The sequence below is a fragment of the Rhinopithecus roxellana genome, chromosome 11, assembly GCF_007565055.1.
Source record: "Rhinopithecus roxellana isolate Shanxi Qingling chromosome 11, ASM756505v1, whole genome shotgun sequence".
NCBI classification, from domain to species: Eukaryota; Metazoa; Chordata; class Mammalia; order Primates; family Cercopithecidae; genus Rhinopithecus; species Rhinopithecus roxellana.
In genome coordinates this window covers 42,228,815-42,300,903 of record NC_044559.1, presented here as the reverse complement: position 1 = coordinate 42,300,903, position 72,089 = coordinate 42,228,815, and the positions used below count along the sequence as shown (strand labels likewise).

At 42.2% G+C, this 72,089-nt stretch overlaps 1 pseudogene; it reads left to right on the top strand.

Annotated features, from left to right (window-relative positions):
* The first annotated feature begins 50,698 nt into the window (after positions 1-50,698).
* On the top strand, positions 50,699-51,340 carry LOC104664203 (annotated as a pseudogene).
* The last annotated feature ends 20,749 nt before the right edge of the window (positions 51,341-72,089 follow it).

Below are 72,089 nucleotides of genomic sequence, written 5' to 3'. Positions count from 1 at the left end.
TCAGCCTCCCAAGTAGCTGAGATTAGAGGCTTGAGCCACTGCACCTGGCTTATAGATGAATTGATATAATATCTGCGATTTACTTCAAAATAGGAGTAGGAGAGAGAGATGTGGAGTATAGGTAAACAGGACTGGCTGTAAATTGATAATTTCTGAAGCTTGACACAGTACCTCCAGGTTCATTATACTACTCTTTCTATTTTTGTAGACATTTGTATCTTCCATAATAAAAAGTTTAATCAAAAGTAGAGGGTAGGTTTTATCCAAGTATAATTCATCATCATCAAAAATACATTTGGACTTTCAAACTTCCTTGAAGGATAGCTGAACTTTAACTTTAAAAATATATATTCAAGGCCAGGTACGGTGGCTCACACGTGCAATCCCAGCACTTTGGGAGGCCGAGGAGGGTGGATGACTTTAGGTCAGGAGTTCAAGACCAGCCTGGCCAACATGGCAAAACCCCTTCTCTACTAAAAATACAAAAATTAGCTGGACATGGTGGTAGGCGCAGTGGCAGGCACCTGTAATCCCAGCTACTTGGGAGGCTGAGGCAGGAGAATTGCTTGAACCTGGGAAGTGGAGGTTGCAGGGAACCAAGATCGCACCACTACACTCCAGCCTGGGTGACAGAGCAAGATTCCTTCTCGGAAAAAAAAAAAAAAAGTGTGTGTGTGTGTGTGTATGTGTATTCAGGTATCTGTAGTACAGCTCACCTTATTATCATCATCATAATTGTTTAAAAAAGCCAAATATAACTGATCTGGGAGTTGATTCTGAAACGGTGATTCTAGCAGATTTTGAAATTTACTTTTCACAAAAACTTAGATTTGTCACTGATAAAAAGAGACATCTAATCAACCACCTAAAAGATCTAGCTGTGACCATTAGAACCCCTCCCTTTTTCCCTCCCCTTACCCCATTGGTTTTATTTTTTGAGGGGAAGTATTATTCTTTTTATTTACAAATGGCCATTGATAAGATTGTAATAATTGTCAGTATCACAGTTCTGGGGGATGCACAGAGTAATACTTTTAGCTATAGAATGCATCTTAGTCATTCCTTGGTTGAACTCATTTTAAAATTGAGGTTTAGGCTGGGCGCAGTGGCTCGCACCTATAATCCCAGCTCTTTAGGAGGCCAAGGTGGGTGGATCACTTGAGGTCAAGAGTTCAAGACCAGTCTGGCCAACATGACAAAACCCTGTCTCAGGAGTTCGAGACCATCCTGGCCAACGTGGTAAAACCCCGTCTCTCCTAAAAATACAAAAAGTAGTCGGGTATGGTGGTGCATGCTTGTAATTCCAGCTATTCTAGTGGATGAGGTTTGAGAATCGCTTGAACCTGAGAGGTGGAGGTTGCAGTAAGCCGAGATCATGCCACTGCACTCCAGTCTGGGTGACAGAGTGAGACTTTGTCTCGAAAAAAAAGATAAAATAAAATTAAGATTTACACATAAATTTCATCACCCTATAAATAGAAGTGTGCGTTATTTGTGGTAAATGGCCTAGAATTGTGACTTTTTAAAGCTGGTTGTTGTGGGGTTTGAAGAGCCAAGTCTTGCCTGGCTTTCTTGGCACCTCCAAAGGCCAAGGCTGCCGTGGGAGGTGGGAAGTGACAGTTTTCCCATGGAGGGGCTCCAATTATGGCCCCACCTGCAGTGTCTGATGCTGTCCTCATTGGCCTGGACCCTCAGATGGACTGTTGGGTGGGAGAGCTAACTCATATCATGAACTGTCAGGAAGGTGTTATGATGACAAGCTCAAGAGGGGAACATAAACGTTCAAATTTGCCTGCACAGTCTGAGCCTTTTACATAACACAGTTATGTAATTTTCATCAATGATTTCCTGACCTACTTTACACTTTAAAGATAATAGTTTCAGAAACTACAGTGGTGAACGCCTGTAATCCCAGCTACTCTGGAGGTTGAGGCAGGAGAATTGCTTGAACCCAGGAGACAGAGGTTGCAGTGAGCTGACACGGTGTCACTGTACACTGTACTCCAGCCTCGGCGACAGTGAGACTCCATCTCAAATAAATAAAAAAAGAAATAAAGAAACTACGTAAACCACCTGGGCTGTTACCAGAGATGGAAGGTTATTTGATGCTAAGGTCTTTTTCTGTTCATTTGCCAAACAAAGATTGATCAGTTGTTTACAAAACAATGAACTAGGTGCTGTGGAAAACGTATAAAAATAAAGTCTGTGATCTTAACATGGTTGACATTTGGTAGGAGGAGTAAAGCAGGACAGCGCCTTTAAATTTGTTTTCTAACTAAGTATGGTTCAGAGAAAGGGATATGAGTTGCCAGATGAATTGATTTTCACAATTTCTGGTCTCAATTGGGACAGATCGAGGGAGGATTCTAAGAAATGTGTGAGTAGGCAATTTGTGTGACCATCATAGAATGTGCTTACATAAACTTAGATGGCATAGCCTACTACACACCTAGGTTATGTGGTAGAGCCTATTACTGCTAGGCTAGAAACCTGTACAGCATGTTACTGTACTAAAAACTGTAGACAATTGTAACACAATGGTGAGTATTTCTGTATCTAAACAGATCTAAACTTAGAAAAAGCACAGTAAAAATAACCATATTGTCATCTTAGGGGACCACCATTGTATATTTGGTCCATTGTTGACCAAAATACAGTTGTGTGATCTGTGACTGTGTTTGAGATGGGCTTTGAAGGTCGACAGGATTTGGGTGATTGAGTCAGAGTGTGTGTGTCTGTGTTGGAGTGTGTGTGTCTGTGTATGTGCACACTCATGCGTGGGCACCCGCTTACATGCAGATGTCTGGGTGAGAGAGGGATGTGTCTAGGAGGAGTGTTTCTGGTGAGAGAATCAGCGTAAACAGAGGCCGGAAGTGGGAAACTGGGGCCAGTATCTAGAGAACAGCGAAAAGTTTTGCACCTGGCTGTATCCATCCTTTGGATTTTTGAAACATTGTACCTGTCTACCAGGCCTGCACCATTCATTCACTAATTACTCATACCATAATGGAAAGTTTCCTTCAGGGTATTCATGAGAATAACTCCTTCCAGTTCCACAGTGATAGATAATGAAATAATTAGATTGCAAGTGGGCATGAAATATAATTTGTTTTTTTTGAGTCTCTTGGCTGTTGGCTTCATTTTGGTGGTTGTTATTATTATTATTATTTGAGACAAGAGTCTTGCTGTGTCGCCCAGGCTGGAGTGCAGTGGCATAATCTCAGCTGACTGAAACCTCTGCCTCCTGGGTTCAAGCAATTCTCCTGCCTCAGCCTCCCAAGTAGCTGGCATTACAAGTGCCCGCCACCACACTCGGCTAATTCTTGTGTGTATGTGTGTGTGTGTGTGTGTGTAGTTAGTCGAGATGGGGTTTCGCCATGTTGGCTGGCCTGGTCTCGAACTCCTGACCTAAGGTGATCCACCTGCCTCGGCCTCCCAAAGTGCTGGGATTACAGGTATCAGTCACCATGCCCGGCCTAGTGGTGATTATTTAAAAAAAAAATTATTGTAGGAGCTTAGAAAATGAATGAATTTGTGTTGAACTGATTTAATTACAAAATATTTATTTACTTGACAAAAGAGATGCCTAAAGAAGATTCCTATAAATAGCCGGTTTCCCTCATTGTGTTTACAATATAGTTTCTTTGCTAAAATTTGATTTCCACTAAATGTTCAGGTCCAAGTGCATGGAGTAAGGCACACTGTATCAGCAGCATGGAAATTAACAATACATTTTTTGTCTCCATTACTTTTTATATTATACATTAACATGAGAGGGTCATTGTTCGTGGTTGGGGTGCTCGTGCCAATCCCTTGGGAAAGGAAATGGTAGAACTTTATTTGCATTTGTTTGTATGAGAAAAAATAATCGTCCTGATATTTTAACATATGGGTTGATGGTAGTACATGTATATAATTTTAAAGTAAATATACATGTATCAGGGTTGTGTGTACATAAGGTTGTTTTTGGCTGGCTTGTGGTTTGGCTGATAAGCACCTGGGGAGTTATATTAATATATTTTGAACATCAGCCTTGGGTATGAGCCAGCGTCAGCTCCTCGTCTTTAGATGAAGAGTCATGGGAGCCATTTAAGGATTTTCAGCAGCAAAGTGCTTGATCAGAGGTGACTTTTATTTTTATTTTTGCTGTTTAAAATTTCAGATGCAGGGAGTACCTATGCAGGTTTGTTACATGGGTATTACATGATGCTGAGGTTTGGGCTTCCAATGACCCCTTCACCCAAGGAGTGAACATGGCACCTGATAGGTAGTTTTTCAACCCTTGCCCCCTCCCTCCTTCTGCCTTTTGGAATTCGCAGTGTTTATTGTTCCTGTCAGAGGTCCATTTTAAAAAGATTACTTAGGTTACTGTGTGAGAGAATGGAAGGCTAGTTAGGAGATGAGACCAGTGCTCCAGGACTCTACAATCATGAGAGAAAGTTGGGGCCACAGGTGGCAGAAGCTATGTAGACCTACTGGTGCTATCAGCTTGAGATCATGTTTGGTACAATTTTTTTTTCTTAACTGTTTTCTGTGTTACATTTGCCCTGGGGCTTTATGGCATGTATCTGATTATCCAGCACTGTAAGGGGATGAGTGTTGAGATTAACGAAGACTTGCCTTAAATCTGTTTCATTTCTGAGAATTTGAATAGAGAGAAATCCATTTAACAGTGAAATTTTACTTGTTTGCTGAAAGCAGAGGCTTGTGGAGCCCTTGCACGATGCCTCCAGCTGAGACTCTGGCAAGTGTTGATTGAGCAGAGAACTTCCCTGACCACCCCATGAGAAAAAGCTCCCACCCTCCACACAGACATACAGGCTTTTGCTCTTACATCATCGCACTTGTCGCTGTCTGAAATGACTACGGATTTATTTTCTTGCTTACCGTGGGTCTTTCTTGCTTGGATGTAAGGGCAGAGACCGTCAATCCCCAGCCCTGGAATAGAATCTGACATGTAGGAGGTGCTCCATTTTTTTAAATACTCAAATCTGGACTTGCCCACGAACAAACATCAATTATCCTCATGTGGAGCGTTGTGAGGGGACCCGCTGGTTAGATGGCAGAGTTCAGCATTCATGCCCCAGGCCCTGGAAAGTTTTGTGGAGCTTCTCATTTGCCAAACAACTGTCATTTTTACAAATATTTTTCTGATCATGGAAGAAGAACAAAAAAGGAAATGAGAAATAGATGTGTGGTGACCAGATGGCCACTGCTCTGAGCACAAGCAAGAGGCTGTCGTGGCCCCTAGACAGGTTCAGCAAGGGCTGGAGGGGAAGCCTGTTAGTCAGGAAAGCTACAAGGAGGAAAGAGGTGGTTCTGGGTTTTTGGTCATGCACCAATTATGCTTTTTGCTTCTAGCTGGGTTTTATTTAATTTTTTTTCTTTCGGGATAGAGGACCAAGCACATAGCCTTCTTCTGTCCCTTCCCTTTCTCCCTTCCCTTCCTTTCCCCTCCCTTCTTTTCCTCTCCCTTCCCCTTTCCTTCCCCTTCTTCTTCCTCTTCCTCTTCCCCCTTCCTCTTCCTCTTCCCCCTTCCTCTTCCTCTTCTCCCTTCCTCTTCCCCTTCTCCCTTCCCTTCACCTTCTCCCTTCCCTTCCCTTCCCCCTAGTTCTATTCCCTCCTTCCTTTCCTCCCTCTTTCTTTCTCTTTTTTCCTTCTTTAGATAGAATGTTTTATTAATTTAGGTGGATTTTGGGTTAATAATTAAAATAATAAAATGGCTAAGATTTGTTGAGCTCTTAACACGAGCCAGGTATTATTGTGCTACACACTTTAAAGAGGCTCAGCTAATTGAAAGCTAACAATAACTCCCTGTGTATTGCTACTATTAGCTCCATCTTACAGATGAGGAAACAGAGATTTTTAGAAGGTTCAAGTAAATATGCTCAGTTGCACACAGCTCAGAAATCATGGGTCTGAGAATTAAATTCCAGTGAGCTCTCTCTAGCTTTCACAGACAAAACTGATACACTACACTACTTCCTCCTGTAATGTTATTTAACTTGCACTTTCCTAGAGAAAGACATTGCTGCAGCACATTAAAACAAAATTTTAACATAGTTATCACACTATTCAGTGTACTAGGGTACTGGCGGTTTCACCAGGACTCTGAGTTCTTTGAGAAAAGGGACTGTGCTGTGTCCATAAGTACTCAGTAAATAACGGCTCAATGAAAAGTGAATGACCTTGTTTTTCTTTTCTCCCAATCTTCATATCATAGGCAGTAGTAGCAGAAGGGATTTGAAATTTATTTTGGCTTTTAAGCAATGTCAAAGCTCCGAAGTACATGGCAATATGTCTGCACTATCTCCAAAAGCTGCTTCAGGATCCTGCTGCATCTTTGGGTGCATCTTAATAAAATGTTTTCAGAAGAGTAGTTCAAAAGGGACTTGCCAACAGGACCAAATTCTACTCTATGGTTAAAAGCATGAAAAGCAAGTCCCAATGAAACAACAAAGATTTTACGCGTTTTCATGGAAAATGGCTTTTCCTGCTTGTTCTTCTTTCACCATCCCACCATTTGACCTGAAACTGGGGCATAAAAGCTGGTGGACGTGAGTGATGGGGCATACATCCATAGTTGAGACTTGGCTCAGCTGACAGGTTCTAGTCAGCCATTGCTGCTGGCTTCACCCTATAGGACAGAACTGTAGGGGTATCTATAGACCTCCTGCATCAAGGTTGGTGGTGATACCTGCTTTTTAGTCTGAGCTCTTTATCTGGGATCCTACAAGCAGTGATTGGGCCCTGACATGTCTGCTCATTAATTCTTCAATTTCTTAATTCACTCAATAGCTATTTTTACAGAGGGGTTGGATGGGTGAAAAACTATATTAAGGAACTAATTGTGACGTAAGGCTTGTCCTAGTCCTCACTGCAACATGCAGCCAGTGTATTCCACCAGGATCCGACCTTTGGGACATCCATGTGGCAGAGAGCATTGGGCAAGAGAGATCCTGTTACAGCCCAAGAAATCTCAAGGGTTAGAGTTCCTAACATGGTGACAAAGCATGACAAGCAATTGGACCCAAGGCACAATTTACATTGCATTATCAAGGGGAAGGGTTACATATTGGTTAAAAAAGAAAACCACTCCTCAGTTACTTTTGGAACTGTTGCAGCATAGAGTGAAGAATAGTTTCTGGAGCATGAATTCGAAACTAGTCTTGACTCTGCCACTGACTTAGGTTTTATGCCTTGTGCCTAGTAGACACTCAATAGACATTTGTTGAGTATTAAGGAGAAGCTTGGGAAAGGTACTTAACTTCTCTGGGTCTCATTTTCTGTAAAGAGTAAATGCTTTTAAATCACATGATTTCAAAAGTCCATTGCAACATTAACAGTCTGTGACTGATTCTCTTTGTAGGAAGACACATGGAGGAGAGAAGTATCACAGATGATCTCTGGCAACAAAGGCATTCTTTTAACCCACAACTTTATAAGTGGTTGGATTACAGGTGCCTGAGGACTTTCAGAAACACCCAAATTCCCAGCAAGGAGTCAAGGGTCGCCATGGTCAGAATTTAGCCCAATGTGAGAAGCAGAAGTTCATAGCTCAGAGTGAGGATTAGACTCTGGGTTTAAATCCTGGCCCTGCCACTTATTACTATGCCCTTGGGCAAGTGTCTTCCCGTAAGCCTCAGTTTGTGGGACGTGGTAATAGCAACACACCTCTCCTCACACCATCGCTGGAAGGGTTGAATGAAAATGGTGAAAACCACTTGGCACAGTGCCAAGCTTGGAGTGTTGGCCAAGCACATGTTTGGGGGAACAGACAAAAACATGTTTACTCTGTACCCAAAGTTTTACAGAAGACTTAGCCAAACAATTCAACCAATAGTGTTCTAGGGTTCTCCAGCTACTCAAGAATGGGGAAGAATGCCTCAAAGTATCTTTTGTGAGGAATATGCATTAAGAATACCTGCATTCATTTGTTCTGACTCTGTAGTTATCAAATTATAGTGTGGATTTTCTTGTTTCCGTGAGGTCACATCACCTGCTGGTGCGACCATTCCAGTCTGCTAAGAGTTTGCCATTTCTCATTACAAACCCATGCATTGGCATCCCGGTTATTTATCAGTCTTTTGGGAGTTTAGCGAGAAAGAGCTTATTGCACAGGATTTGCCTTACTCTGGGAAGGAACCAGACCTGCTGAAATGAAGTTCCTGGAGCAGCAAAGTAGGTGGCGGCACATTGTGGACTGAGGTCCTAACCCTGTTGGGATTGCCTGAAGGATACTGGTCTCTACTGGAAGGCACTGGGACTGGGTGTGAGCCCTTTCACCCTCTACCTGCCTTTCCTAACGTGAAGGGTGCCCCACTGAGGCCGCTTGAGTTATGAAGGCCCTAATAAACACAGCCTAGATGCTGGGTCTTGTCACCACTGGCTCCAGCCATCCAAAGGCAAACTTAAGAATGTCCTGTAAATGAAGCAGGAACTCTTATCTTGGACCATAGTTATAATCTCCTTGTATCAACTCTGTCAACTGGTTCTAAGCCAAAATAATTGCATTTTACTATAATTATGTAATGAATACACAAAACACGTGAAATATTAAGCAAGATTGTCAACTTAGGAAGGATTGCAAATTCTGGGGCAATGATTTGGAAGGCAGTACTTGAAGTTCTCTCTCACATCCCTCATTTTATTTAATCCTCACAAGTCTCTTGCCAGGAGAATTTTAAAGGAAAATATCCTCCTTTTATAAATGAGGGATCTGAAGCTCAAAAAGGTTGGAAAATGCTCCCAAACTCTTTTTTTTTTTTTTTTTTAATTAAAGGGCAGAACTGAAGATCAGTCTCAGGTCTTCAATGTCAAGCTTGGCTGTCTTTGTCTTCGCACTATACTGTTGAGGCTCTCCTGTACAAGTGTGTATTGAAATATGCTGGAGGCATGTTCGTGAGTTTTCTGAAAATGTCAGAGAAAGAAGAAGATCGTTTTTGCTTCTGTAAAAAGAGAGTGGAAATAGAGAAGGCTGTAGTGGGGTAGTCAGAAAAAGGCACAGTATATCTTTTAGCATGTCCTCAGCAAGTTGAGTTTATTGTGAGATGATTGAGGTTCATAAATGTCCTTGCTTTGCTTAGTTCTTCAGGTAAAATTCATTCAGAAGGCGAATTAAAGAAGGCTTAACACAGTCTTACACATTGATTTTTATTACTTTTGTGGGTTAGTATGAAACAGCAAATTGCTACTGTAGCTCCTCTTACACACCCTTTTCAATTAGCAGGTGACAACCCTATTCCAAGACAAGTTTCCAATTTCACCCACAAGAATCCTGCAAGCACACATTCTACAGTAGTGTGGTTTCATGTTTCATAAAACCAGTGATACACTCATGGTAGAACTAGTATGGGTTTATACAAAAATTTTCCCTCCCACCTCTACTAATTGTGAAAATATGAATACATTTCAAATCGGGTGCTGCCTCCCCCAATGCAGACATGCACACCTGTGACCAGCACCGGTTCAAGACTGGGTTATTCAAGCCCCATGTTTATCATTCCAGTCCCACCAATCAAGTGGATGGGGGGTGAGAGGGAGATGCCTCACACACTGGGAGAAGCCCGATAAAGACAATGCAACTGCCAGTGCCTGTGTGTGTTCAGCACTCCATTGTAATTATGGGAGCGGATTCCAAATGCAAGCTTGGATCCAACAGACTGTGTAGATGCAATTAAGGAAGTATTGGCTCTTCAAATCTTGGTGTTGGCCTTTGGAGCCCTTGCTTGCCAGGATGGAACTAAAAAAAAAAAAAAAAAAAAAAAAAAAAAAAAAAAGCACCCTGCATGTAGTATAGCAAGGTGCAGCCTTTGCTCTGGGTTAGAAAAACCCCAGCAGGGAGTTGAATATTCCAGATTTGCTGGTGAACAACGCATGTGATCAGTGCTCTGGAAAACAGGCAGTTTTCTATAAGGGATCATTTTTTCCTCAGAAAAATTCCTGGAGGAATGTTCTGCAGCCGCAGGTCCTTCTGTGCCACTGCAAGGGTGTCTCACTGCTGCTGTGCATAGAAGCCATGTATAGCTAGTCTGCTGGCTGGATCCTCAGGTGTCTCTACGTACTCCCCCTAACTCAAGTCATGACTGTTCTTCTGTGGCAGACAGATCAACATTTAATGCATATTGAAGACTTGAAGGGAAGGTTTCTTGTCCTGTGGGCATGGAGCTGAACAATCTTCGAGCTAACCATGATTTTTTTCTTTTTTTTTTTTTTTTTTGAGACAGAGTGTCACCCTGTCACCCAGGCTAGAGTGCAGTGCGATCTCGGCTCCCTGTAACCTCCATCTCCTGGGTTCGAGCGATTCTCCTGCCTCAGCCTCCTGAGTAGCTGGGATTACAGGTGCTTGCCACCACACCTGGCTAATTTTTGCATTTTTAGTAGAGACAGGATTTTGCCATGTTGGCCAGGCTGGTCCCTAACTCCTGACCTCAAGTGATCCGCCTGCCTCGGCCTCCCAGAATGCTGGGATTACAGGTGGGAGCCACCGCGCCCGGCCCCATACTTTCTTTTTGGCACTTCATCTGCATTTGTTTATTGATCCAATCAGTAGTTTCTGAGCACTTGCTGTATGCAACAACAAAAATAATAGCAACCATAATAATCGCAATAGTACAAAAGTGTTTTGATCTTTAAATGCTTCTAATATTTCAGGCAGAGTGCTAAGTGCTGGACACACATTATATCATTTAATCCATGTAGCAACATGCTAATCTCCCTTTCACAGACAAGGAAAGTGATGGTAAATCACAACCATGGATGATATAGGAGCTACGCAACCAACTTAGACACAGATGTTACCTTCAGGGAGACTTTTATTCCTCAAGTCTTTTTTGAGCACCTATTTTGTTCCAAGTGCTTGTCCAGTTACTGGAGGTACAGGGACTCCTATGAGACAACAAAGTCCCTGACCTCAAGGAATTTCCCTTTTAAGAGAATATGAAATGTGCAGAAGCAATCTGTTTCAGTCAGCTCAGGCTGCTATAACAAAATACTGTTGGCTTGGGGCTTACACAAGGAAGATTTATTTCTCATAGTTCTGGAAGCTGGGAAATCCCACCATTAGTTGTCATCCCAACAATCAGTTGTCAGCTGATTCAGTGCCTGGTGAGGGCTCTCTCCCTGGCTTGCAGGTGGCTGCCTCCTTGCTGCGTTCTCACATGGTGGAAGGAAAGAGATCTGGTCCCTTATCTTCCTATAAGGACACTAATCCCATCATGGGGTTGCTACCCTCATGACCTCATCTAAACCGACTGTAGGGGAGGCCAAATTTGACCTCTTTCCTCTTAACATTTTTGGCTGGCTAGTCCTGAGAATTAAATTGAGAAACAATTAACAGGAGAAAAGCATATACATTTATTTAAGTTTTACGTGACTCAGCCTTCATAAGGAACTGACAACCCAAAGAAGGAGTTAGAATTGAACACTTACATATTGAACTGGACAAAGAGTATAAAATTATGGAAACGTTACAGGACAAAGAGGTTTGGGCTAGGGCAGTTAATGGTGGAAGAGTAACTCAGAGGGGTTATTTGAATAAGATCTGTACAGATTTCTCCTGGCCTTGACACAGTCTCTTGTGACCAGAACATTATTTTCCTTCTAGTATAGGGAGGACATTTTTTCCCATGGGAGTTTTTAATCTTCCACTTTTAGGTAGAAAAAGGGGGAGGCCAGAGTGCCACCCTTCTTATGTCTGCTGTTTTCTTAAGTTCATTTAGCTCAAAATAATCCTTTTACCAAGTGGCATAATTTGTGGTGGCAACTACTTATCTCCCAAAGTTCCCACCTCCTAATGCCATCACACTGGGATTGGGATTTCAACATTTGAATTCTGAGCAGGACACAAATATTCAATCCGTAAAACAATTCTGTTAAATGACTCAAAATCTAGTCATCTTGCGTGCAAACCACATCTCAAACCGCATTTGTTAAAAATGGTATAATTCAGATGCCTGACTGTCTCCTGAGGGTAGTTTGGTAACTCTCCAGACACTTCCCTCCTGCCCCTGTCTGTTGACTTTCTGTCCAGCCTCTTTGAGATCCTAAATTTAGATCATTGTTACTTTCCTTCATCAATGCATTTTAATTTTTAGAGTATAACGCTTACACATTTTTGGTAAAGATATTCCTAAGTATTTTATTCTTTCAGATGCTATTAGGAATGGAATTGTTTTCTTAAGTTTATTTTCAGATTGTTCATTGCCAGTGTATAGGAATACTTTTGTTTTTGTAGATTGGTCTTGTACAGAAAATCCTGGCCAGCCATGGTGGCTCACACCTGTAATCCCACACTTTGGGAAGCTGAGGCAGGAGGATTGCTTGAGTCCAGGAATTCAAGACCAACCTGGGCAACATAGCAAGACTTCATCTCTACAAAAAATTTTAAAATTAACTGGGCATGGTGGCACATGCCTGTAGTCCCAGCTCCTTGGGAGGCTGAGATGGGAGGATTGCTTGAACCTGGGAGGTCGAGGCTTCAGTGAGCCATGATTGTGCCACACTGTACTGACCCTGGGCAACAGAGCAAGACCCTGTCTTTAAAAGAAAAGAAAAGAAAAGAATTCTATAAATTCAGTGAGAACATTTATAGTTTTCATAGATTTTGGTGGATTCCTTAGGATTTTCTATATACAGAGTCATGTAATCTGTGAATAAATATAGTTTTATTTCTTTCCAATGTTGGTGCCTTTACCATTTTATTGCCTAATATCTCTGGCTTGAATCTCCAATATAATGTTGAATTTAAGTGGTAGGAATAGACATTCTGGTCTAGTTCCTGACTTTAAAGGAAAAACATCCAGTCTTGCACTATTCAGTATGATGTTAGCTGTGGACTTTTCATAGATGCCCTTTATCTGTGTAAGGAAATCCCTTCCTATTCCAAGTTGCTCAAGTAAAAAGTATTGAATTTTATTCTCCCATAAAAAGTATTGAATCTTGTCAAATTCTTTTTCTGTGTATGTTGAGCTGGTCATGTGGTTTTGTTTTTTATTCTACTGATATTACATTCATTCATTTTTGGATATTAAACCAACCTTGTATTCCCAGAATACATTCCACTAGGTTATGGTGTATAACTCTTTTTTACGTGTTGCCAGATGCAGTTTACAATTATTTTGTTCAGGATTTTTGTATCCATATTCATAAGAGATATTCATCTCCAGGAAACCTTAAATCCTTATTTGTGAACATCTGTGCGTGGTGTCTGATGCAAACATCACTCTTTGCAGGAGACCCATGTGTCACTGCCCCAAAAGACAACCTGGAGTTGCTCTGTAGCCACTCTTATAGCACTTTGTAGATTGATCTCAACAGAGGATGAGCCTTTGTTGATTTTCTCCTTCAAAGGGATATCTAGTCTTAAAACTAATTTGTGCGTGAGAATTTCCTGGGAAGCTTTTAAAAAATAAATCATTTTTTCCGGGCCTTCAGAATCTTTGGAAGTGGTGCTCAGGAATCTGTATTTTTTTTTTTTTTTTTTTTTTTTTGAGGCGGAGTCTCACTCTGTCGCCCAGGCTGGAGTGCAGTGGCGCGATCTCGGCTCACTGCAAGCTCCGCCTCCCGGGTTTACGCCATTCTCCTGCCTCAGCCTCCCAAGTAGCTGGGACTACAGGCGCCTGCCACCTCGCCTGGCTACTTTTTTGTATTTTTGGTAGAGACGGGGTTTCACCATGTTAGCCAGGATGGTTTCGATCTCCTGACCTCGTGATCCACCCGCCTCGGCCTCCCAAAGTGCTGGGATTACAGGCGTGAGCCACCGTGCCTGGCCTAGGAATCTGTATTTTAAAAAAATCTCCCCAGGTGATTCTGATGATTGTCCAGGTTTGCACTCACTGTTATTGAACATGGAATCAGAATCAGGGAGGGTCTTCTCTGCTGGGCTCTGAACACAATGCATAATTAGTCAATGCTCTCATATGCCTTGATCTGTGGTTTACAAACTTTTAAAAACTTGATTCATAGTTTGAGGTGTATTTTACATCCTGACTCAGGACACAGTGTGTGTGTGTGTGTGTGTGTGTGTGTGTGTGTGTGTGTGTGTGTAAACTGAAACAAAAATTGTATTCAGTAACACCCTTATAGAAAATGCATTCAGATTTTTTTCTTTGCTATTCTGTTCTATTCTTATTTGTTTATTTAAAAAATTGACCAACCCACAAACTAATTTCACAAGCCACTAATACACATTGACCCACAGTTTGGAAAGCAGTATCCTAGAATGCATCTCAGTTGCCTTGGCATTGCCTTTAGTGACCTTTGTTCTGAAAGCCTCAGTTTCCTCTTCTGTAAAATGAGGTGGTTATTAGGTCAGATGATCTCTAAGCTCTTGGATTCTGTAAATTTTTTGAGTAGTGTCTCTTAAGTTGTTTCTTGCTGTTGTCTGTTCTCTTATGCTGGATTAATATATTGTACTTTACAGTATATCATTGGTTTAATCTCTGTACTCACTCCAAGTACCCTGTGTCCCTTTTAAACTAGAAAGGCAAGAACTGGCTCCAATAGATGTAGCATGTACCAACTATAATTCAATAAAATCCATCATCATTTTTATCTGCTGTTTGTTCTGTTTGAAGCATTAATAACAAAAAAAGGAAAAGAACTTATTGGCATGCACAAGTCATGTTCTCTTTATTCAATCATTCAAAAAGTATGTATTGGGTCCCTGCTATATGTGTAATGATTTATGTGTGTTGAGCAAATAGAGAAGTCTTGAATAATTACTTTTATGGGTTGATGCTTTTTAAAACATTCACACATAGAGATGGAAGAAAGAATGAGGGCAGGTAGAGGTTATCACATTGTGATTTCATCGTGTAATGAACTTTCAGTCTTTGTGCCAAAATGGATAGTGGGGTGGAGATGAGGCTGTAAATTGTATAGTCTATCAATGAGAAGGGGCTATCTCAAATTTTAGCTTGTCTCCCAGTAAAGACAGTCTCACAAATGTTCCTAGGCTCTAGTGTCAGGATTCTTTTAACTGCAAGTGGCTGAAATCTCAACTCAAACTGGCTTAAGCCATATATGGAATTTTTTGATTCATATCCCAGAAAAGTTCAGGGTACCAGCTAAACTCAGGGTATGGTTGATGCTACAAGGACTTGGTGTCCTCCCGTTTCCTTATTCTGTCTTCCGTGGAATTGACTTCATTCAATCTGGTTGTCCCCAGCAGCCACATGGTCTCAAGATGACAACTCTAGACCTAACAAGCTCTTGGCACTGAGGTGAAGAGCACCTACTGCTCCCCTTGCATTTTCATTTAGAAGTAACACTGAATCTCATTGATTGGTTCCTTTGCCTGTTCCTGAACCAATTATGGTGGCCTGGAAAATGCAATGTGCTGATGGGCGTGGGCCTGGATCATGTATCACATCCAAAAGTAGATGTGGGATTCCCTCCAGACCACATGGCCTGATTGAATGGACAATGGATGTCCAGTGAAAACTGGGGACTATTGCTGAAGAAGATATGACTGCCAGGAAGGACGGATCCATCAAATCAGAGCCATAGTGCTTTGGGACAAGAAGAGGCCTAGGGTAGTGCCCTCAATTTACAACATGGAAAACAGGACTCTAAAAGGAGAAGTGACTTATATAAGGCCCTTGCCCTAATGATCTGCATGACTTCGGCTTTGGGCCATTCATTCATTCATTTATTCATTTAACAAATATTTGTTAAGAATATATTAAGTGCCAGATATTGTCCTAGGTGCTTGGGATCAATCAGTAATAAACACAAAGATCCTTGCTCTTGTGGTGCTCCCATTCTAGCTTAGGTGTCTGAAGCTAGGTAGGGAAGCTAGGGAGTGCTCAAGGAGATACAATTTTTTATAGGGTGGTCTAGACGAGACTTGAGAAAATGATAGTTCAGTGAACACTTGAAAAAGAGGAGGGAAGTTGGCCAGGTAGATACCTTGGGGAAGAGCATGGCAGAGACAGAAAATCACCAAAGACCCAAAGGTGGGAGTATGCCTGACTTAGTTGAGGAAAAGCAAATAGGCTAATGTGACTAGAGTAGAATGAGGAAGGGAGAAAGAGGCAGAATATGGAGGATAGAGAGGGAATATCATATAGGATTTTGAGGACTTTAGCTTTTACTCTGATAGGAATAGGGAACCATAGTAGGGTTTGAGTGGATGAGTGCCATCATCTGACATTTAACAACTCTGGTTGTTTTGATGAGAACTTGGGAGCAAATGTAGAAGTAGAGGGATGACATAGGGGTTATCACAATAATCAAGGCAAGAGTCAAGGTTAGCTCAGACCAGTTTTAGTGCAGGCAGTGAGAAGTGGTCAGGTTCTGGATGTGTTTTTGAAGGGTGAGCCAAAAAGTAGGTTTCAGGACAGATTGGATGTAGAGTAGGATAGGAAGGGAAGAGTCAAGGATGACATCAAAGCTTTTGGCCTGAGCAAGTAGAAGGATGGAGTTGCCATCACCAGAAATGGGGAAGTCTGTGTGTGGAGCTGGTTTGGCAGAGATATCATAAACGTAACGGTTTTGCACATGTTATGTTTGAGAAGTTTACCAGACATCCAAGTGGAAGCATAAGAGGTAGTTGGAAGATGAAGTCTGGAGTTTGGAATATGAATCTTGAGGAATGTTATGGAATTTGTCCATAATATGTTCACTAAACTAGACTTTAGACAGTTTAAAACACCTATCTAAAGTCCTGTCTAGACCACCCTATATAAAATTGTATCTCCTTAAGCATCTTCCAAACTCCAGACATCATTTTCATGACTCAAAACATCACATATGAAAGATATGAAAACATCATTCATATGTGATATTTAGAACCACGAGGCTAGATAAGATTGCTGATATAGTAGTCATAGGTGGAGCAGAAAAGCAGGTTAAAGACTGAGTCCATGGGCACACTAACATGAAAACGAAGGAGAAAAGGAGGAATCAGAAAAAGAGGCTGAGATGGGGAACAATGGGTCAGAAGAAAAACCAAGGCATGATGGGGCCTGGATGCCAAATGAAAAAGTGTGTCATGGAAGAAGGTTCGTGGTTATTACCTTTATCTAGGGTTCAAATGATTTTTATAGGTCAAATAAAATGGGGACCGAGAATGGAACCATTGATTTAGCAATATATAGATGACCTCGGCAAGAGCATTTTGGTGGAGAGGTAGAGCAGCTTGATTGGAGAATTTAAGAAAGAATAGAAGGTTTGGAGATAACAAATTGGCTAAAACATTAATCATTTATTTGCTTATGGGTTTGCAATTTGGCCAAAGCTCAGCAGGAACTACTGTTCTTTGCTTCATATGGCAGAGATGGCTTGGTCCTTTGCAGAAAAAGTTAATGAACTCTTGCACTTGGAGTGCCTCATCATAGAAATTTGACTAAATATCACTCACCTACTCCCAATTAATTAGCAATTTTTTAAAATAAAATGGAGGTGGTTTCAGTGAATCCATTGTTGGTTGATGCCACTGAGCACTGCCAGGGAATTCTATGTCTCCATCCTGGGTGAGGCTACCACCTTGGACCTTGATGCCCTGGGATACTGATGAGCTTTGAGCAGACCAAAGTGTTCGACTAAAGTGACAGATTAAGATGTGTGAATGACCACCTTCTTCTAAAATGCACTGAATTTAAAAAGATTAGTTGTAAGTGTTTCTCCCTAAAATTTCTGTTAAGCCCCTGACACTTGGTATCTGCTACTTGCCAAGGCATGTTCAGAAGACCAGGTAGCAGCAAACGAAGGCAGAGCTCTGGGGAGTGGCCCCTTCTGAGATGCCTGGGGCTTTGTGGTTGTGTGCTCATGGTGGTTTTCCTGATACCCACACAGTGGTTTCACCGTTTCTGCTAGTCATTTTGCCCATGTCTTGTAAGTTGAGCTCTGCTCTGATCGATGTTTCTAAAACCCCTGTCATGTGTTAGGTTTGAGCTTCACTGATAGCAAGACACAGAGAAAAAGAGGACAAACTTGAGGGTCAAAGAGATAGTTGTTCAAACCACCAGCTCACTCACTCACTAGACAATTGTCTTTCACAAGTTCATAATCTTTCTGAGCCTTGGTGTCTGCATCTATAAAACAGGATTAATAATGCTACTTACCTCCAGATTGTCTTGTCAACCTCTTAAACTATCAAGCACTTGCCTGTGTTAACTGTTACTGTAGTATCCGATATAGGTATGTCTGCTATTTCTATGGACTGCTTGCACACACACACACACACTCTGTCAATACTGGGAATGAACCAAAGTAATTTTAGCTTTGAACTATTTCCTTCTTGGTTGAATGAGTCATTGCCCATTATCTTGATGATACAATAATGCAAAATGCCAGTGAAAGGAGCCGGTGTTTGTTTCAATGGACGATTAACCCTTCAGGTATGATTTTCCTTGTGTTGCTATTGAATTTTACATTAATTTTAAATTAAGGAAATACTTAAAAGGTAATAACCAAGAGAACAAAAATGCTCTGTTAGTCCCATGGCAGTTATGGGAACTCTTGGCAGACCTGAATGGGATGACTGTGTAGTTACAAGCTGTGGGTTGCTGTTTGTGCAAGCACTTACCAGGTGCCTGTTTACATCTGACTGTAATGAAGACCTGGCCCCTTCCCCAGAGGGTCATGGCCTGCAGGAGGAAGTCACACCGACATGGTTGCAGAGCTGAGTCCAGGTACAGAGTTCTGGATGCTGATTTTAAATTACACCCGCTTTGTGTTTTCTTTCTTTTCTTCTCGAATTTCCTCTGCAGGGTTTTGATCACACCTTCTAGATATCATTAAAGGTGGTTCTTTTTCTCTACCTGAGATGCTTCCCCAGGCATATCATTAATGAGTGAGTTTAGTTTTAACTCTCATCTCTGAATCCACACAGCTTCAAGAGAGAATTTTCTAAAAAGACAAATCTGATCATAGCTCTTCCCTGGTTAATATTTCTCCCAGCCTACGGCAGTTTTATTTATTTATTTATTTATTTATTTATTTATTTATTTATTTATTTATTTATTTTGAGATGGAGTCTCACTCTGTCGCCCTGTCTGGAGTGCAGTGGCCGGATCTCGGCTCACTGCAAGCTCCGCCTCCCGGGTTCACGCCATTCTCCTGCCTCAGCCTCCCGAGTAGCTGGGACTACAGGCGCCCGTCTCGGCCTCCCAAAGTGCTGGGATTACAGAATTGAGCTGCCGCCCTCGGCCCGGCAGTCTTATTTTGTAATTTAATTGTTATTTTAATTAAAGTTATACATTAACATAGGTTTTTTAAAAAAGGCAAAGAGTAGTACTAGTTTATAAGGAAAACAGATGGCTCTACCCTGTTCTTCCCTAACCCCAGGAGAAGCTATTTTTCACTCTTTCACAGCTTCTTCTCACAATTCCCAATAACACTTACACTCTGGGTTGGCAGAATAGTTGTCCTTCCTAACCCAAAGGTGTCCATGTCCTAATTCCCACAACCTGTGAATATGTTAGTTTATATGGCAAAGGGGAATTAAGGCCACCAGTGGAATCATGGCTGCTAATCAGTTGACTTTAAAATAGGAAAATTATCCAGGATTCTCTGGATGAAGCCAATGTAATCATAAGGGACCTCAAAAGTGGAAGAAGAAAGCAGAATTTAGAACTCAGACTTGATACATCATCACTGGCTCTTTGCCATGAGCCGAGAGATGTGAGCAGCCTCCAGCAGTTCAAAGAGCAAAGAAACTCCTCAGAGTCTCCAGAAAGAAACAGAGCTCGGCTGACCCCTAGATTTTGCCTGGATGGTCACTCCAGTGAGACTGGTGTTAGACTTCTTCTTTTTTTTTTTTTTTTTTTTGAGATGGAGTTTTGCTCTTGTCACCCAGGCTAGAGTGCAATGGCACGATCTCAGCTCACCGCAACCTCCACCTCCTGGGTTCAAGTGATTCTCCAGCCTCAGCCTCCTGAGTAACTGGTATTACAGGCACCCACCAACACTCCTGGGTAATTTTTGTATTTTTAGTAGAGATAGGATTTCACCGTGTTGGCCAAGCTGGTCTCGAACTCCTGGCCTCAGATGATCCGCCTGCCTCAGGCTCCCAAAGTGTGTGAGCCACTGCACCTGACCTAGACTTCTAAACTGAAGAACACTAAGATAAATTTGTGTTGTTGAATGCTACTAAATTATTGGTACTTTGTTATGGCAGTGATAGAAAGTTAATGTACACTTCAATTCCGTGATTTTTTCTTTTTAATTCTAGAGATTGTCTGTTGACCTGTTGTTGAAGGCAAAGATGTAACTTACACATGCCCTCTTTCCACCCTTCCTCCATTTCTTTTCTTCTACCCTCCCTGATAGTTACATTATATTTTAGTTAGAGTATTTAATATGTAATACTTTCTTTGTCATAGTATATATTTTGAGCTGAGTCATGTAGTGTGCTATGATTATGTTTCTTTTCTTCTGCAGCTTTTTCTTTTCCCTGGAGCTAATAATTATCTTCTTTGTTTTCTTAGTTTTTTAGTGCTTACCACTAGTATATCCTCAAACATTTCACTAGAAGTGTAAATGTCCTCTCATGAGCTAATCTCTCAGTTGTATCCTTTTTTGTGAAGACATTTTTTGTTGCTCTCCATTCTTAAATTCCAACCCTGAATGTCTGCTCCCTAGGTTTGCTACATGGTGGCTAACCTGTGTCTCCTTAATCAGCCACGCCAGGGATTCTCCTTCTTCTCTGTTAGGGCCCCTGCTTCTTGTATCCCATTTTTTCTTCCTACTTTGTAACTGTCCTAATTTTTTCTTTCCTTTTTTTTTTTTTTTTTGAGACGGAGTCTCACTCTGTCGCCCGGGCTGGAGTGCAGTGGCCAGTTCTCAGCTCACTGCAAGCACCGCCTCCCGGGTTTATGCCATTCTCCTGCCTCAGCCTCTGGAGTAGCTGGAACTACAGGCGCCCGCCACCTCGCCTGGCTAGTTTTTTGTATTTTTTAGTAGAGACGGGGTTTCACCGTGTTAGCCAGGATGGTCTCGATCTCCTGACCTCGTGATCCGCCCGTCTCGGCCTCCCAAAGTGCTGGGATTACAGGCTTGAGCCACCGCGCCTGGCCTCCTTTTTTTTTCTTAATAGAGCACATGCTCTAAAACTTCCTAAATAGAAGGATGCATAAGAGGTCTGTTTTAGGAATGAATATTCTCAAAATATCTTTATTTTACCCTCAAACTTAATTGATGGTCAAGCTGGAAATGGAATTCTAGGTTTGAAATCATCTTTCCTCAGAATTTTGAAAGTTTTGCCCCCATCCAGTAGTTTGAGACATCTGAGGCTTGAGTTTTTTAAAATAATTTTCTCTCTTCAGTCCTCTCTTCTGGAACACACCTATTTTCTAGGATGTTGGATCACCTAGAGTTATGCTGTCATTTTATTTCCTACCTTGCTAGTTCTTTCTTTCTTCTTTCTTCTTCTTCTTTTCCTTCTTCTTCTCTTTCTTTCTCCTCCTCCTCCTCCTCCTCCTTCTTCTTATTCTTCATTAACTTTGTCTTCCAAAAATTTTATTGAATCTTTTATGTCTACTCTGCTTTTTAAGATATTTTAATTATTCTTATTTTATGTCAACTCCTTTTACATAACCTCTGATTCTTATTTCATGGGTAAAATAATTTCTCTTGCCTTTCTGAGAATAGCAATTGCAGTGTTCTTTTATTTAAAACCATTACTTTGATTTTTCACGTTTAGTTTTAAATTTTGTTTGCTTTGATTTCCTTAAGATGTTCCTTAAATGTATTGTGCTCATTGATTGTTTGTATTTAAGACTGGTGTGTGTGTGTGTGTGTGTGTGTGTGTGTGTGTGTGTGTGTGTGGTGTCTATTCATACATTCACTATAGGTCGATTCAGCTTCATCCTTTGGGAACCCTAAACCTTCAGCACTTCTGGATTTTTCTGTCAGAACGGCTACTTTTCCAGAGAGGTGGCCTCCCATCTTCTACCTGGGAGGCAGGCCCATTGCTGTCAGATGTTCTCATTGCTGAGTGATGGAATGCAGCTGCAGTTCTCGCTGCTCACTATGTAACTGCCAGTTATTATCTTTTTATAGCCAATATGTGACTACTCCATAAAGATCCCCCTTGGATCTTTTTTTTAAACCATTTCTATGCATCGCTTTCCAGGTATCAGATGCTTTTGCCTTCAGTGTGGGAACCTGTGTCCTTTTAACATTTTTATTTATTTATTTATTTTTATTTAGAACTTCCCTTAGGATACCAGAGCACTTTGCTGGTATGTGTGGAGTTGCAATCCCTGGGAGTTTACAATGGCCCTCCCCCAACGCTGGGCAGCCCTTGACCAACGATTCTCAGGGTGGGAATATGAAAGCCCAACAGCCTTGACTAGGGATAGGACAGCTCCGAAGCTTTTCTTAGCTCTAGGGTTTGGTGAGGCTTTGCCTGAAGTTGCCCCCTTGTTTGTCTTCCTCCCCTTTCCCTTCTCCTGCTTCCTGTACTTCATTACTTGTCTTCCCAGAAACCTTGATATATTGCTTGTCTTTATCTCAGGCACTTTTCTGGAAAGCCAATCTAAGACATTCCATTTTTAGTATAGTGCCCATCCTTGAAGTCACTCTTCAGGAAGAAGTCTGATTCTTAATATCTGACAGCCTGTCAAGGGGAAGAAAAAAGTTACACTTAGAATGTGTAGCTCCTGTAGATACATCTTGGGTCTTGGATAGAACTTACCAGGAGGCAGATTTCAGTCCATTACAGGACTCCCATAGTAAGTAGTAAGTTCACAATCCCTGGAGGAACACCAGTAGAAGCTATATGCTTGCTTGATAAGGTGTTTGAAGATAGGGATTCAAACAATTCATGGGAGGCTGACCTCAGATTTCATGGCATTTGTATCTTAACATAGGCCCTCCTTAATGAAATCATGGTTATGTAGCAACAGAAAACCCTAATTGAGGGAGCAAAGTTTTAATTCTGAAGTTTTGTTTCAGTACCACGTGGTGCTTTTGAGACTGTGAGCACAATTAGGGCCTGTAAGATTTTTAGAGAGGTGCCCATGTGTTAATTTCCCAGCACCAATTATGGCTTGATTAAAAGAGTGCCTAAACAATTGCAGTGCAAATGCATTGACAGCAAATGCTTTGTGTGTTCTTGGCATTTCTGTGCCTCACTTTCATTACGAAGAGTGCTAGTCAGAATTACACATTCACACGCCTCCAGAATCACGTGCCTGTTGCTCATTATTCCCGGGATCTGTTTGTCATCTCTCCACTGTCAGTGTACACACACCGAACACAGTTTGCTGATTCAGCCCCACTATTCCATTTGTAGCTCTCTAATCCAACAATGGGCCGTTGTTTTCAACTATGAAGATGACCAGTCTGGGCTGAAAGGCAGAGTGCTGGTGATCTTATTTTGTACAATTGTGAAGACTAAAAGTTTGCCTCTCTGTCAATAAAGATTGAGACTTGAAATTCAAGGTCAGGGGCAGGGATACTATTGTCTCCCTCTCCCCAAGTTGTCCCCATGGGTGTTGAGACATTTAAGTAGGAGAAGTAATTCTGTCAGTACTTGGAGGTATTTGGACACTTGTTACTAAGGTTTTTGAAAACCTGGGCCAAGGAAACACAAATAACACAGCTCTTTTAACCTTTACATGAGAAGAGATTTCTCTTTCAGAAAATAAATATTACTAACTCCACCTCCCTTCTTTTATTCTTTTTTCACTGCAAAATAGCATGGCAAAACCTCTAAATAAGCAAGCCAACAAACAGAGAGTGGAGAAGCTAAGGCTTCATCTGTGTCAGCTGACTCAAGAGGCACCAGTGCCAGGAGAATTTGCCCCAGTCTGTGCACTAGATTCTGACTCTGGACACCCACACTAAGCAAGTGTCTGTGATGGACAGATTCTAAGGTGATCTTAGTGATGCTATCTCCTGGTGTTCATTCCTTTGTATAATGCTTTCCTCTTGAGTGTGAGCAGCACCTTTGACTTGCTTGGATGTGGCAAAGGTGACTGTGTGTCACTTCTGTGGGTGAGTTACATTTTGCAAAATTTGGGCATATGAGAGCTAGAGACTCCTGCTAGAGACAGAGGAATACCAAAGAGGCCATTGGTAGCTGGGATAAGGTAAGCAAGCAGGTTGGGGAATGGTGAGGGATGAAGGCAGGTGGGACCTGATGCTAACAACTTTGGATTCAAGGAAGCCTATATCTCAAACGGTGGTGGCCCTGATGAAGTAAGTGACCTTGCTGAGGAGGCCCATTGGTAAGGGACTGCAGGCAGCCTGTAGGACCTGAGGGTGGCTTCTAGCTAACATCCAGCAAAAAGTCAGGACACTCAGCCATAAGGAAATGAATTCTTCCAGCAACCTGAATAAACTGGGAAACAGATTCTTCCCCAGGTGAGCTTCCAGATGAGAATATAACTCAGTCAACACCTCAATTGCAGCCTAATGAGACCATGAGCAGAGAAGCTATGCCCAGACTCCTAGCCCACAGAAACTGAGGTAACAAATGAATATAAGATTATGGTAGTTTGTTATGCAGCAATAGAAAATGAATATGCCACCTTTGATTCCTCTGTCATTTGTGAAGTGGTTTGTTTCCACATTTACCACTCTCTCTTCCTGCCCCCTCTTCATACTATTTCTTAGCAGAGGGATGTTGAGATCAGAGGCCTGTGAGATCTGCTGGGAACTCCATTCACTTGCTTCCCGATAACCTCCAAGTGTATTCGTGTCTCCTCCCATTCTTCCCACGTTTTCTCCAACCCTAGGCCAACTCCTCCATGCCTTACTGGGCTCAACCCTCCAAGGCCACCACAGGACCTTGATATACCCGGGGGTCCTTGTATAGTCGGTTGCTACCTCTCTGCTTCTTTCCTCAGCCTGTCTAGAAAGCTCATTCCCCCTTCTCTTAAAATAATCAAATAACAAACGTATATGACAATCAATGAACAAAACTTCTCTTGACCTTGCCACGCTGTCAAAAGGTAGTTTTTTTCTCATTCTCTTCACTACAACATTCTCTAAAAAGTAGATGCCATGTGTCAATTCTCCAACTTCATTTGTTTCATCTCTCCCATGCTGGGACCTCCTTTGGTCTGTATTGCTTTGCAGAATGCTCTCAGTAAGGGCAAGCATAAACCTCTAGTTGCTCAATTCTCATTTCAGTCCTCACCTTGGGTGAGGGGTCTGAGTCATTGGAAGCTGCCTTCTTGAACACTCACTCCCCTGGCTCATGGGAAAGCCCTGTCAGGGATGGCCCCTGTGTAAAATAAAAGTTTCTTTGTAATTAATTAAGGAACTCACACCCCTAAATTGTATCTACTGCATTTCTCTGGTATAGTTAATCCCTATGGAAAGTTTTATAGGCGATTCATTAATTCTTAATTATCTACTCTAACCTTTGTGGTGTTAATATGAGATTTTCCCCTAATATATTGTCTATTTCTTATCTCTTGCTATAAGGAAACTCTGTTAATTAAACATTTTAAAAATTACAAATGATTCTTCATAGTTTTCTGGTTTCACAAGGGGAGAAGGAGTAATTTGCTGGGGAAGAGGAGGAGAAGGACCATGTATGAAAATAGATCAGAAAAGAAAGAGATTACACTGACATTCAATTGTTGACAGATTCCTTATGTTTAATAGCATCATTTTCCCCAACTCTCCTCTTGGTATAAAATTTTATTCTTTAGTTTCAGGGTTATTTTGCTTAATATTTTTCTTTGTTTTTTCCATTTTTCTTTTTTTGTCATTTTGCTTCATATTTTAATATTTTGATATTTAAGACAATTCAAGAGTTTAGGCCTATATAATTTTTAATCTAAATTTATTAATAAGCAAATACTTATCACTTACTGTATATGTGACATTCTGTACATCTTGTGGGTAGGCATCATTAGTTCCAAGTTGTGAATGAAGGAAAAGATCCAAAGAGCGCCTAGCTAGCAGACAGAGGCAGAATTCCAATCCAGATGTAACTCTTGTGGCAGAGTCAAAGTTGCTGTATGTTTGCTACAGGCTTTACTTTCCCTAGGTACAGTGGAAGCCTACATTTCCCAGTGTTCCTGGCAGTGAGCTTCTGTCTCCGTGACTGTGTTCAAAGAAATGTAGGTGAAGTGATGTAAGGCACTTTCAGGGATGATCTTTAGAAACATCCCATGCAATCTCCCAGACTCTTCCCCTGCCTCCTTATGAAGTAATATTAAATGATGCAAATCCAAGATGGGACAGCTTGGATCCCTGAGTCACCACCTCGGGGAGATATGAACAGAAGAGCTTTTCAAGCCTCACTGAATTTTGCATAAATGAGAAATAAACTTTTATCACGTTTTACTACTAAACAAATATTGCTTATAACATCACCCCAATTCTAGTACCAATTTCTTAACTAAACAATTCTAGATGTTATTTATTACATTAGTTGACTACAATTTCTGTCGCAGCATCTAGAATTAAGGAAACTGATACTATTCTCTTTGATGAGGTGACATTTGAGCAGAGAATTGAATGAAGTGAGAATGTGAGCCATGCACGTATCATGGGGAGAAGTGTTCCCCACAGAGGGGACAGGAAGTGGGAGTGTGCTCCTAGTGACAGGAATAACAAGGAGACAGTTTTGGCTGGAACAGAGTAAGCAAGGGGAGAATGGGGAGGGATGAAAGCAGGTAGGACCTGATCCTTTGAGACCTTTCAGGCCCTGCTAACAACTTGGGATTTAAGGAAGGCTACATCTGTAATGGCTTGAGAAGAATCAAAGTGACTGAATAGAAAAGATCAATAAAACTAGGAATTGGGATTTTATTTATTTGTTTATTTATTTTATTATACTTTAAGTTCTAGGGTACATGTGCATAACGTGCAGGTTTGTTACATATGTATACTTGTGCCATGTTGGTGTGCTGCACCCACCAACTCGTCAGCACCCATCAAGTCATCATTTATATCATGTATAACTCCCCAATGCAATCCCTCCCCCCTCCCCCCTCCCCATGATAGGCCCCAGTGTGTGATGTTCCCCTTCCCGAGTCCAAGTGATCTCATTGTTTAGTTCCCACCTATGAGTGAGAACATGCGGTGTTTGGTTTTCTCTTCTTGTGATAGTTTGCTAAGAATGATGGTTTCCAGCTGCATCCATGTCCCTACAAAGGACGCAAACTCTTCCTTTTTTATGGCTGCATAGTATTCCATGGTGTATATGTGCCACATTTTCTTAATCCAGTCTGTCACAGATGGACATTTGGGTTGATTCCAGGTCTTTGCTATTGTGAATAGTGCCGCAATAAACATACGTGTGCATGTGTCTTTGTAGTAGAATAATTTATAATCCTTTGGGTATATACCCAGTAGTGGGATGGCTGGGTCATATGGTACATCTAGTTCTAGATCCTTGAGGAATTGCCATACTGTTTTCCATAATGGTTGAACTAGTTTACAATCCCACCAACAGTGTAAAAGTGTTCCTATTTCTCCACATCCTCTCCAACAACTGTTGTTTCCTGATTTTTTAATGATTGCCATTCTAACTGGTGTGAGATGGTATCTCATTGTGGTTTTGTTTTGCATTTCTCTGATGGTGAGTGATGATGAGCATTTTTTCATGTGTCTGTTGGCTGTATGAATGTCTTCTTTTGAGAAATGTCTGTTCATATCCTTTGCCCACTTTTTGATGGGGTTGTTTGTTTTTTTCTTGTAAATTTGTTTGAGTTCTTTGTAGATTCTGGATATTAGCCCTTTGTCAGATGAGTAGGTTGCAAAAATTTTCTCCCATTCTGTAGGTGGCCTGTTCACTCTGATGGTAGTTTCTTTTGCTGTGCAGAAGCTCTTTAGTTTAATCATATCCCATTTGTCAATTTTGGCTTTTGCTGCCATTGCTTTTGGTGTTTTAGACATGAAGTCCTTGCCCGTGCCTATGTCCTGAATGGTACTACCTAGATTTTCTTCTAGGGTTTTTATGGTATTAGGTCTAACATTTAAGTCTCTAATCCATCTTGAATTAATCTTCGTATAAGGAGTAAGGAAAGGATCCAGTTTCAGCTTTCTACTTATGGTTAGCCAATTTTCCCAGCACCATTTATTAAATAGGGAATCCTTTCCCCGTTTCTTGTTTCTCTCAGGTTTGTCAAAGATCAGATGGCTGTAGATGTGTGGTATTATTTCCGAGGACTCTGTTCTGTTCCATTGGTCTATAGCTCTGTTTTGGTACCAGTACCATGCTGTTTTGGTTACTGTAGCCTTGTAGTATAGTTTGAAGTCAGGTAGCGTGATGCCTCCAGCTTTGTCCTTTTGACTTAGGATTGTCTTGGCAATGCAGGCTCTTTTTTGGTTCCATATGAACTTTAAAGCAGTTTTTTCCAATTCTGTGAAGAAACTCATTGGTAGCTTGATGGGGATGGCATTGAATCTATAAATAAGCTTGGGCAGTATGGCCATTTTCACGATATTGATTCTTCCTATCCATGAGCATGGTATATTCTTCCATTTGTTTGTGTCCTCTTTTATTTCACTGAGCAGTGGCTTGTAGTTCTCCTTGAAGAGGTCCTTTACATCCCTTGTGAGTTGGATTCCTAGGTATTTTATTCTCTTTGAAGCAATTGTGAATGGAAGTTCATTCCTGATTTGGCTCTCTGTTTGTCTGTTACTGGTGTATAAGAATGCTTGTGATTTTTGCACATTAATTTTGTATCCTGAGACTTTGCTGAAGTTGCTTATCAGCTTAAGGAGATTTTGAGCTGAGACAATGGGGTTTTCTAAATATACAATCATGTCATCTGCAAACAGGGACAATTTGACTTCTTCTTTTCCCAACTGGATACCCTTTATTTCTTTCTCTTGCCTGATTGCCCTAGCCAGAACTTCCAACACTATGTTGAATAGGAGTGGTGAGAGAGGGCATCCCTGTCTTGTGCCAGTTTTCAAAGGGAATTTTTCCAGTTTTTGCCCATTCAGTATGATATTAGCTGTGGGTTTGTCATAAATAGCTCTTATTATTTTGAGGTACTTTCCATCAATACCGAATTTATTGAGCGTTTTTAGCATGAAGGGCTGTTGAATGTTGTCAAAAGCCTTTTCTGCATCTATTGAGATAATCATGTGGTTCTTGTCTTTGGTTCTGTTTATATGCTGGATTACGTTTATTGATTTGCGAATGTTGAACCAGCCTTGCATCCCAGGGATGAAGCCCACTTGATCATGGTGGATAAGCTTTTTGATGTGCTGCTGGATCTGGTTTGCCAGTATTTTATTGAGAATTTTTGCATCGATGTTCATCAGGGATATTGGTCTAAAATTCTCTTTTTTTGTTGTGTCTCTGCCAGGCTTTGGTATCAGGATGATGTTGGCCTCATAAAATGATTTAGGGAGGATTCCCTCTTTTTCTATTGATTGGAATAGTTTCAGAAGGAATGGTACCAGCTCCTCCTTGTACCTCTGGTAGAATTCAGCTGTGAATCCATCTGGTCCTGGACTTTTTTTGGTGGGTAGGCTATTAATTGTTGCCTCCATTTCAGAGCCTGCTATTGGTCTATTCAGGGATTCAACTTCTTCCTGGTTTAGTCTTGGGAGAGTGTAAGTGTCCAGGAAATTATCCATTTCTTCTAGATTTTCTAGTTGATTTGCATAGAGGTGTTTATAGTATTCTCTGATGGTAGTTTGTATTTCTGTGGGGTCGGTGGTAATATCCCCTTTATCATTTTTTATTGCATCTATTTGATTCCTCTCTCTTTTCTTCTTTATTAGTCTTGCTAGCGGTCTGTCAATTTTGTTGATCTTTTCAAAAAACCAACTCCTGGATTCATTGATTTTTTGGAGGGTTTTTTGTGTCTCTATCTCCTTCAGTTCTGCTCTGATCTTAGTTATTTCTTGCCTTCTGCTAGCTTTTGAATGTGTTTGCTCTTGCCTCTCTAGTTCTTTTAATTGTGATGTTAGAGTGTCAATTTTAGATCTTTCCTGCTTTCTCTTGTGGGCATTTAGTGCTATAAATTTCCCTCTACACACTGCTTTAAATGTGTCCCAGAGATTCTGGTATGTTGTATCTTTGTTCTCATTGGTTTCAAAGAACATCTTTATTTCTGCTTTCATTTTGTTATGTACCCAGTAGTCATTCAGGAGCAGGTTGTTCAGTTTCCATGTAGTTGAGCGGTTTTGATTGAGTTTCTTAGTCCTGAGTTCTAGTTTGATTGCACTGTGGTCTGAGAGACAGTTTGTTATAATTTCTGTTCTTTTACATTTGCTGAGGAGTGCTTTACTTCCAATTATGTGGTCAATTTTGGAATAAGTGCGATGTGGTGCTGAGAAGAATGTATATTCTGTTGATTTGGGGTGGAGAGTTCTATAGATGTCTATTAGGTCCGCTTGCTGCAGAGATGAGTTCAATTCCTGGATATCCTTGTTAACTTTCTGTCTCCTTGATCTGTCTAATGTTGACAGTGGAGTGCTGAAGTCTCCCATTATTATTGTATGGGAGTCTAAGTCTCTTTGTAAGTCTCTAAGGACTTGCTTTATGAATCTGGGTGCTCCTGTATTGGGTGCATATATATTTAGGATAGTTAGCTCTTCCTGTTGAATTGATCCCTTTACCATTATGTAATGGCCTTCTTTGTCTCTTTTGATCTTTGATGGTTTAAAGTCTGTTTTATCAGAGACTAGGATTGCAACCCCTGCTTTTTTTGTTCTCCATTTGCTTGGTAGATCTTCCTCCATCCCTTTATTTTGAGCCTATGTATGTCTCTACATGTGAGATGGGTTTCCTGAATACAGCAGACTGATGGGTCTTGACTCTTTATCCAGTTTGCCAGTCTGTGTCTTTTAATTGGAGCATTTAGTCCATTTACATTTAAGGTTAATATTGTTATGTGTGAACTTGATCCTGCCATTATGATATTAACTGGTTATTTTACTCGTTAGTTGATGCAGTTTCTTCCTAGCCTCAATGGTCTTTACATTTTGGCATGTTTTTGCAATGGCTGGTACCGGTTGTTCCTTTCCATGTTTAGGGCTTCCTTCAGGGTCTCTTGTAAGGCAGGCCTGGTGGTGACAAAATCTCTAAGCGTTTGCTTATCTGTAAAGGATTTTATTTCTCCTTCACTGATGAAACTTAGTTTGGCTGGATATGAAATTCTGGGTTTAAAATTCTTTTCTTTAAGAACGTTGAATATTGGCCCCCACTCTCTTCTGGCTTGTAGAGTTTCTGCCGAGAGATCTGCTGTTAGTCTGATGGGCTTCCCTTTGTGTGTAACCCGACCTTTCTCTCTGGCTGCCCTTAAAATTTTTTCCTTCATTTCAACTTTGGTGAATCTGGCAATTGTGTGTCTTGGAGTTGCTCTTCTGGAGGAGTATCTTTGTGGCATTCTCTGTATTTCCTGAATTTGAATGTTGGCCTGCCCTACTAGGTTGGGGAAGTTCTCCTGGATGATATCCTGAAGAGTGTTTTCCAAGTTGGTTCCATTTTCCCCCTCACTTTCAGGCACCCCAATCAGACGTAGATTTGGTCTTTTTACATAATCCCATACTTCTTGCAGTCTTTGTTCATTTCTTTTTCTTCTTTTTTCTTTTGGTTTCTCTTCTTGCTTCATTTCATTCATTTGATCCTCAATCGCTGATACTCTTTCTTCCAGTTGATCGAGTCGGTTACTGAAGCTTGTGCATTTGTCACGTATTTCTCGTGTCATGGTTTTCATCTCTGTCATTTCGTTTATGACCTTCTCTGCATTAATTAGTCTAGCTGTCAATTCTTCCACTCTTTTTTCAAGATTTTTATTTTCTTTGCGCTGGGTACGTAATTCCTCCTTTAGCTCTGAGAAGTTTGGTGGACTGAAGCCTTCTTCTCTCATCTCGTCAAAGTCATTCTCTGACCAGCTTTGATCCGTTGCTGGCGATGGGCTGCGCTCCTTTGCAGGGGGAGATGCGCTCTTATTTTTTGAATTTCCAGCTTTTCTGCCCTGCTTTTTCCCCATCTTTGTGGTTTTATCTGTCTCTGGTCTTTGATGATGGTGATGTACTGATGGTGTTTTGGTATAAGTGTCCTTCCTGTTTGATAGTTTTCCTTCTAACAGTCAGGACCCTCAGCTATAGGTCTGTTGGAGATTGCTTGAGGTCCACTCCAGACCCTGTTTGCCTGGGTATCAGCAGCAGAGGTTGCAGAAGATAGAATATTGCTGAACAGCGAGTGTACCTGTCTGATTCTTACTTTGGAAGCTTCCTCTCAGGGGTGTACTCCACCCTGTGAGGTGTGGGGTGTCAGACTGCCCCTAGTGGGGGATGTCTCCCAGTTAGGCTACTCAGGGGTCAGGGACCCACCTGAGCAGGCAGTCTGTCCATTCTCAGATCTCAATCTCCATGTTGGGAGATCCACTGCTCTCTTCAAAGCTGTCAGACAGAGTCGTTCGCGTCTGCACAGGCCTCTGCTGCTTCCCCTGTTGTTTCTTTAGCTGTGCCCTGTCCCCAGAGGTGGAGTCTACAGAGATAGGCAGGTTTCCTTGAGCTGCTGCGAGCTCCACCCACTTCGAGCTTCCCAGCAGCTTTGTTTACCTACTTAAGCCTCAGCAATGGCGGGCGCCCCTCTCCCAGCCTCACTGCTGCCTTGGGGATAGATCGCTGCACACTGCTGTGTTATCAATGAGGGAGGCTCCGTGGGCGTGGGACCCTCCCGGCCAGGTGTGGGATATATTCTCCTGGTGTGCCCATTTGCTTAAAGCGCAGTATTGGGGTGGGAGTTACCCGATTTTCCAGGTGTTGTGTGTCTCAGTTCCCCTGGCTAGGAAAAGGGATTCCCTTCCCCCTTGCGCTTCCCAGGTGAGGAGATGCCTCGCCCTGCTTCAACTCTCGCTGGTCAGGCTGCAGCAGCTGACCAGCACCGATTGTCTGGCACTCCCTAGTGAGACGACCCCAGTACCTCAGTTGAAAATGCAGAAATCACCGGTCTTCTGTGTCGCTCGCGCTGGGAGTTGGAGACTAGAGCTGTTCCTATTCGGCCATCTTGCTCCGCCCCGCCGGAATTGGGATTTTTAAGATAGACAGCATTGACAAAACTTTACGTAGACTAATGAAGAAAAAAGAAGACTCATAAATTGTAAGTGAAAGAGAGAACATAACAACTGATATTACAAAAATACAAAGGATCATGAACAATTTTATGCCAACAGATTGGATAACCTAGAAAAAGTGGGTAAATTCTTAGAAACACACAACCTACCAAGACTAAATCATGAAGAAATAGAAAATTGAAACAGATCAATAGTGGATAAGGATTGACTCAGTAATAAAATATCTCCTAACAGAAAGCTCAGGCCGTGGTGGCTTCTCTGGTGAATTCTACTAAACATTTGAGGGAGAATTAATGATAGTCCTTCTCAAACTCTTCAACAACAACAACAACAAAGCAAAAAATAAAAGAAGGGAAAGAACACTTTCAAACTTATTTTCCAAAGTCAGCATTATCCAGATATTACAGCCAGACAAGGACACTACCAAAGAAAAATTCACAGGCCAATATCCTTGATGAACATAGATGCAAGCATCCTCAACAAAATACTAGCAATTCAGGGGCATGTTAAAAGGATCATACACAATAATGAAGAAGGATTTATCCTTGGGATACAAGGATGGTTCAACATATATGTCTTATTCTATTTTCTATTGTTTGTAACAGAAATCCTGAAACTGGGTAATTTATAAAGAAAATGAATTTATTTCTTACAGTTATGGAGGCTGAAAAGTCTAAGGTCAAGGAGCCACATCTGCTGATGGTCTTCTTGCTGTTGGGGACTCACTGCAGAGTCTCAAGAAAGCATATGGTATCACATGGTGAGGAAGCTGAGCATGCTCATTCAGCTATCTTCCTCTTGTTATAAAGCCACCAGTCCCACTCCCATGATTCCCAGTAATCTATTAACTCTTTAATCCATTAATTCATGAATGAATTAATCCATTTATAAGGGCAGAACCATCTTTCCCCCATCACCTATTAAAGGCTCCGCCTCTCAATACTGTCACATTGGGGATTCAGTTCCAATATGAGTTTTGGAGGGGTCAAATATTCAAACCATAGAAATATGGAAATCAACACATTTGATATACTGTGCTAACAATAAAGATGATAAAAATCATGTGATCACCTCATTAGATGCGGAAAACGCATTTGACAAAATCCAGCAGATTTTTTATGATATAAACTGTCAACTAGTTGTAGGATATATGTACCTCAACATAATAAAGGACATATAAAACAAGCCCACAGCTTATACTATATCAGCAGTAAAAAGCTGAAGGCTTTCGCTCTAAGATCAGGAAGAAGACAAGGATGTCCACTGTCACCACTGCTATTCAGCATAGTACTGGAAGTCCTAATCATAGCAATTGGGCAAGAGAAACAAAAGCTATCCAAGTTGGAAAAAAGGAAGTGAAATAGTTTCTGTTTGAAGATGACATGATCTTATACATAGAAAACCCTGAAAACTCCACCAAAAATCTTTGAGAAGCAATAAGCAAATTCAGTAAAGTTGCAGGATATAAAATCAACGTGCAGAAACCAGTAGCATTTCTATACACTAACAACAAACTATCTGAAAAAGAAAGCAAGAAAATCTCAACATGACGTGTGGGGAGGAAAACATCTAAACTGTAGTAAGCATCAGAAAATAAAATTCTTAGGAATAAATTTAACCAAGAAGGTGAAAGGTTTGTACGCTGAAAACTGTAACACATTCTTGAAAGAAACTGAAGAGGGTATAACTAGATGGAAAGACATCCTGTGTTACTGCTTGTTTTTTTTTTCTTTTTTTTTTTTTTAAGGTGGTCATTTGCAACCAGTGGCCGTCACTGTTACAGTTTGTCCATAATAACCACAGTAGTTATTGTTCATTGAGCACCTACTCTGTGCAGGATTTGGAGCCTCCTTCTAGAGCCTGTGTTCTTAACCATTGTGCTTGCTACCCTTGCCCCTGTCTGGCAGAGGCACTCAACAAATGATGGCTGGTATTTTTGAGGTTGTATGGAATGGAAAATTATTTGAGGCCACAAAACAAGTGTGTGGAGTGAAATTTAAAGTCGATCATTTATTCTCAAAAGTTAAGCCTCCTGGAAGCAGTTGGAGACATAGCTCCCATCGGCACCTACACAAGCCACACTGTCCTCTTGGCTTCATCATGGCCAGGAGGGAGATGGCCATTCTCAGCAATGCTGTGTTGTCTCCGATGATATCAACTGACTGCCCCAGGAACCCCACAGCCTCCCTGACTCCAGCCTTATCTCTGAACAAAACACCCTCCTCTGCACATCATCGAGCTGTTTGTGAGGCTTGCTTTGCTCCTCAATCAGGCTCTATTCATCTGTGACCCTAGACGTGAGCAGAGGAGCACAGGGCAGGCCCTTCTTTCCACCTGAGTGGCTGCGATATGAAGCCTTGCTTTGGAATACTGAGGTGCCCTGAGCATCTCTGTGCTCCCTGGGCCCTGCACCACTGCATGAAAGACCCTTCTTGTTCTGTGAGCGGCCGACTGTGAGATAACCACCAAGGTGCTTTTCATGTGGCCACATCCAGGCACTCCCGTCTGCATTGTAATCGCCAAGTTAAAGGTAACTCGATAGGCAGATAGGGCAGGAGCCTGGAACTCGAGTCTATAGCCCTTTATCCCTACTTTAAAAAAATTAAGATGGAAATCGTTTTAATTGTTAAATTCCCCCTGCTTTCTTAAATATCTCTACGCAGTTTGGCAAGCAGCTAAGTTTATTTCTTAGTTGTAGAGAAACCAAAGCCCCTGAAATTTTAGTCATTTGCTTATGTCCTATTATTCCAGAATCATTTGCTCATACTCATGGCTTCACAGTTGATCCAATAAGGCATGGGGTGAAGATCACAGGATGCCTCGTTATTATCTCCTGTGCAGTTCCTGCCTTCTGCCATGCTCTATTCACTCCTAGAAACAGCCAGGAGCCAGTCAGAGATAAGAGGAGTGCATGAATTCCTGAAGAGACTGAAAGATGTAGTAATATATACATTACTTTTTACTTTGGATGCTGATGTTGAGCAGGAAATGGCTGTCATGGAAAAACTTTACTGGGTGAACATGGAAGAGTCACATGCCTCTGTAAATGTCCATCCTCCAATCTGCAATGGTAAGGGTGTGATCAGAGATTCTCTGCCACACTGAGAATGGACAGTTATCTGAGACCTATTTGCAACAGTCCTGCAGGCCAGCTTCTGGGAAAGAGCATGCATCCTTCAAAGGTCACCTTGACGCCTAGGTTTGCTGATCATCCTGGCCTGCCTGGGAATGAAGGAATGAAGGAATTCCTGGGATACTAACCTCAGGACAGTCTTGGGAAAATCTAAAAACAAGATTTTTAACTCTTATAAGCACTTTTACCCTACCTTTCTGAATACATTTATTAGGAAAAACTGCAGGATTTGTGTCGCATGCAAACACCTGTGCCTTGTTAGTAGTTAGTGTGGGTCACTTTCAGATTGCGGCTCATTTTCAACAGACATCGCAGTGGCTCCATTGTAAGATGCTGGAACTGTGGTTCTCACAGGGACTAGGAGTGAGTCAAGCATTCCTATTTGGGGTCTAGTGTCAAGTGTCCTAAAGGAAGGATTTCATCCAAAACACTGGTAGCATCCCTGCTGAGGAACGCTGGCTCTAGCCAGGTTTCTTCCCCTCCCCCTGGTCTTGATCCTCCATTGGTTGGTGGTCCAGCCCATTGAGCGAACATAGCCATGCTTGGTGGTGTGAGGGTTCGGAGGGGGTGAAAGCTGCTCTGTAAAGAGAAGTGGCACTTCTACATTTCCTCATTCATTTATTTTAGGAAATACTTATTAAGCATGTCCTATGTACTCTGGGAATAAAGGGCAAATAAGGCATAGTTTCTTCCCCATTGAGCTTATACTGTAGCAAGAAATGCAGCAAAAAAAAAAAAAAAAAAAAAAAAAAAAAAAAAAAAAAAAAAACCTGGTGACGGTTAAGGGAGAAGAAATCCAGGGTGATGAGGAGCCCAAAGCAGGGTAACTGACTGGGTGAGACCCTTCAACAGGGGTCACCAGAAACATTTTACAGGGGCATTCCTGCTGGTATCAGGTCAGTGCCCCTCTGGGACAGATTCCAGAGGAAGGAGCTGGCAGCTATCTTTGCTGTTCTGCCGTCTCCACTGGTGACACCTCCAAGTGTGGGAGGGACCTGGGTGAATAGAGCCTGGAGTGGACCCACAGCAAACAGCAACAGCCCTATGAAATAGAGGCCTGACTATTAAAAGAAAAACAAACAGAAAGCAACAACAACAGCATCAACAAAAAGAAGTCCCCAAAAATACCCCATCCAAAGGTCAGCAGCCTCAAAGATCAAAGCTAGATAAACTCACAACGATGAGAAAGAATCAATGAAAAAATGCTGAAAGCTCAAAAAGCCAGAGGACATCTTCTCCTCCAAATGATTGCAACACTTCTCCAGCAAGGGCACAGAACCGGGCAGAGGCTGAGATGGATGAATTGACAGAAGTAGGCTTCAGAAGGTGGGTAATAACAAACTTGGCTGAGCTAAAGGAGCATGTTCTAACCCAATGCAAAGAAGCTAAGAACCATGACAAAACATTACAGGAGCTGTTAACCAGAATAACAAGTTTAGAGAGGAACATAAATGACCCAAGGGAGCTGAAAAACATAACACGAGAACTTTGCAGTGCAACCACAAGTATCAATAACTGAATAGAACAAGCAGAGGAAAGAATTTTAGAGCTTGAAGACTATCTTGTTGAAATAAGACAGGGAGACAGGATTAGAGAAAAAAGAATGAAAAGGAACAAACCAAACCTCTAAGGGCTATGGGATTATGTAAAAAGACTGAACCTACAACTGATTGGGGTACCTGAAAGAGGTGGGGAGAATGGAACCAAGCTGGAAAATATACTTCAAGATATCATCCTGAAGAACTTCCCCAAACTAACAAGTCAGGTCAACATTCAAATTCAGGAAATTGAAACCCCAGTAAGATACTCCATGAGAAGATAAACCCCAAGACACATAATCATCAGATGCTCCAAGTTCAAAATGAAGGAAAAAATGTTTAGGGTAGCCAGAGAGAAAGACCAGGTCACCTACAAAGGGAAGCACAACAGAATAACAGTGGACCTCTCCACAGAAACCCCACAAGCCAGAAGAGATTCAGGGCCAATATTCAATATTCTTAAAGAAAAGAACTTCCAACCCAGAATTTCATATGTGGCCATACATAAGTGAAGGAGAAATAAAATCCTTTTCAGACAAGCAAATGCTGAGGGAATTAGTCACCACCAACCCTGCCTTGCAAGAACTCCTGAAGGAAGCACTAAATGTGGAAATGAAAAACCGTTACCAGCCATTGCAAAAACACACTAAGGTACAAAGACGAGTGACACTATGAAGCAGCTACCTCAACAAGTCTGCAAAATAACCAGCTAGTATCATGATGACAGGATGAAATTAACACATGACAATATTAGCCTTAAATGTAAATGAGCTAAATGACCTAATTAAAAGACACAGAATGGCAAGAGTCAAGACCTATTAGTGTGTTGTATTCAAGAGACTGATCTCATGTGCAGAGACAGAGATAGGCTCAAAATAAAGGGATGTAGGAAAATTTATCAAGCAAATGGAAAGCAGAAAAAAGCAGGAATTACAATCCTAGTTTCTGACAAAACAGACTTTAAACCAACAAAATTTTTTAAAAGACAAGGGCATTACCTAATGGCAAAGGGATCAATTCAACAAGAAGAACTAACTATTCTAAATATATTTGCACCCAATACAGGAGCACTGAGGTTCATAAAACAAGTTCTTAGAAACCTGCAAAGAGACTTAGACTCCTACACAATAATAGTGGGAGACTTTAACACCCCACTGTCAGATAATCAAGACAGAAAATTAAAAAGGATATTCAGGCCTTGAACTCAGCTCTGAATCAAGTGGAACTGATAGGTATTTACAGAACACTCCACCTCCAAAACAACAGCATACACATTCTATTCAGTGCCACATGACACTTTCTCTAAAATAGATCACATAATTGGAAGTAAAACACTCCTCCCTTGGCAAATACAAAAGAACTGAAATCATAACACACAGTCTTTCAGACCATAGCACAATCAAATTAGAACTCGAGATGAAGAAACTCACTCAAAACCACAACTATATGGAAATTGAACAACATGTTCTTGAATGGATCCTAGATATCTAATGAAGTTAACATAGAAATCAAGAAGTCCTTTGAAACCAATGAAAACAAAGAGACAATGTACCTGATATGGTCTGGCTCTGTGTCCCTACTCAAATCTTACCTTGAATTGTAATAACCCCCACATGTCACAGGAGGGACCAGGTGGAGATAACTGAATCATGGGTGTGATTTCCCCCATACTGTTCTCATGGTAGTGAATAAGTCTCATGAGATCTGACAGTTTTATAAATGGGAGTTCCCCTGCACAAGCCCTCTTGCTTGCCATCATGTAAGACGTGCCTTTACTTCTCCTTTGTCTTCCACCGTGATTGTGAGGCCTCCCCAGCCATGTGGAACTATGAGTCCATTAAACTTCTTTCCTTTATAAATTACCCAGTCCTGGGCATGTCTTTATTAGCAGCATGAGACCAGACTAATACAGTAAATTGATAGAGTGAGGAGCTGCTGTAAAGACAGCAAAAAATGTGAAAGCAACTTTGGAACTGGGTAACAGGCAGAAGTTGGAACAGTTTGGAGGACTCAGAAGAAGATAGGAAGATGTGGGAAAGTTTGGAACTTCCTAGAGACTTGTTGAATGACTTTGGCCAAAATGCTGATAGTGATATGAACAATGAAGTCCAGGTTGAGGTGGTCTCAAATGGAAATGAGGAACATGTTGGGAACTGGAGCAAAGGTGACTCCTGTTATGCTTTAGCAAAGAGACTGGTGGCATTTTGCCCCCTGCCCTGGAGATTTGTAGAACTTTAAACTTGGGAGAGATGATTTATGGCATCTGGGGGAAGACATTTCTAAGCAGCAAAGCATTCAAGAGATAACTTGAGTGCTATTAAAAGCATTCAGTTTTATGTATTCACAAAGATATGGTTTAGAATTGGAACTTATGTTTAAAAGGGAAGCAGAGCATAAAAGTTTGGAAAATTTGCAGCCTGACAATACAACAGAAAAACCCATTTTCTTGGGAGAAACTCATGCCACCTGCAGACATTTATATAAGTAATGAGGAGACAAATATTAATTTCCAAGACAATGGGAATGTCTCCAGATGTTCAGAGATATTTGTGGCAGCCCCTCCCATTACAGGTCAAGAGGCCTAGAAGAAAAAAAAATGGTTTCATGGGCCAGGCCCAGGGCCCCCCTGCTCTGTGCAACCTAGGGACTTGGTGTCCTGTGTCCCTAGCCTCTCTAGCCATGGCTAAAAGGGGCCATGGTATGGCTAGGGCCATGGCTTCGAAAGGTATAAGCCCCAAGCCTTGGCAGCTTTCACACGATTTGAGCCTGTGGGTGCACAGAAGTCAAGAACTGAGGTTTGGGAACCTCCACTAGATTTCAGAGGATGTATGGAAATGGCTGGATGTCCAGGAATAAGTTTGCTAAAGGGGTGGGGCCCTCATGGAGAACCTCTGCTAGGGCAGTGCAGAAAGGAAATGTTGGGTTGGAGCCCCCACACAGAGTCTCCACTGGGGCACTGCCTTGTGGAGCTGTGAGAAGATAGTTACCATCCTTCATACTCCAGAATGGCAGATCCACCAACAGCTTGTACCATGTACCTGGAAAATCTGCAGACACTCAAGGCCAGTCTGCAAAAGTAGCTGGGAGGGAAGCTGTACCCTGCAAAGCCACAGGGGTGGAGCTTCCCAAGACTATGGGAACTCATCTCTTGCATCAGCATGACCTGGATGTGAGACATGGAGTCAAAGGAGATCATTTCAGAGCTTTAGATTTGGTTGCCCTGCTGGATTTTGGACTTGCATGGGGCCTCTAGCCCCTTAGTTTTGTCTGATTTCTACCATTTGGAATGGCTGTATTTACCACTGTCTGTGCCCCCATTGTATCTAGGAAGTAACTAATTTGCTTTTGGTTTTACAGGCTCATAGGCAGAAGGGACTTCCCTTTTCTCAGATGTCACTTTGGACTGTCGTCTTTTGAGCTAATGCTGAAATGAAGTAAGACTCTGGAAGACTGTTGGGAAGGCATGATTGGTTTGAAATGTGAGGATGTGAGATTTGGGAGGGGCCAGAGGTGGAATAATATGGTTTGACTCTTTGTCCCTACCCAAACTTCACCTTGAATTGTAATAATCCCCATGTAAAATGTAAAAATGTCCACATCAAAAAGCTAGAAAGATCAAGAATTGACACCCTAACATCACAACTAAAAGAACTAGAGAACCTAGAGGAAACAAACCCCAAAGCTAGCAGAAGACAAGATCAGAGTGGAACTAAAGGAGACAGAGACATGAAAAACACTTCAAAAAAATCAATGAGTCCAGGAGTTGGTTTTTAGAAAAAAATTAACAAATAGACTGCTGGCTAGACTAATAAAGAAGAAAAGAGAGAAGAATCAAATAGACACAATAAAAAATGATAAAGGGATATCACCACTGATTCACAGAAATACCAATTACCACCAGAGAATACCATAAACACCTCGATTCAAATAAACTAGAAAATCACACTGAATATGGCACTTTACCTTGAAAACGACAAAGTTTGCTGGTGGAAGTGGGTACTGAAAGAAGCAAACAGGGTTAGCTTGTGAGTTATTGTGAAGTGGTAGAAGCCAGGTTATCTAAAATGGAAAATCCTAAGACCACTGTAGATGGGTGTGGCTCATAGGTTTGAGCTGCTAGTGATAGCAGGAGTGGGTTTTGAATTCTAACTGTATTTTAGAATCTTTGTGCTCAACTTCCAGGGCCCTCTGCCACTTTGCCCAGTGGCCTGTGGAGGCATCTCCTTGCTCTCAAAACACAACACCCAAGTCCTCACCATGCCTTCAAAGGCCCTACTCATCTTGGTTCCCCATCAGCTCTCTGACCTCATCCCCTCCTCTTCTCCTTACCTCCTCTGTACTCTACACTGACCCTCAATGTTTCTCCAATTCCCAAGTACACCTCTAGCTCAGGACCTTTGTTAATGTGATTGCCTAGAATTCTTCCCCCAAGTATTTGCTGGGCTCACACTCTCACTTCTTTTGAGTTTCTTCTAATCTCTGCTGAGCAGAGAGGCCTTCCCCAAGTGCCTTAAATAAAAAGGTACCCTTCTCACTATCTCTGTTCTCAGTGTTTAATTTTTCTTTGCATCACTTACTGACACATAGAGTATCTATCTTTTGGCTTTTATTTTTTTGTATACCATCCTTACACCTCTTATAGAATGTTAGCTCCATGTGAAATGGAGATTGCCCTGTTTACTAGAGCAGATCATGGAATGTAGCAGGTGCTCAGCTGGCATCTGCTGAAGGAATTAAATGGAAAGATAGGAGAGGAGGAGTTGTTCTAGGTGGTGAGAAGAGCACACGTGAACCCACATGTGCCTACACTTTGTGCATTTGAGAACTTCTGCCTTTGAGGACTCCAAGATCAACACCTCAAATTGGGACTGGCCAGAAGCTTATAGACACCAACTGGCAGGTCATAGAGCTTGGATAGCAGAAAGAAAGTCAGAGATGAGAAAAATACAAAGACTATGCAAACCTTTCATCCCTTTCTTCCAAGAGTCCCAGAATTTTCAGCAAGGAGAACTTCCCAATTCAAGTTATATAGGTTAAAACCGGACAGTGCTGAAGGATTCTGCATCAGGGCCAGGGGCTTTTGTGAACTTGACTCTGACTAGATGGGTTTTCAGTTGATTTCCTTATAAACTGATTTCTCAGAGATTATCCCAAATAGGAAAATATTGCTTGCTATGATGCATGAATAGTCATCGTGGACCAGAAACTGAGTTAAGTGTTTTACCTGGGTTGTCTCTTTAAATACCCAAAGTGGGATTAAAATGGCAGAGGTGGGTACCACAATTCTCATTGTTTTACAAGTGAAGAGAAAGAGGTACAGACCAATTAACTACCCCAGCCAAGATTATGCAGTAGAGCAAGTGTGTGAGCTTGGATGGTATAACTTCGAAGGCCACACACTAAATTGTCACACTGTCTAGAATGGCCTTCTTGCAGAGAATAGAACACAACTTTAGAGCACGGGGATTTCAGAATCATCTGGATCATTAATTGTTGAAGAGAAAGGGAGTGGATTGCTCCTGTCCACACTGCTATCAAAAGGCAATGTTTCTATGTCCAGACCCAGCATTTGAGGCCCTTCCCATTGTACTTGTAACCTGTGACTGCTGGGTAACCCTTAAATGGGCAACCATCTAAGGTAAGTGAAGACAATCCTTTTATCTTCAAAGACTTTAAAATCTGGGTCACTTTTCCAACAAGAAGAATGTTTCTTTGCATCCACCACATGTGGTAGCAATAACCTTGACTTTCTGAACAAACTTGAAATTTTACAGATCTCTGGGTAATTACCCCATCATTTGGTAAACCAGTATTACCAACCAGTCTCTGAGGAGTAACTCAATGCCCACTGCTTGTCATACCTCTGAAACCGCCCCCAGCTAAGTCAGGGGACAGGCCTGGAAAGGCACCTGCATCTGCCAACATCCTGCCTCACACAAGGCAGCCACAGCGAGGACTATGAGTAAACTAACGTGTGTGTGAGGGGAAGAGTGTTTGACTCAGTGGGTCATTGCCAGAAGGACTTGGCTTTGCAGATGGTCAGTCCCTCCGTGGAGAGAGAGCAGAGCACCTTCAGCAGTGGCACCCACCTGGCTGTACCCAGCTCATCTCCCACTGCTGTGGACAGTGATGGGCACAGCATGGGGAACATGCTTTGGGCTCCTGGAGCCAGTGGAACATGGCCAGAAGGGGTGGGTGTTGGAGTCAAATGGTGCCTAGCTCTCATCAGAGAGATGTTAGGCATATCCTTGTCCTTCTTTGAGTTATGGTCTTCTTATCTGAATACAGGAAACAAATAAAACCTCAGAAGTTATTGCAAGAATTAATTTAGGCTATGTGGAGCAAGGGTTGGCAAATATTTTCTATGAAAGGCCAGATAGGCCTTGCAATCTGTCTGGTCTCTGCCACAACTACTCAATTCTATTGTTGCCAAAAGCAGTCATAGACAGTATGTAAATAAATGGGCATGGTTGTGTTTCAATAAAACTTTATTTATAAAATAGGTAGCAGGCTGGATTTGGTTTGTGGGTTGTACTCCTGATGTAGAGCATCTGGATCAAAATCTGGCACATGCTAGGTATGAAGTAGAAGCCATTATTATCATCATTATTATAATTAGTACTTCTGTTACTACTATGCTGATTCTACCATTTATGGCTCTGTGATTGTAAGCAGCCACGATTGATTGATGGCGTAAAAATAAAGTGAGATACACATATAATTATAACAAAAATAATCAAAAGTAATAGAGTTATTCTTACTCTAACCAACACTTAGAGAAGGCTTACCATGTGCAGTCGGTCTTCTAAGCACATTACACATATTAACTCGTTAGCCTTTTAAGCACATTACACATATTAACTATTGAACCTCAGGTAGATATTATTGTTATCCCCCTTCTGCAGGTGAGAAAAATGAGACAAAAACATCTTAATAACTTGTCAAAGCATATAACTAGGATTCAAACCTAGACAACATTCAAACCTCAGAGCCCATAATTTCTCAGAGCCATCATTTCTTTCCTTCCTCTTCAAGTGTGAGGCCTTCCTGAAGATTTGGGGACCGTGGCATTGCTCAGCCTGTTGAAGGGTTGGACCGCGGACCTGGTCATATCCTCAGCTTGGGCAGATTCTTCTCCACTGGTGCTTAGCTCCCTGTCCTTGACTCTGATTGCTGGCCAATGTGGGAGATGTTTTGGGCACAGCTAATTACGTCTGAGCACCTGGGCAGCTCTCATTTACTGCTGCTAATTAAATGACTTCAGTGCTAGTGGTACTCATTACCTAGCTGATGACTTTTACTCTGCTATTAACAGTGAAATTACTGAGCCTGGAAAAGGTCTGTTGGGAAAGAAATAACTGTTATTTGGGTGGGATGATTATTTCATTTTTACTATATATTACATCCTTTTAAACAAACAACCTTTAGACATCATTTCATTTTGGAAACCTCTTTACCAATCCCCAAATCCAAAATTTGGCAGAATTTGGTGATGATAAAATTTCCACTTCAAGTAAAATTTTAATTTCTCATGGATTTATTGCCATTTTCCATGGCAGGGCGTATATCCCTTTGAATTTAGAGCACTTCTCCTTCGAACATCTCTCCAGAGCCCAGGATGTGTGTGGATCTGAGAGACCAGGGGATTGACTTTGCTCTCTCCCCAGTGACCTCACAATGGCAAATTAAAGCAGGAAAGTAAAACAATCAGTTCCTTTCTAGAGACATTGTAACATCAGCCCTGGGAAAGGAGAAACAGCCATGCCCTCCTGTTGGCAGCAAGTTGAGCAACATGATCTCATGGGTCTTTTCCATGTATGACATATGATTCATACATATATATGAGTGCAGTTCTCAGTGAGCCAGGCCAATGGGGGAGAATAAACCTTGCTTTCTTTCCATTTGACTCCCACATTTATAGGCAGGGGTCTTTGGGCTCTCTACATTCTTTTATTGAACACATTTGGAGAGATTATTTTTTCTGTGCATGGTGGGTATTCTCTTTGCGGTCACACACTCTACTGTTTCAAAAACCAACCCTGGGCTATCTTCCTCTGCTGGGTTTATTTGCAAATATCTGCATCCTCAGTGCCACTCACCCTTCAAAGCTGGAGAAAGCCGCTAGCCAAAAGCCAGATGGCATTTCTGTGCCGGTACACTCCCAGATGCACCAGGTGGCGGGGAGAAAGATGGAGGCAAGGTTTATGGAGGAGATCAACCAAGACAGGAGAAAAGGGAGTGCTCTGGATAAAAATAGCTCATGTATGAACTCCCGTCCCCCACTCCTTAATGATTTCTCTGCTGATGGTGTTTGGCTCTCAGAGGAGCAGTGGGCGCCGAGGGTGGTTACTCAACTGGAGAAAAGTGGAGGGAACCCGCCTGCCAGGTGGGTTTTCCAAGCCTGCACGGCTCTAAACTTCTCCACATGTGAACAAGTGTTTACAGTTTTAAAGATGTGTTGAGTAATTGCACATGCGAGATAGCTCCCCTTTAATGTGCCCAGCATGTTCCACGGCTTTCTACGAGAACACCCTGGTTGACAATGAAATTGTTTGCCTTCTCTGTGTTGAGGCTTAAGGAGGTACTGGTTTGTGTTGAGATATAATTGGTAGCACTTGTGCCTTTGTAGTTCTTTTTTTAGCTACTGAAAATTACTGCCTTAATCCACTCTTTGCTTACCCGGATTACCATGGAAGCCCCACAGAGCCCCCTTCACATCAGAGAATAGAGTGGCAGTTCTTAAAACTTATTTTGATGCTCACATAACATTTCAAGATGCTGGGTAGAAAACAAAAACAACAATAGCATTAATTCCCTTTTAATTTCTCTCAATTTTCCAAAAATTTGAATCACTATAAAATCATATAATTGTTCTTTTGCTATTTAAAAGTCATCAAAAACCCTCCTGTTTTTACAGATGGGTTTCCCCACCTCCACCCCTTCTCTTAATTATTCCTTGCTCTCTTTATTTTCATGGGAAAATAGCTGGTGTCACCTCAGGGAGACAGGCAGGGCATTCTGCTTTGCTTGTTATTTTTTAGAGAGTTCTTTGTCGTCTCTCTGGCTTCCAGCAAAACACAGCCAAAATAGTTTGGCAGATCACTTTGCATTAGTAAAACTCTGTGTCAGCCATAACCAAGGCCTGGAGTAAAGAACTAATGTCAACTTGCAAATATGTTGGAGAAACATCTTGAGATCCACAAACATCTTCCCCTCAGCTCTCAGATGGGATTCCATGAACAAGCAAGACTGATGGGTGGCTGAGATGTTACCTGCTTGCCAGTCCTTCATCTGCCCCAGGATCTCCCCATCTCAGTGGCAAATGATGGAACTTCACAATCTGGCTGCTTCCTATCAATAGTTCCAGGGCTGCATATTTCCAACTCGAAAATCTTTTTACTACTGTTTTGCAGTTTTCCCAACTGAGCACTTTGGCATCTGAGAAAGAGACTCTGAGAGGCACGGCGTTGTGAAGACTGAGCTCTCCCTCCTAGTTGGCCAGCTCTGCCCCTGCTCCGGACTCACTGTGGACACCACCTTCATTCTTCCTGCAGGCCTTCTGCAGGAAGTTAGGGACATCCTCACCTGAGAGATGTGTGCTTATGTGGAGAAGACCTATGATTTCCCAAGTCTTTTCAACATTTGAGTCTGAGCTTCTGTCTGGCTGGAATCAGACATTAATTACATTTAAATAAGAAGTAAAATCGTATTAACACTTCTTGCTTTCATCCAAACGTTTTCCATGAGGCTGCACTGCCTCTCTTTCTCCTAAGCCAGGGTTAGGGCAGCCTATAGATGAGTTTTTCTGTTAGTAGGATGGTCTGGTGGCAGCGATAACTGGAGAAGCGCCTGTCTTTTCCTCCCACTGCATCCCACTCCCATAGCTGTAGCAGTGGAATTGGGATGCTGATTATTCCAGGATAATTATTTGTTCTTTTGCCATTTTGTGGGATTCTTGAGGATCGTTTCTGTGGTTGCTCACTTTTGTGCACCTCTGATTTTTATGTAGAGTAGGTGCTCAATAAATATTGTTTGGCTAAATTCTACATTCTCTTTGAAGTGGTGCTTATTTCTGATTGGCATTAATCCTAGAACTGGCACTAAAGATAAAAATCCTGCAGCATGGCATAGAGGTGCAAGGGCTATATTGGAAACAAGAAGCGTAGACATGGCCTTGGAGGGTCTGTAGTCAGTTGGCAGAGCAGTTGGGACCAGGTGCTCCCACACAGAGGATGGCGGTGATGCATAGGCAAGCCTGGAAGGTCTAGAAAGGATATAGAAGAATGCAGGCATCCATTTATTCATCAGCAGGTGTTGGGTGTCTGGGAGAGGGGAGCAGATACTGGCTGGGGTCCTGCAGTCCCAACAGTGAACAGGAGAAAAGCAAACACTCTCCTTCTGGTGTGTACCACTTACTGAGGGAGGCAGATGATAACATATGTTAAATTCCAAGAAGTGCTGCCAAAGAAAGGTACTCCCTCCCCAGCAGGGGCTCAAGAGTAGTAGACTTGAATCCAGGAATCCTTGGACAAGAGAAAAAAGGGTAGATGATGAACACAGGGCCTTGGACCCAGAGCATCAGAGTGGGTACTCAGGATCTGATGGGGGCCTGAGGTGGGGATGGAGTTGCACCAAGAGAGGCTAGATACTAGATCCCAGAAATCCAGGTTGGAACTCCTTAAATCTCAGTTGCCTCAGGTAAGGATTGGTCCGGAAGAAGGAGATAGGGCTGAGCTTAAAGTTCCAAGCCAATTTCACTCCAGTCATTCATCCACGGAGCACCCACCACATGACTGCTAATGTCATGGGCAAATAGAAAAATCAGCACAGTTCCTGTTCTTACAGAGTTTTCGCTCCAATGGGAAAAACGATCAAGTAGCAATTACACAAATATATCTAATTGCAGACTGCTGAAAGTGCTACGAGGGAAAGAAACAGGAACCATAGTAACCAGAGGGTCTCATTTAAAGTAGATTTTTACTGAGGTCTCTCTGAGGACCCAAAGTTTGGCCTAGAGGAGTTGGGCTGATGAGAAGTGAGTGGAAGAGCACTTTAGGTAAAGCAAACAACATGTGCAAAGGGCCTGTGGTCTGCAGAAAAATGCCCCCGCCCCCCACACAGAGATGTTCCCATCTGAATCCCTGGAGCCTGTGGATATCTTACCTAACATAGCAAAAGGAACTTTGCAGATTAAGGTTGTGGTCCTCGAGATGGGTTGATAGCCTGGATTATCAGGGGGCCCCAATCTAATCACATGAAACATTAAAAAGAGAGAATCTTTCCCAGCTGCAGCCAGAGAATGATATGCCAACAGAAGGGTCAGAAAGATGCTACATTTGAAGATGGGCTGTACATTGGAATGCGGGCAGCTTCTAGGAGTTTGGAAGGCAAGGAAACACATTCTCTCCCACAGCCTCCAGAAAGGAATGCATCCAGGCAGACTCCAAGGCTTTAGCCCTGTGAGACCCATGTGGGCTTCTGACCTAGAGAACTGTAAGATAGGAAATGAATACAGTCTTGGTACATACCAAACAGCTTGGTACATTCCAGAGACCAAAAGGTGGTGGCTGTTATGGCTAGAGTATTGTATATAAGACAAACACACAAATTATTTAAGTGACTGAAACAGGGAAGGGACAGACATGATGATCTGATTTCTATTTTGCAATTCTACTTTAGATGTTAGGTGGAGAAAGGACTGGGGAGTAAGTGTAGAATGGAAAGACTAGTTAGGAGTCTATTTTAGGAGCCCTCACAAAAGGTGGTAGGAGCTCCGATGAGGGTGGTGTCAGAGAAGAGAGAGTAGTGTATGCAGTTGAGAGCTGTCTGGAGGTGTAATTAATCAGATGTGATGATTGACTGGATTCAGGGAGCAAAGGAACAGAGGAATCCAGGATGCCCCCTCTCCTCCACAGGCTTCTGACTTGATCAGAGGGTGAGAGTAAAGGTCTAGAAAGCTGGACAGAGGCAGGGTTTGCAACACCCAGCTACTGCACAGATGGCTCCACTTGCCACCAGCAAAGCTGATCACTGAGAAGCATCTGTCTTCTCAGAAATCCTCCAGAAACCCAGGGAACTGCCTACTGCAAGATCCACTGGTTGGGACTCTTTTTAAAGGTATGAGTGATAGAAAAACCTAAGTATCTTAAGCCCAAAGATAATTTATGCTTATTTTTAAGCTGGAAGTCCAGAGGTTACATTTGGCTTAGTCTGAGCTTGATTCAGGGTTCGGATGATGTCACAGGGCTCATCCCTTAGCCTCACTTCCTTTAAGGGGCTTCATTCTCCATCACTGTGTCCTGACAGCCCCAAGTCCAGCAAAAGAGAGTGTCTTTGTCCCAGAATACCCAGTAAAATTACTGAGATTCATTTTTATTGGACTAGCCTTGATCCAATCCCACCACCACCACTAAGGACACCTCAGGACAGGGAAGGGAAGGTGCTGGATGGCTTTGCCTGGGTCAGGAATTCCGCTGCATAAGTTGTGGCCAGAGAGAGAGAGAGGAAGGGGTGGAGGCCCAAAGAGAAGTCAGAAATGCTCCCTGCAGGAAACAGGCTGGATAGGCACAGAACAGCCAGCTCCTCAGCCCCCCATGTAAACATCCACAATCCCTGGCTACTTTACTGATGGATAGCAAAAGACCCAAACATACGGCTTTCTGACTGAGAACCGCATGTAAAACTAAAGCGAGCTGAGTTCATCATCAGGGCTGTCTCTTCCACTGGCTGTTGTTTATCATAGTCACAGTGTGAGCAGAACAGAAGTGCCAGGTTGGAGGGGATGGGAAGGATAGATCATGTGAAATGGCAGGTGGTATCAGGGAAGAGGCTGGCTTGGGAACTACAGATGAAGGCAGTGGTCTGGGCCCGCTGAGTGTGGGGGCAACAGAACATTCTGGGACATCGGTGGGCTGTCCATCTCAAGTGTTGGGCACATCTCTGAGGAAGGGTCCTAGTTTTGGTGGCCCCTTTCCATGAGAAAAGCAGTGTCCCAATGGCCAAGGATCTCTCCTGCCCAGGCATCTTGTCCCTTGCTCTCGTCTTGGTTCTTTCTTTTCGCTGCTGCAGCCACAACCATGCTCAGTCTTCAGAAGAGGCTTGCCTCTAGTGTCCTCTGCTGTGGCAAAAAGAAGGTCTGGTTGGACCCCAAGGAGACCAGTGAAATCACCAATGCCAACTCCCATCAGCGGATCCGGAAGCTGATCAAAGATGGGCCGATCATCCACAAGCCTGTGACTGCCCATTCCTGGCTCGATGCTGGATAAACACCTTGGCCTGCCAAAAGGGCGGGCACATGGACATAGGTAAGTGAAAGGGTACAGCCAATGCCCGAATGCCAGAGAAGGTCATGTGGACGAGGAGAATGAGGATTCTGTGCCAGCTGCTCAGAAGACACTGTGAATCTCAGAAGACTGATCACCACATGTATCACAGAAGATACCATGAATCTAAGAAGGTTGATCGCCACATGTATCACAGCCTGTACCTGAAGGTGAAGGGGAATGTGTTCAAAAACAAGTGGATTCTCATGGAACACATCCACAACCTGAAGGCAGACAAAGCCTGCAAGAAGCTCCTGGCTGACCAGGCTGAGGCCCGCAGGTCTAAGACCAAGGAAGCATGCAGGCACCGTGAAGAGCGCCTCCAGGCCAAGAAGGAGTAGATCATCGAGACTTTGGTTTAAGGAGGAAGAGACCAAGAAGTAAAAGCTCCCCCTTTGTGCATACTGACCTCTGTGATTACATAGATCAGCCATTAAAATAAAACAAGCCTTAAAAAATAAATAAATGGCATATAATTTCCTACTCTTTCCCAATTCAGGGAGGCCAAGGGAGTTTCAATTAGCCTCAGGGGGCTGTGTGTCTTCAGGAGACATTATTTGAGGGACTAGGCAGGGCCTGGGGTCATTGGATCCACCTCTTGGCCCTAGTGCCTTTGGGTGGGCTCAGTAACCAAGTAATTGAGAAAGGCATGGGTGACATTCTGAAGGCTCTCTAGAAGGCAGTGATGTGTGTGTCACATCTCAGAAAAGGTTCTAGAAAAAAGAATGCTAAGACCTGGGCACATAGGCAAGGGACATTTTATTTGATATGGCCTGTGGGCAGTTCAGACCAAAGCAGATACCGTCAGGGCCCTGGCTGTAGTACTCCTGCTCTCATTGCTTTCTGTGCTCATAGTTTGCTACTGCAAGCAGCTAAGGCTTTCCCGCTGATGGCATTCTGTGGCTGGGAATGTGCTTGTCCCTATTATAGGGTAGGCTGTGTTGCTGGATAGGTAACACCACCAGAAGCAGAAGCAGCTCTCACCAGCGACTGATGGGGACTGAGGAGTGAATGCCCGGGCTTCCCCAGTGCCACGTACTCTTAGGAAGACAATATCCTGTCTCAGAAGTTCCAGTGAGCAGAGATGAGCTGGTAAACAAGCTCTTTGGTAGGAGAGGAAGTAGAATAAGGGTCTCAGTGATCCACCAAATCCCTCACGGCCAGCTAGGAGGGGCATTGCTATGTGTGTCCCTCTCTGATTATATAGGCAGCCTTGCCCTTCACTACAGGGTTGTAGGTGTGCCAGGGACCAGCACCCTTCAGACCCTGACTCAGGAAGCCTGCTCACCTGCCATGGCAGCCCTGGCCTGCCAGAGAGGCTATTACAGCTGAGCTGTGTCTCCCTGATCTCCAGGATGGTTGGGCTTCTGTCCAGCCAGCTTGGGCTGGCTCCAGCAGGCCTTTTTCTATTTGGCCCCAGCGCTGCAAGTCACGCTCTCAGACCCTTGGGTGATGGACTGAATAGATGGAGCAAATGGTTCTGAGTTCCCTTCTCCACTTTACCTTCCCCAGGGCATCTCACTTCTGGGCTGCCTTTATCTTCACACCAGAAGAGCACTCTCTATGCTTTACTGTCAGTAGGATTTTTTAAAATAGGGTTTCTATGGTGAAACAATGTCCCTTGTTTGGAAATACACAGAGCTTTATAAAATATGTTCCTGTGTTTTCCTGGATCGGGGCATATTGTAGAGTCTAGGGATTTATTTACAATGAAGAAATTGTTTTTGCAAATTGTGGTTAAACAAAGGGATTGTTTTTGGAGAGCTGAGTAAAGGAGACATTGTTTATAAGTTATTTGGGACACAAGTTGCAAAGGGATGATTTTACAGGGAATCGGGGGGAGGCAGTCAATAAGCACAGTCGTCCATTTCCTTGGAACAGGCAAACTCGCACTAAAACGCTGTCACCTCTATCATTCATCCCTTCTTTCTTCAAGCTTATTTCATCTTTTCTGCTTTAGTCCCTGCAAATGAGCATGTATCAGTGGTTCCCCCAGCATGGTCCTCTTTCCTCGGGGTTCCATCGCACTGGCTCCTCCAAAGCTCAGGAGTAGGAGATTTGCTGCAGGACCTTCCTTAGCACACCACGGGTCTTTGCTTCCAAAGAGCTCTCAATGCTCCAGAGATAGAAAATCCTTTTTGCCTGCACAAAGTCCCCAAGCAGGGGGAAAATGGAGCATGTCAGAGTTCATAAGATGAAAATAAGAGCCAAATCCAAACTCTTTCCATTGTCACAGTCACATCTTAGGAGCTTTCACAAGTGGCAAAACTAGAGCACAGAGGCGACAAGCCCTATAAACGAGACCTGCTTCTCTGGAGGATCCAGCGAGTGGCGTATCTGCCATTGGGAAGATACGTCCCGACTTATTTAAGGCAAGTTGTCTTCTTCCAGGGCCTGAGCTTTATGTATTTAGAATTTTCCTTTTGGGGGAGCAGAATGAACTTCAGTGACTGGGCATGAAGGTGTGGGTGTGTGAGATGGGGCTTCTTGGCCTAAAATACTCACTCCACAAATGACATTTTAGCACCGAAAGAGATCTTAAAGAATGTATTTTCCTTCTGGATCCCTATTAGAGTGAAAATATCCCTAGGAAGTGTGAACTTCTGAGTGATGAAGACCCAGACAGTCTGCAGCATCTGTGGTGACAGCCTGACTGCTGTTGGGATGCATGCAGGTGTGTGGACGGGAAGGGATGAGAGGGCTCCCTGATAGAAACAGTATGTGAGCCCCACTCCACTTACCTGGCAATTTTTCCAAGGGCAGTGGACATCTTATTCAGTATCACTCATGGGTAGTTCAGACCCATAGCCCCTCAGCAATCCCCATTCCCTTACAAACTAAGGGTTTCTGTGGCAAGCCACTGAGGCTTCCTTCCCCTGACGGCATTCTGCAGCTGGGAGTATATGCATCCTCTTTTAGGGTGGCTGAAATCCTGAGTAGGGGACACCACAAGGAGAGGCTCTTACCAGTCACTGATGGGTGTTGGGGGAGAAATGCACCAGCTACCTAGTGCCCTGTGCTCTCAGAAGGATGACTGTAAGGACAGCATCATCTCTGAGGCCCTCCGCAGGTAGCAGGTGCAGGGAAACAGGCTTTTGGGAGAGGATGGGCCCAGGTAAAGCCCCCATTTGTAGCATTTGCCAATTTCTGTGGTGTAAATACTGCCTCTCTCACTGTAGATGAATTTGGGTTACCAACAGATGTCCCTGAACTTGGAGTGGGGGAAGGATACACACCACTGGCCCTTGCAAGTCCCACATGTCCCTGTCAGAGGGACTGAGGCCCTGCGGCCCCTGGCGGTAACATGCTGGTGCTGGCTTCTTTCCCTTCCCTGTCTCCATGCCCTGCTACCACATCATTGCTCCCTAGATCCCCTCCAAAATAAACAACTTGGACCCAAACACTTGTTTCAGGATCTGCCTCTGGTGGCCTGCAAATTAGACCCCGATATGCTCAGAATCTGTTGTTCTCTGAACAAAGTGGGCAGAATGCTCCACTGGCTAAAGAAATGTGTGTCAAGTCTTTCAGCCTTGCTTACCCCCACAACCTAACAGCTTTCTCTGATGTCCTCCCCACACCACTGAGGTCTCACTCCCCAGGGGTTCTACCCCCGGCCTCACCTCCACTTGTGCCTCTCAGTCTTCCACCACTTCTTCAGGCCAGATTCTTGTCCAGCTTCCACTCAAAGGTCACTCCTGGTCTGTCTGGGCAGAATGAACTACTTCCTTCCTGTTTCATTGAGTTGTTTGAGCCTTGATTACAGCATTTATCCGCACTCAACTTCTATTAGCTTTGCTTGGGTTTGTGACTCTCCCTCTTGGCTCCGGGAACCTGGAGGGCAAGGACCATCTGAGCAGTGTCCACCCAGGAGCTGGCTGAGGGGTTGTCAATCATATTTGCTGAAATAAATGGACCTGACACTGGCCAGAGTTGTTCACTCCCCAGCTCCTGCTTCAGTTTTCTTCAGCTCACCACCGAGAGCACTCCCATCCTCGGAGCAGGCTGGTGCGGTCATGGCTCCATGCCCTAGGAGGGCAGTTTTAAGTGGGTGCCCATTGCTTCCATCCTAAAGGGGAAAGGATTCCAGGCTCCAAGGAAAATTTTCCAGTTATGCCGGGAATATGTTCAGTATAGCAAGGAGAGGTGAGATAGAATCTAGTTTCCAAAATTTCCCTCTAGTGAGAAAATAAGGTCGCCTGGCAGTCAACACAGTCTCGTGAACACTCTGGCAAGATTGTCAGGGGACACATTACTTTGTTCTTTCATCCCTTTGTTTATCAAATATGTATCAAGAGCCTGGAAGTATCCAGGGATTAAGAGGCTCTGTCTGAACAGCCTGGCCCCAGACTTGGTACCCTCTCTGTCACAGGCTGGGAAGCAGTGGAAAGTCATTTAACCCCCGGAGCTCAATCTCCACTTCTGGAAAATGGGGATGATGTAGTGCCTACCTCTTAAGAGTTTGGGGAACGTTTGAATGAGATGCTGTACATGAAATGTTTTGTGTTTACTACCTGTTACAGGTAAGCGTTCAATATACATCAGCTATTGTTAAAATAAGAATGCGGGTCAGGCTCTGTGCGAAGCTCAAGGAGTAATCATTTGAATAAGGTGTAGCTCCTGTCCTTGGGAACTCCACAGTCCCAGGAGAGAGACAGAAAACAGACCCAGGATCTCAGGGCAGGATGCAAGGGGTCTGAAAACAAGATTTGCAGGGGTCTCAGGAGGGCTGGGGAGATTACACAGCAGGGCCCTTCCCCCAGCCAGGAGCTATTTTGTAATTCCTCTGACTTCCCATAAAAATGCTCAGTTTAGCTAAAAATCTCACCTTTATATTTCTACTCTGACATAGTGGAGGAGGCTAGCTGGGATAGAGCTGATATTGATGGAGCAAACAGGACAGCAGGGGAATGCTGGGGCCTCCCCTGCCATCTTCCGTCATCACAAAGTCCTCCTCCCCTAAGACAGGAAGGTGGAGTGAATGGGTCTCAGAGACCCCTGGCTGATGTCTTCAATCCCCTGCAATTTCAAGGAGCAACTGCTGGCTCCTCCTCGGGAACACTTCTCATTCAAATGAACTCTTGGGCTTTTTTTCCAGCTACTTAAACTCTTTGATTTGTTTAATCCAGGAAATGAATTGTAAAATGGGAACTCTCTTACTCAACTTCTGTTATCTCCTGGCTCTAAACAAAATTAGAAGTTTTATTCCATGTCACCCTTTTAGGTCTAAGGAAGCAGCGGTCTGCAAACAGGGGTGATTTGAGTCTCTAGGGGGCATCTGGCAACATCTGAAGATATTTTTGGTTGTCATGACTTGGGGAGGGGATGGTTGTGCCACAGGCGTCTAGTGGGTCGAGATCAGGGATGCTGCTAAACATCCTGCGATGCACAGAACAGCCCCCACCACAAAGAATTATCCAGTCTAGGCCGGGCGCGGTGGCTCAAGCCTGTAATCCTAGCACTTTGGGAAGCCGAGATGGGCGGATCACGAGGTCAGGAGATCGAGACCATCCTGGCTAAAAAGGTGAAACCCCATCTCTACTAAAAATACAAAAAACTAGCCGGGCGAGGTAGCTGTAGTCCCAGCTACTCGGGAGGCTGAGGCAGGAGAATGGCATAAACCCGGGAGGCGGAACTTGCAGTGAGCTGAGATCCGGCCACTGCACTCCAGCCCGGGCGACAGAGCCAGACTCTGTCTCAAAAAAAAAAAAAAAAAAAAAAAAAAGAATTATCCAGTCTAAGATGCTGATAATGCTGAGGTTGAGAAAGTCTGGTCTAAGAGAATGAAAATTAGGTGGTGTGTGTGTGTGTGTGTGTGTGTGTGTGTGTGTGTGTGTGTACATGTGTCTGTGTGCAGGAAAGAGCAAGACCCATGGATTGGCTGTGAAGGGGGATGCACTACCTTTCCAAGGTCATAGAAGGTCATGGAGCGGGTTGCCACTTTAGACTTCACTATATCAGAATTAGATTTACTGGTCAATTCAACTCCCCAATACAAAGTCATATTCAGTTTCTAATGAGAGCGGATGGGAAACAGATCTGTGAAATGAAGCCAGAAGTTGACTGAGTAGACGACATTTATGAGACATCTGAAGCTCACACTTGTGTCCAGTGACGTAACTCTGATGATAGCTAGAGAAATCCAGACTTCAAAATTCCAAACAAAATAGGGAGTTGTGGCCGGGGTCAAGGGGGTGAAACGGAAAAGAGCCTGGTCATTATAATGGATCTCCTACCGTGACACCAGCAACGAGCAAGCAGCATTAAAAAATAAACAGGACATTCTCCTTCCAGGAGTCACGATGGACACTAATTGGTTTGGCGATACCTTAGTGACCATCTGGGAGGGAGACCCCTTGCCTGGCTCTGGATGTCAGGCGATCGAGGCTCTGCGGAGACTGTGGTAAAACATCTGCTTTTTGGGCTTCATGGTCCCAGGCAGTCTGGGCCACTGCTTCTCCTGTAGCACTTGCAAAGCAAGTGGCCCGAAGGCCTTTGCCCCCTTTGCAGATATCTGGCAATTACTCTCCTTTTGCAGTGGCTGAGCATTCCAGGGTGTTGGATGCCATGCAGACTTCTCATCACGAAGGGTCTTGTTGGAGTCACTATTTATTTTAACCTCTCCTACTTGCAGACTCTGAATTTCAGTCTCCAGCTGTAGGGCATTTCCAGCATGGATTGTCCAGGCGGAATGCAGCCAGAGAGCCAATAACCCTTGATGCAGAACACACTTCCAGAGTACTAAAGAGGCCCTAAAATTGCTTAAGGAACACAGCTCCAGACAAAGACACCATGGCACCCATGTATTTTGGAAGAGCCTAGGAAGAAAGCACAGGGCTCTGTGGGATAGCCTCCCTCTATATCCAGTCTGATCATTTACATGAGTGGAACTATCATTTTTTGAATGATTGAATTAGTCGTTGGAACATTTCTTGAGTGTCTGCCATATTTTTAACAATGTCCTAGATCCTGGAGACTCTTGGGAAGGTAGACATTGGGCAAAGGAGGGAGGACAGAAAGAGACATACATAACCTCAAGGATCCCAAGGGCTGAGTGCAGGTCTAAGGCCCTGCTCTTTTGTGAAATGAAGTCTCTAGGGCAATGGAGGTGGGTGTAAGTAACTTGCTGGCAGTGAGGGGAGATGCCCAACTAGAGCTGGGCTCTGTGCTAATTTTCTTGGATTCCAACACACTGTGTGCAATTCAGGAGAAAATGGATGTGGAATCAGCTGTCCATGTAGAGAGGCCATAGGTAAGGCTTTTGATCCATTGGTAAAAATGGCTGGGGACATCCCCAGAGACTTTCCTGGTGGAGCCAGTTCGAAGCTTGTGTCCCAGGGAAGCTGTCAGGTCAGTTTCTTCTTGCAGGACCTTCCTAGGCCATTGGAGCATCATTGAAAGAAAAGTTTTCAAGAAGAATCTAGACACGGCAGGAAAGTGTTCTGATTGATTATTGCTGTGTGCCAAAGTCCCACGAGGGAGGAGGGTGGTAGCGTGCAGCACACCTTCTCTTGGTAAAACTGCAACACTTCAAAGCAGCCCCTGGGTGCCTACGTCTATTCTGTGGCCTGCTGAAGAGCTTTGGTGAGGTTTGTGCCCTCCTAAAATGACTCTTGCACACGAATCCACCACCACCAAGAAGGCTGTGGTGAAGCTTATGGCACAGAAGACCTTGATTTTGGGAAAAGAGCTGCCTTTGTCACCACAGATACAGCACGTTGACTCTAAACCCAGGGCCATCTCTGGGTGCTGCTGTTGTTTATTTCCTGCTTCATGGTAAATGGTGCTATGGTTCTTCTAGAACTCTGCAGACACTTTGCAGAGCTACTGAGACCACTCAACTCTTTAAAAAGTTCCCCTAGACTCTGATTTATACTTTACTGCTTGTCTTTCTTTTGTCTTATTTATTCATTTTTAATATATTAAATTGTGGCTAGAATAAGCCTATTTGATGTATCTAGAGAATCTAAAACAGCTTACAGTGCTTTTGAAATGTGGTTAGAGAAATCTTACCTTGAGGAGGATTTTTAAATGGATTTATGAAAGGTTTCCGAATAACCTGCTGCAGAGAAATTTGTCACTCTCCGTGACTCTAGACCAATTCTCCCCTTTGTTTTAAAAGGCAATGGCTCTTATTTATTTTTCAAAATGTAAAAGCAAAATAATATGCATTTTAAAACATTTGGAAAATAATATATATAAAAAAACAAAAATTGGCCAAGTGTGGTGGCTCACGCCTGTAATCCCAGCACTTTGGGAGGCCAAGGCAGGCAGATCATGAGGTCAAGAGATTGAGACCATCCTGGCCAACCTGGTGAAACCCCATCTCTACTAAAAATACAAAAATTAGCTGGGCGTGGTGGTGGGCACCTGTAGTCCCAGCTATTTGGGGGCTGAGGCAGGAGAATTGCTTGAACCTGGGAGGCAGAGGTTGCAGTGAGCCAAGATTGCCTCACTGCACTCCAGCCTGGCAATAGAGCAAGAATCAGTCTCAAAAAAAAATACATAAATAAAAATTTTAAAAAATTCCCTGTTTTCCTCCACTAGGCAATAATCACTGTTGGCGTTTGGGTGTTTTTTTGTTTTTGTTTTTGTTTCCAGTGTTTTTCTGTGCATGTATAATTGATATACATTAGAAAACAAAGTATACACTGTATTTAATTTTATGTCACACTTTTCCATATTGTATTGTGATAATTTTTCCCCTCTAAAATCACTGGCCCACAAAATCAGGAGCAAAATAAAATGGCTTTTCTAAGCCATTAAATTTTGGGGTAATTTGTAACAGTGATACTGACTGGAGCACATTCATATATTAATGCACATTTCTTTGATTAATGGTGAGGAACATTTTTATGTTTAGTGGACATTTGAGATGCATTTTTTGGTGGTCTATTTACATCACTCGCCAATTTTTAAATTTAGGGATCAGTGTTTTCCTTAGTGATTAAATAAATGTTTTTGGTTCATTAAAACTAATGAGTTTACAATTCTGGTTGCAAATAGTTTTTTGAGTTATCCTTTGCCTTCGTTTTCTTTAAAATGCTATTTTGAAATTAGACAGTTTCTATGTCGTAGAGTCTGTTAAGTGTTTTGTGATCTCATTAATCATTTCTAAGTTAGAAAGTTCTCCTTCTAGAGCTCAGTTGTTCAGCTGCATTTCTGGTTTTTTACTGTTATTTATTTAACATTTAACACATATCAGTCTGTAGCTATTTTGCAGTTTGATAATAATTTGGATTGACAGCTAAATTTCCCAATATTATTTCCTGAATAAACTATTTTTTACTAATTATGTTATACAGCTTATTTTATTATAAATATATATGAATATGTATTTGTACATACTAATAAATAATATATGTACAAATAATAAATGGATTCATACATTATGTGTATTATATATTTATAACATACATATTTATGTATATTATACATATAAATTTTTCATACACATATGTTCTAAGTTCATTTTAGGGCTGTCTGCTCTATTTCATTTGCTGTTGGTTCTAGTTCCAGTAAAAGATTGTTTTAAATTCTGATAGGGCAAGATCTGTGTAGCGTTTTTAAATTTTAAAATAATCTAAGCTGTTCTTTTTTATTCTTCTAGAAAATCTTTAAAATTATCTTTTCAATTAAGTTCAGCGTATACATTATTGGGAAAGAACTAATACCTTCGTAGTACTTTGGTTTTCTGTCTTGAAACGTGATACCTTTCTCTGTTTACTCAGACCTTCTTTTTGTGTCTCCCACAAAGTTTTGTCATTTTCACATAATTTTCTTATGACATTATTCCAGTGTATTATTATTATGAATTGGTTCTTCTATTATCTTTTTAATTAATTAGTTCTGGTATTTTTAAGAAATTATTATTTTTGTATGTTTATTTTATATCTGGCCACTTTAATGACACTTCCATTATGAATGGATCTCTTGATTTTTCTAGATATATAATCATATTGTTTACTTAGGGAAAAATTTTACATCCTCCTTTCTAGTAGTTTAGTGCTCATTCCCTTTTCTTATGTTATTGCATTGTCTAGATCAAGGCCTAGCAAATTGCCTGGCACATAGTAGATGATCAATAAAACTATTGTTGAGTAGGTGAATTGGTGGATTCTTACTGAAAGTATTTAATTTGTTATTAGATGGCCTATTTTAATCTTTAGTTAAATATGAGATTCCAGTAGTCTCACCTAGTACAACATGGATAAAGTTAAACATGCTTAAAGATAAATACAGCATGTCTTTCCCATTCTTGCCCACGTCCTCTCCCCCACCTCTTCTCCATTGCTCTGGCAAGTGAATTTGTTGTTCCTCAACTCTGGGTGCCATCTCATTCAGCTGCTGTGTTGCCACTTTAGCTTGGTCCTGCCCCTCCCTCAGGGAGCCTTAGCTGTCCCCTGCACCTTCACTGAGCGGCACCACAGCCCTGGCACCACTACCTATCACAAGCTCTGCTGAGTAAAGCTACATTTACTGGGGCAGCTGCTGCCTCCTCCACTGAGTACCACTGTTCTGCCAGCCACTGTGGCCACCCCTTGACACCATGATTATTGATGTGGCCTTTACAACTTCCAGAAATCGAGGACTTCGTCTCCCAACTCTTTTGTGGTTACTAGAGTCTCTGTTGTATTCCATTTTTATAGTAACCTATATGTAGTGGTCAAGAGCAAGGTCTTCAGTATCCCATGCACCAAGGCTTGAGTTCTGTTTGCTAAGTACTAGGTAGAGAATCTTGAACAAATCACAACCTTTCTGGACCCCCATATTCTTCATGTAAAAAACTGAATAAAACTCCAAATATCATCATTATAATTATTTTTAAACAGTGATGAGAGCTGAGTCCATGTTGTCAATTATACCCATTATCTCTCACCCCTTCCTACCTTGTACTTCACACTCCAGATAGGCAAATACCTGCTTTTCTGTGTTGTTACACACACCTGTGCTGTTGCTAATTCTCTCCCTTTTGCCTAGAAGTTCCTTCCATAACCTTTCTCTGGCCACACTCCTACAGATCCTCTAAGACCCAGCTCAGTTGCCACCTCCTCAGGAAGCTCTCCCTGATTGGCCTGCCTTGTTGCAGCACCCATAGCCCCTGAAGGTTGGGATGGGACCTGATTAGTAAGTGCTCAAAGTCCACAGGGCAGACCTCATGCACTGATCACTTTGTTGTTGGGTTGTCTGTCTTCTCTGTTAGCTGATGAGCATCTCGGAGGCAGGTTCTTTGTTTTATTCTCTTATATTCCTGGTACCAGCATCATACATGGCCCTTAGAAAGCTCAGTTGCTATTTGCTGCACTTCAGTGACTTGCATGGATTGGATTGAACAGTATTTCTCTCTTGGGGGATGGGGTCCTCTTTGAATAGGGCACTGATGGGTTGGGACAAAAGGAGGGGAATAATGACCTGATCAGGCCAACCAGCAGAATCCACCCTAATGGATAAAGAGAAGACAGATGCGCTAGCCAGATGTCCTACACCTTTAAACTATGGCTGCTTGGTTTGGGGGCTTCTGAGCAGCTTTACTTTAAAATGGAAAAGGCTCAATGTTTCAGTATGGCCCTTACCAAAGAGCTGGCCCTGTCTCTTTCCTCTTGATGAGGACAGCCAAGTTCAACATGCAGGAGGGATGGATGCAGAGACGTGTCGCCCAGCAGCTAAACGCTTTCTGCTCAAAACAAGGCCCAATGGAAAGGATCAAAGGCTGCACATGGCCAGGCAGTGACAAATTTATGAAGTCCAGTCATCCTCATGAAAACATTGTGTATTTTAATCTGCCCAGTGGAAATAATTCAATCTTGAGTTTCTGTAGAAGGAATTGCGAGTCAGCTACACTTCTCCATAAAGACGTAAGAGATCTGTTTAAAGTAACTTTTCCATCTTTCAAAGAATCAAGGTTTTCTTAGCAATAGAGGCACCTAAATACACCTTTGTATTTCCTTGTGGTGAACATCTCGAGTTCCACGAGTACACAAGCTTTGTTATTACAGTTAGATTTACAAACAAAATTGTTGGCATGGAAAAGTCCGTGGTAGGTGGAAGAGACCACCCATACGTGTGCGGATGAAAGCCCAGTTGGAAAATCTCCTTATGTCAGCCAAAAGTGTGACTGCGCTTCTAAAAACTTGGCTGTTCTCTTGGTGGTCGAAACAGTGAACCTTTTTGTTCATTGAATGCTGAAAAAACAAGTATGCCAAAGAGTGCCTTTTCCTAAAGGGTTTCAAAACTCTTAGCTATTTTTGACTCCTTTCTCTCAGGGTTTAAGAACATTCAACAAACGTGAATCAGAGATGTTTGATTGTTTCGTGTATACATTGGAGATATCAGGCCATGGCCAACAAGTGTTGCATTTGCCTGCCATGGCACTTACAATGAGGCCTCTTTATGCCCAGTTCCTCTGGCTGAAGTCAGAGATGGATGCTGAATGTGTTCACTCGGTGGGGATGTGGGAGAGACGTTTGGGCATTGGATGAGAGGGGAAAAAAGCGTGATTTTTCATCTCGGAAAGTCCATTGTGTAGGTGGCTGACCTAGGCTCCAATCATAGTCTGTGGTTATGGAAGGGAGAGGCTGAGTCTCAAAACCGGGAGAGAACCAATGACTGGAATTTCATGAGCTTTCAACTTTTAACCAACTGGGCCAACAAATTAGCCAACTGGTGTGTGTGTGTGTGTGTGTGTGTGTGTGTGTACACATATATATGTAATTGTGTATGTGTATGTATATACATATACACATATATATAATACTGTGTAATGCTGTATATGTATGTGGATATGTGATACATTATATAATAAAGTTGACACAATTTCTCTGCAGTATTTTTATGTTTTTGTCATGACCTCTGATAAACTGAAAAAACTTTTGAACTAGTTTTTTTAAATAAAAAAATAACTATATGAACTAGGTTTTTTAAATAAAAAAGTAACTATATGTACAAAGCAAAAACTCGAAGAGCACAATAAGCTTCTCAATAAAAAAACTCTCCCTTTTATTCTGGGTCCCCAAGTCCTCTCCCATGGCAACCACTGTTAACAGTTGTTTTTAAAGCAATCATTCCAGAGATGTTCTAAACCTGCATTTGCACAAGCACATATACACCTTCGAACCACACAGCCAAACCAAATGGGAACATATTATGTAGTTCTCTACTTTTTCTTCCTAGTGATATATTTTGAGATCCTGTTCTAACATGTTCATCTACCTTATTCTTTTTAAGGATGGTGTAGTGTCCCATTTATTTAGATGTAGCCCAATTTAGCACACCATCCTTCACCAAAGGGCATGCAGGTCATTCCTAGCTTTCTGTTACAATAAACAACACCGTAGTTAATCTTCTATGTGCAAATATAGCTCTAGGAGAATCTCCCAGAAATGAGTTATCAGTGTAAATGGGTATATGCACTGCAATTCATTATTGCCTGTCATTGTTATATTTTTATAGATATCCACCGAGGTTGAGCCAATTTATTCACCCACCAGTAAGGCCAAGAGCATCCATTTTGTTATCCCCTCATTAGCCCCATGTATTTCAATCTTTGCCAATTTGATGACGAAAAATGCTACAATAAATATGAAGGTTTATAAAAGCAGAGTTTAATTGCTTTCTTATAGATATTACAACATCACAATGCAATCACAATTTCTCCCTCATTTTACAGATGAGGGAGAAAGCTCAGGGCAGAAACAGCCCTGTGAAAGTCCATTCAGTACGCCCCATGCCTCCCTTCTTAGGTGCAGAGCGGCTGTTTTTTGCTAGCAATGTTGTGTCAATTACTTGACTTCATCAATGGACTAAAGTTGCAGTATGATAGTACCCCATCATCCACCATTTTTGGAAACGTATATCATATATAGGAAGAGTTGGTAGCAGAACAGCCTTCTTGATCACTGGAGAAGATTTTTAAAAAGTTTCTCTTCTGGGGGAGGTGACGCATCACTTCATTGTCTGCAAGTGTACGATTGTAAGGTACACTTACAATTGTACCTTTGGGAATTGTAATATTCCTTTGGGTATATACCAATTATGGGATTGCTGGGTCAAACAGTAGTTCTGTTTTAATTTCTTTGAGAAATTGCCAAACTCCTTTCCATAATGGACGAACACATTCCTACCAGCAGTGTATAAGCATTCCCTTTTCTCTGTCAGAAAGTTTTCAACCATGTTTCGAGCACCTTTGAAAAACAACACACGTGTGCATGTGCGCACACACACAGACACACACAAAGCACAATGCGTGCACTTCATAGTTAGCTTCAACCATAAGAAACATGTAGAAAAAATGGAATGACTGACAGCAGATCTTTCCCAAGGGGAAGAGCTTTTGTTTGTGGAGTGAGAGGGAAGAAGGGCAGGCAGAGGAGGGTAAGAAGGAAAGGAGCCAGAGTTAGGCTGGTCCTCTCCTTTCTAGAGTTGCTACTTTGGGCAGGCTACCTCCAAGCATCAGTTTCCTCATCTGTAAAATGGGGATAATTATAACATCTGTCTCTTATAGTTTCCATCAGGATTGATAATATAATACCTGAAAAGCATTTGGCATGGTGCTCAGCAGATTAAGCCCCATTCTGTACAATGTGATAGCATCGATGTCACCTTTCATAGCTTTCATGAAGTCATTTCTTCTAGCCTTCATCCCAGTGGCCTCTGCTCTTCACTTTCTTAACTTGCTTATCCATTTTTTTTCTCAGATGATCATGTGAAATAAGAACATTATCAGAGACAGTGAATTTCTCATGGAAGAAACAATCAGCACCCCACAGGAAGGCAAATGCAGGGTCTTCCCCAGAAAGCCCAAGCCCTGTCTCAGTTGTGGCCAGCTCTCAGAGATGTAGGTGGTGCAGGTGGTATTTATAACCTCAGTCCATCCAAGAGCATCTGGAGGCTTCAGGGTTGATCTTGACTTCCACAGAGCCAACCACAGAGTCCTTCAAATCCATGCCTGGCACAGCGTTCCTCTGACCCTGACTGACATTCCCCACTCATCTCTGATTTCAGAAGCTGGACACCCTGGGAGATAAAGACCCCATGGCAATGCAGAATAACCACCTGAAGACCAATCAGGGTCAACACAGCTTTTCTAGACTGCAGAAATGCCAAATATGAACTCTTCTCCTCCAGTATTTTAAATCTAAAATAAAAATGTCAGTCAGCCCTTTTTCTCTTTCATCTAGGAATGGTGCAGTCTGTGATCTAACTCCTAAGTTTCTGAGGCTAGTGGTTGGTTGTAGTTCTGGCCATTAGAGTACAAAGATGCTGTGTGTTTGTCTCTTCTTCTTAGCATCCTTTTTACACCAATAGGAGAACTAGTTTCTAGGATATCTACTAGTTTCTAGTTCTGTACAGAACATATTCTGTGTGATCAGGTTGCAGGTTAGTATCTCTATAACCGTGTATTGTTTGGCCTCCTCACAGAAATGTCAGGTCTTTTTGATAGAGCTGAAACCAATGCTACGTCCGCTCCTTTGCTAGAAAAGATTCAATATAAAGATTAGTTATAGGAACAATAGCCCCATTTTAACCTCATTTTTATGTTATACATTCCTATGATTTTGCTAGCCCTGCCTCTCTCCAAACAATCAGGGCTCTGTCAGAAAGTTTTCAACCATGTTTCGAGCACCTTTGAAAAACAACACACGTGTGCACGCGCACACAAACACACACACACACACAGACACACACAAAGCACAATGCGTGCACTTCATAGTTAGCTTCAACCATAAGAAACATGTAGAAAAAATGGAATTAACTCTAAAGCATGAAGTGAGGGATCCGGGCTAGCAATGCCCCTCCCTCATTGCAGTGCACTATGACAGGTTGTCAGCCCTCTGGCCCTATTGACTCATCTGCATTACAGGACATTGGATTGGGTGATCTAGGTGGGAATGGAGCCCTTCCATCTACAATATATCTCAACTTCAGGCTGGGATTACTGATTCTTTGTGTTTCCCTCTTGTTTTATTTTTTCTTTTTTTCATTTTTGGAGATTTATAGGACAAAATTTAAAAAGAAAGTAACCTTTTATTTCTCCTACCTCAAATTAGTAGATTGATATACAGTCATCCGTTGGTATTAGTAGGGGATTGGTTTCAGGACTCTGAGAGACACCAAAATCTGAGGATGCTCAAGTCCCTGATATAAAATGGCATAGTATTTGCATATAACCTACACATATCCTCCCATATACTTTAAATCATCTCTAGATTGCTTATAATACCTAATACAATGTAAATGCTGTATAAATAATTGTTACACTGTATTTTTTTCTTTACTGTTATTTTTCTGTGTTCCTTTCCTTCAATTTTCAATCCATGGTCGGTTGAATCTGCAGACGCAGAACCCATGGATAAGGAGGGGTGACTGTGTATACATTCAGAATTTCTTTCTCTTCTCTTGACTGCTTTTTATTAAAATTTGAAACTTTTATTTTAGGTTCAGGGTACATTTGTAGGTATATAGTTAGCTTCATCCATAGGAAATATGTAGAAAAAATAGAATTAACTTAAGAACACAGTGTCTGTTGTTCTCTTCTTTGCATCCACAGGTACTCAGTGTTTAGCTCCCACTTATAAGTGAGAATATGTGGTGTTTGGTTTTCTGTTCCTGCATTAGTTTGCTTAGGATAATGGCTTCCGGTTCCACACATGTTGCTGCAAAGGACATGATCTTGTTATTTTTTTATGGCTATGTGGTATTCCATGGTGTATACGTACATTTACTTTAACCAGTCTACCACTGAAGGACATTTAGGTTGATTCCAAATCTTTGCTATTGTGAATAGTGCTGCAATGAACATAGGCATGCATGTGTCTTTATGGCAGAATGATTTATATTCCTTTGGGTATATACCAATTATGGGATTGCTGGGTCAAACAGTAGTTCTGTTTTAATTTCTTTGAGAAATTGCCAAACTCCTTTCCATAATGGACGAACTAATTTACATTCCTACCAGCAGTGTATAAGCATTCCCTTTTCTCTAGGCCTCGCCAGCATCTGTTATTTTTTTGAATTTTTAATAATAGGCATTCTGACTAGTGTGAGAGGTCTCACTGTAGTTTTGATTTGCATTTCACTAATGATTAGTGATGTTGAGCATTTTTTCATATGCTTATTGGCCACATGTATGCCTTCTTTTGAAAAGTGTCTGTTCATATCCTTTGCCCACTTTTTAATCGAGTTGTTCATTTTTTTTTTGCTTGTTAGTTTGTTTAAATGCCTTATAGATTCTGGATATTAGACTTTTAGGTCAGATGCATAGTTTGAAAATCTTTTCTCCCATTCTGCAGGTTGTCTGTTTACTCTGTTGATAGTTTCTTTTGCTGTGCAGAAGCTCTTTAGTTAAATTAGTTCCCATTTGTCAATTTTTGTTTTATTAAAATCTTGTCTACTAATTCCAACATTTATGTCATCGCAGTATCAGTTTCAATGACTACTTTCATCCTTGGATATGGGTCACATTTGCCTATTTCTTTTCGTATTCTATTTGTTTCAAAATTGTCTCCCTTACATTGTGTAATATATATTACAGATTCTCTGGATTCTGTTATCTTCCTTTGAAGAGTGTGAAATTTTTTTCTAGCCAGGAGTTAAATTACTAGCTAATCATCTTGAACCTGTGGAGGCTTGAGTTTATACTTTGTTAGGATGTGTTCATTTTATTTTTTCCTTTTGTCTAAGGGCAAATTCATAGTTCTAGGACATAGTCTTTATTTATCAGAATGACCCTTCTGGAATTTCAGTGAAAAACCTCAGCTATTTATCAAGCCCCTGTAATGTGGCAGGATTCAGACTCAACACTAGTTTCCCTGCTAAGGCCAGCAGCTGAAATCTCTGCTCAGCCTTTTAATCCTTCTAGTTGTATCTTTCTGCTACAATCTCTGGAGTTTCCCTAACTATGTGCAGATCACAGATCAGCCAGGGACTTGAAGAAAAGACTATGCATATTTGAGGGCTCTCAGTATAAACTTGCTGTGATTTCCTCCCTCATTTCTCACATGCTTTGGCTGTCTAAAACTTAACTTTCTAGTATCTCAAACCAACTACTCTGTGGTTTTCTGCTTCAGTTTGAGCCACCCAACACTTTGTAGACTAAGGGGATGCCCTCAAGGAAAAATCATATAAACATAGATCTTACCCAATGTAACTGTAACTCTCATCTGCCAAGGGTTGAAAATCTTCCAGTTCTGCCTGACTTTGATTGCTCTCTAGCATATTTAAATAGTTGTTCTAAAAAATATTTTGTCCAGAGTTAGCCCAATAGTAGCTGCTTCACCATTATTGGAATTGAAACCCCATAGTAATGTGATTTTTAATAGTATGTATTCTGTACCATTATGTACAATAATAATGAGTTATTATTATCCTCATTTTGTTTCCTTAGACCTGGGTCTCCATTTTTATCTCACTTTGTTGATTTAACATCTTATCTTAGTGTTATTGCTTTAAAAAAAATTAGAATTTTCATTTATTCAGTAGCACTGTGCACACCAAAAGAGGATATGCCACGTTAAGATGTTGTTGTTGGGAGAATAAGTCCTACTTGGCAATGTCGTTGATTCATTTTCAGCTTTGTATTCACAATGTCATATTGCTCAAAGTTGTGTTGTCAGCAGTTTGTATGTTTACATACAATTTTTTCATTAGAAACAAAACCCCTAAGGGTCCCAAACCTGCTCTTAATCCTAAGAGTATCAAGTTGAGCACTCGCCTCCATACATCAAACTGGAATACATTTCAATTTTTCCTTTTGTTGCAAATGACACAAATTCTGCCTCAAATTGGCTTAAGCATGAAGTAAAACTTATTGACATAAGTACAGGGATTTGTCATTTTGCATGCTGCTTGATCCAGGGGCTGAAATGATGTCCCTTGGTCTCAGTCTCCATCTCTGCATCTCTCACCTACACCCTTTGTGGAGCATGAGTTCCATTCTCAGCAGACTCATCTCATCATGGCAAATGGCCACTCAAGCTCACTCTGGGCCAGGTTCAAGTCCAGTAGGAATATGAAGGACTGAATCTCTTTCAGCAAGAGTCGTTGATTCTCATTGGCTCTGACTGCAACATCACCTATCCTTGAACCAATCAGTGTGGAGGGAGAATGGGATCCTCTGATTGGCAGGCCTGAGTCAGTGGCCTCTTCCCAATACAGAGCTGGAGTCAGCTCCACTAAAGCACAAGGATTGATGGTGCAGGAAAAAGTAGTTTTCCAAAGAAATACTGTAGCAGGGTCAACAGAAGAAAGATCACAGGACTCTGGAAGGCCGTGGAACAACACGTTTGCTATAAGAGTAGTGCATTGGTTGATGGATTTGGTCCAGGTATTATTTTAAAGCTGAATGACTTGAGGAGTTTAAACTTTCTGCTCATCACTTAACCTTCGGGGTATGTCTCAGAGCCTATAGGAACTGTTCTGGAGGAATCCATGTATATTTCTTAAGCAAATACTCTGACATACAAGAAGCAGGGAGGTTCCTATGGCCCAATTACCATTTGTCAAACCACTCCAGGTGTATTGGAGATAAAATAAGTGTTTGAATTTTATAAAATTAAATAGAAAATTATTTCTTTAGGGCCTTATGATTAAACATCCATTTACAAATATTTAATATTCTTAGCAAAAGATCCAGTGATAGAGTCTGTAGAGGATATTAAAGGTTTGCTCAGATCTTGCCTTCTTATTTATCCCTGCTTAAAAAAAAAGTGAGACTCTACTCTGGGTACAGTCCGGTTTTGCAAAGCTTTAAATCTTCAGAGGAATATGTAGAAAAAAAGATCTGTGAACCCTATATGGAATTTGTTTTCAGTAAACCAGACAAAACTAGGAAGAACTAGATTGAGTTCCTTTGCTACGTAGCATGAAAAAGAATTATTCCGTGGGACAGACCAAAGCCACTTTTGGTGTATTTTTTCTCTAGGGCACTTAACTTTATTTATGGTCTCTGTTTCTTGTCACTTCTCAGGTTATCTGGGAACTTTCAAGGCATTTGCTGGCTGGTTAGTTTCTATTAATCAATGTAAGCATCGTTGTATCCTAAGCCTGGATTTTGCTGTCCTGGTAGATAAAGAGGTTATCATCATACTATTCTTACATCTAAACTTCAGAAGTTAAAAAAAATTAAAATTCCACATCTGAGGATTTTCACAGATCTCTTATTCCAGTTTGATGTATGGAGGCGAGTGCTCAACTTGATACTCTTAGGATTAAGAGCAGGTTTGGGACCCTTAGGTTTTTTTATTTCTTAAATGTCTAACCCGTTTCTGGGATATTTCCATAATATTCTTAATTAGCACAATATCCTCTACCCCAGAGGCTAATAAGAAAACCAATGACTATTTCTTGCAAACCTTTGGGGCAAAGAGTCTTGTACTGGGGGTCTCTCAGAGCAGAGGAAGGCACAGATATTTTCAAGTACTGGTTGTCTTCCATTCCATTTGATTAAAAGGTAAATACCTAGCATTTTTAAGAGATAAGTAAGTTGGAACTTAAACACTTAAAAACAACCTATTGCAAGCTGCCCAGTATCTGATGACTCACAAGCTTTTCCAGGTGACCAGGGTTTGACTGAATGCCTGCCTTGGCTAGGGGTCCCAGATGGCTGCTTGAACCTCTTGAGATGGTCTTTGCCTAAGGACTGTGCCATTTGGGGGACATGTTGTCATATGATCCACTTGCTTCCTAGAATATGAGTGACGCCTCTCAGAGAGGGGCGAGGAGGCTGGCACTGAGGGACTTCAAGGAGATTGCACACTGGCAAATCTACTTTGCCAAGGACACTTCCGGCTTCCAGGATGTGCTGCCCCACTCTGATCAAGCCTCTGAACCCCAATTCAAGTGATTTTGAAAAAGCACAACCCTGACCTTGTCACTACCCTGATGAAAACCCAGATGTCACCTTGTCACTGCAAGGTTACAACACTTTGGTGACCTCCCGCCACCCCCACTCCTTTCAGGATGAAGCCCAGATTCCTGTGTGTGCCCTGCACAGCCCTGGAGGTCTGGCCCTGCTGCCCTTCAGCCTCAGCTTTGCTACGCCCCACCCACTGGGAGCTGCAGACCTGGGAAAATGTTGCTTTCTCCCAACCCCCTCCACTCTGCTGACCCCTCTGCCTGGTACCTTCACATCCCTCTCTTT